Raw genomic sequence first — 60,948 nt, 5'->3', positions numbered from 1 at the left:
ATGCAAACAATTGGAGTTTGTCATCTTTTCATGGTCATCAGATATGACCCATTTGGACGTTCAGAGGCTCCGTAGTTACCGTGGAAACGCCGTCATCTTCTACAACATTGATTCACCAATAAAACCCATGGAGTTTGATAAATAACAGCAGTCGTAGACATTTGTTTTATGTTCAGTTAATGATATATTTTACTGAAAAAGTCACTTTCTCTCCAGTTTTCTCAGTTTTTTGGTATAATAACCCTCAATTTTAATCTGAGCGTTTATGATCAGTACATTAAATACTGGAAAATACTTGATTTTCACAAGAAAAATGCAAAATTCAGAGGATTATTTCATAACAAATGGTGATTTCAGCATCATTTTGGAACTACCATAAAAATAACACTGGGTGTTTATGGGTTAATGATACCTGAAGATGAATTGACATGTCTTTTGTGCTTAAATACACAGAGGCCAGTACACATGTATCTGATTAGGCGTTCAGCTACAGTTAAACATGCATTGCAGCAATGTTCCGTGGTTATACAGTTTGATGCCTTGCTCAAAAGCATGGCAAGCATGCAAAGTATGAAACAATCATCCTCATATGGCCAAGTGTTTCAAGTAGTAATGGTGGAAACACTGTCATCTTCTCCAATTTTCTACATCTTCTACAATCCATGTCAATGATTGGTGTAAAATACAGTTATTCATCTTTTCATGGTCATCAGATACGACCCATTTGGACGTTCAGAGGCTCCGCAGTTACCGTGGAAACGCCGTCATCTTCTACAACATTGATTGACCAGGAAAACCCACAGAGCTTGATCAATGACAGTGGACAGAGATGCTTGGTTAACCCTTTCATGCATAGTGGTCACTACAGTGGACAGCTGTTCTCTTGTATATTCATGGATTTTCTTGTTTTAGTTCCATATCAGCCAACACAGTGGACAGTCACTCTGCAAAAATCTAACTCTGACCAGGTGTATTTGTCTCATTTCTAATCCAAATATCTCATCATGCTTAAAATAAGACATAATCACCTAAAGAGTAACTTTTCAGTGAGATATAAGAACTAATTTATAGACAATAGATCTGGAAAATCTGATTTCAAGTAATTTTGCCAAGATAATTTTCACTTGTTCCATTGGCAGATTGTTTTTGCTTGAATTAAACAAAAAAAATGTTACTCTGCAGGTGATTGTGTCTGATTTTAAGTGTGATGAGATATTTTGACTAAAAATGAGAAAAATGCACTTGGTAAGATTTACATTTTTTGCAGTGCATGCACCATCCCATACACTGCAGGACATACCGTTACTGTAACTTTGCTGTTGTTGATAAACCTGATCTGCACTAACGTGTTTGAGTGGAAATCAATTGCTTGTTATTGTTATTAAACTGTAATTAACAGGGTTTAAAATTTTTTTTTTTTTTTTGCATGTTATCTCCATGAAGTGAGTAATGACTAGTATTAGTGTATGTTAAAATGTGAGAAAACATCAGATTATCTGCATTAAAAATGTTTTTGTTTCATAGTTTTTACACAGTTTATCAGTAAATACATTTCTTTGCTTCAAAATTTAAATGCATGGCATCTAGCTGAGTAGACATTTTTGCAAGTCCATAAAAAATGGGTTCATAAAAACAATTTAAATCGCATTGTTTTTTTTAATGCCTCGAGGAATAAAAACACTCACAAATAAAAATATTGATGAAGGCTCTTATAATTCATGCATGAAAGGGTTAATGATATATTTTACTTGAAAAATCGATATTTCTTCAGTTTTCTCTGTTTTTGATATAATAACCTCTGACTTTTAATCTGAGCTTTTATGAACATCTCCATGATCAGTAAATTAAATAATAGAAAATACCTGATTTTGACTGAAAAATGCAAAATACAGAGGATAATGTTATAATAAATGGTGATAAATCATTTAAGAATGGTTAATAGAGAGAAAAATTCCTTTGGCAGCTGCCACAAAAGTAGTCCTGGGTCTTTATGGGTTAAAGGGTTTTGATGGGTAAGAGGCTACAGAGCACATTGTATGACACGAACTCCATCTGTCTTATCTGTGTATAATACAAAGAGACAAACATCATTTCTCTTGTACTCCACTTTGTACCAAACCTGCCTCACATTTGTTCAAAACAAGCCTGCCGGTGTCTCCACTCATCACGCTTTGATCCCTTGACGTTTCCAAAAAGCAGAGGTTGGATTACAAAATGTAAACGTCTTGGGGAGGTGGAGCGGATCAGGCCGGTAAAGGTCAAAACAATCAGCGGTTACATAACCAAAAATTGTTTGACAACAGGGTGAAACCTTGACTCTGGCTTTCCCGTCTATGTGCCACTGACTTCTTAGGAAAACCCTGCACAAACAATCAACTGCTTCTCAAATATTTGTATATGTAAAGCACGTATCTTCATCACTCAGATATTTCGGTAAGATGAAGATCCAGACTTACTTTAAGAAGAGAAAAACACCACCAGCTGTGACTTTCTAACCACATCTTTTGCTACAAAACATATTTGGTCGTTTTTGGCAGAACAATAGAAAAAAGCTTCAAGAGCTCTGGATTTTTGGTACATATTGAACATTCTGGTGCTTTCCTTTACTTTGTGCCTTGTTTTACTTATTGTCTCTGTGTGTGGTTCTTTTTGACGCTTTAACCCAGGGGTCTCTTACATGCGGCCCGGGGGCCAAATGCGGCCCACCAAAGGTTCCAATCTGGCCCGTGGGATGAATTTGCAAAGTGCAAAAATTCCACAGTCAAGGCTGTGGAACTCATTTTAGTTCAGGTTCCACATACAGACCAATATGATCTACAGCACAGGTGTCAAACATGCGGCCCGGGGGCCAAATCTGGCCCACCAAAGGGTCCAATCTGACCATCAGGTCCAGGTGGAAAGCTATCTGGGGGGGTGAACCGGTACACCAAGCCGCTCCTCCACAGATCTAGTTCTGAGTAATGCTTTCCATCAGGTCCAACAAATAAATGAATACACATTTGCACTCTTCTGCTGTTTCTATTTTCTTTAATGCTGGCGAATGTCATTTTATTTGACTTCATTAATGCCAACTCCCATCACCGCGTCGTGTTCTCCAGGAAGCGGGCTACAGGTTCCGAGCGCCGGCTCCTGTCCGGCTTGCATACTGGTGAGCTTGGAGGGCTTGATCCGTGCGCGAAGCGGGGCTTGGAAGTCGGAGCACAGCTTGGTTCTGAGTTCTGTAAACGAAACTAGTTCCATGATCTGTAAACGGAACCGGTTACGAGAATGGAGAAAACTTCACACTCCTCTGAAGGCTTTTCAGCAGCACAGGTAGAAGGAGCTCCTGCCTGGATCAGGGACCACTGTCCCACTGACGCAGAGAAACAGAGCCAATTTAATTTTTTTCAGGAAACAGTATCTCGTAAAATCAGAAAAACAGAGCAAAAAAATTTTTTTTTCAGAAAACAGTATCTCGTAAATTCAGAAAAACTATTTTTTTTTAAACTTATTTTTTGTAGTAATTACGAGATAATTATCTCGTTAATTCAGAAAAACAGAGCTGAATTAAATTTTTTGTGTGAATGCAATACGCTTCTGTACAAAAGTACTGGGTCTTTATGATTTAAAGGTTTTTGATGGGTAAGAGGCTACATATGTTCAGTACAGTAAATATGGGAAAATACTTGATTTTCACTGAAAAAATGCAAAATACAGAGGATTATTTCATAATAAATGGTGACAAATCACTTAAGAAATGTCAAATATAGAGGAAAAAAATCATTTTGGAACTACCACAAAAGTAACACTGGGCATTTATGGGTTAATGATACCTGAAGATGAATTCACATGTCTTTTGCGCCTAAACCAGTTATACACAGAGGCCAGCACACATGTATTTGATTAGGCGTTCAGCTACAGTTAAACATGCATTGCAGCAACGTTCCATGGTTTTGCATTTTGATGCCTTGCTCAAAAGCATGGCAAGCATGCAAAGTATGAAACAATCATCCTCATACGGCCGAGTGTTTCAAGTAGTTATGGTGGAAACACTGTCATCTTCTACAACCTTCTACATCTTCTACAATCCATGTCAATAATTAGTGTAAAATACAGTTATTTATCTTTTCATGGTCATCAGATATGATCCATCTGGATGTTCAGAGGCTCCGTAGTTACCGTGGAAATGCCGTCTTCTTCTACAACATTGATTCACCGGTAAAACCCACAGAGTTTGGCGAATGACAGTGGATGGAGACGCTTGGTTAATGATATATTTTACTGGAAAAATCAATTTTTCTTCAGTTTTCTCTGTTTTTGATCTAATAACCCTTGACTTTAATCTGAGCTTTTATGAGCATCTACATGATCAGCAAAGTAAATAATAGAAAATACCTGATTTTGATTGAAAAATGCAAAATACAGAGGATAATGTTATAATAAATGGCGATAAGAATGGTTAAATAGAAAGAAAAAAATCCTTTGGCAACTGCCACAAAAGTACTGGGTCTGTATGGGTTAAAGGTTTTTGATGGGTAAGAGGCTGCATATGATCAGTACATTAAATATGGGAAAATACTTGATTTTCACTGGAGAAATGCAAAATACAGAGGATTATTTCATAATAAATAATGACAAATCACTTAAGAAATGTCAAATATAGAGTAAAAAAATCATTTTGGAACTACCACAAAAGTAACACTGGGTCTTTATGGGTTAATGATACCTGAAGATGAATTCACATGTCTTTTGCGCCTAAACCAGTTATACACAGAGGCCAGTACACATGTATCTGATTAGGCGTTCAGCTACAGTTAAACATGCATTGCAGCAACGTTCCATGGTTTTACAGTTTGATGCCTTGCTCGAAAGCATGGGAAGCACGCAAAGTATGAAACAATCATCCTTATATGGCCGAGTGTTTCAAGTGAAGTGTGTGTTCTCTGCCTCACCTGTTCTGCTTGTCTCTCTCCTTCTGCTGACTCTTCTGTGTTTTCTTTCCACCCGTCACTCTCAATAACTGTATCTCTAGATCTCTTTCAGCGCACCGCTTTTCTCAGAAGTAGTTTCCCTCGCACCTTACATAATGGGGAAATTCCTTCACGCTTATGTTCCTGATTATCCTACAGTGATGGAGTGTGTCTAGGGATGTCTCCAGAAGGTGTAGGAGATATCTATTCATCATCAAACTGCCAACATTTCTCTTTGTAATAAAGTGCACTGAGATTTTCCTATTACAGCCTTGTCTCACACAATATTCTGTTAATCATCATCAGCGATTTTTATTTAATTCCTGCTGGCATCATGTGACCTCTGAATCAATTCACCCAAGTCAAACCTAAAGATCTGTCAGTAATCCGTAAGACCCAGATAAAGCCCACGATAAGTCGGAGCACTTAAGCCTTTTGATGCTGATGGATAACAGTGACTAAATATTTGAAAGGATGAAAGCAATGCAAATACCAAACTGGTTACCAGGAACACGAGGAGAGTAAAGTACTGAAGTTGAAGAAAACAACAAAAACACTCAAGTTCTTTTAAAGGGGCTATATATGGTATTTCTACTTCTAAATAAAAAATAAAAAAAAATCACCTAAATCAGGGGTGTCAAACTCATTTTAGTTCAGGGGCCACATTCAGCTAAATTTGATCTGAAGTGGGCCGAACCAGTAAAATAATAACATAATAATATATAAATAATATCAACTCCAAACTTTCCTCTATGTTTTAGAGCAGGGGTGTCAAACATGCGGCCCGGGGGCCAAATCTGGCCCGCCAAAGGGTCCAGTTCGGCCCCTGGGATGTTTTTGCCAAGTGCAAAAATTCCACAGTCTTGAACTGAATTAAGCCAAAAAAAAAATTAGCTTGAATTAAGGAAAAAATCTTGAATTAAGCCAAAAAAAAAAAAAAAAAAAACTTCAATTAAGCCAAAAAAAAAGAAAAAATCTCAAATTTAGCAAAAAAAACTTGAATTAAGCCAAACAAAAAATCTTCAATTAAGCAAAAAAAATCTTGAATTAAGCAAAAAAAAAAAAATCTAGAATTAACTTAATTTTTTTCCTTTGTTTTAGTGCAAAAAATAACGTTAAATTATGAAAATATTTACATTTACAAACTATCCTGTAACAATAAAATGTGAATAATCTGAACAAATATGAACAACCTGAAATGTCTAAAGAAAATTAAGCACAATTTTAACTATTTTTCTGCCTGTTCCTCTGTGTTTAGTGTCTTTGTTTTTAATTGAAATTTAATTGTTTTTAAGGTTTATTTATTTATATATTGAATAGTTTATAAAAGTAAGTATTTTCAGAATTTTTTTTTTGGTTTTTTTTTTACACTAAAACAAAGACAAAAATTTGGAGTTGTTTTAGCGTAAATACATGAAAATATTTACATTTACAAAGAGAAAAATTTCGACTTATGAGTATTTATAAGTTATTGGGTAGTAATGTACTGATCTGACCCATTTGAGATTGAATTGGTTCGATTGTGGAACCTGAACTAAAAGGTTTGTTAATATTTTAGTGTAATTTTTGCATTTCACAAATTCATCCCAAGGGCTGCACTGGACCCTTTGGCGGGCCGGATTTGGCCCCCGAGCCACATATTTGACACCTCTGACCTAAATTATCATTAGAATGTTGGGAATAAAGAACTCTGAAGCTCTTCCAAAGATGCCAATATATTGGTTTGTAGAGATATGAAATGAATTTGTTTACATTGATGAGCTGAGGGATTTATATGACCACTAGAGGGAGTAGTGAGTCACTGTGCCAGTTGTAGAAAAGCACAAAGTCACCAGATTGGATAAAAATGCTAAGAAACAACTTTTAGAGTCAAAGAAAGTGACTCTGTGATAAAAGCTAGAACCACTGTTGTTTGTTGTTTTCACCACTGGACACAGCATTAAGTAGAAAAAAAAGGAGTTTGATGCTAAAATGGCAGCGTTTCTACACAGGTGTGTTTGATTATGAGGCTTATGAAGGTATAAAGTTATTATGTAATGTTATTATTTTTACTAAGATGCTGTTCGTTCACAGTTCTGACCTCATTTGTTCGATTCCGTACAGATATTTAGAGCAGCGAATGACGACACAAACCGTACGGAAAACAGCTGATTTGTGGTTTTACTGTGGCTGTTTTCTGCATACAAACAGAGCTAAGCTAACAGGGCTATAATGTAAACTATCAGCTGATGCAGCATGTGAAGATTTTAAGTGTTATTTGACCGACTGTCAAAATAACTGGCTTTGAGTTTTTTATTTGAGGAGAAATGCTGATATATACTTTATTCATTAGGTGATACAGTCTGTAGATGTATTTGATTTGTTGGCGGTTTTGTCTAGGGATGCACGATGATACTGATACCCAATAACTTCCTGCTTCTCATAACCGATACTGAAAACAAACAACAATAGTTCCCATCCTTCAAATTCTTTTATTATTGTTTCATGTCATTGGTAAAACTCAGTTAATAGTAAAACAAAGGCTTCTATAGAACCAAAAGCCTTTGGCTGCTGAAAATGGACAATAGACCAAGGGTTTTCAGTTACTTACTATTTATGTACGCGTACATAATTTGGTGATGATCGACTGCTGTTTTCAGACATTAAGCTACGTTAAGCTTTTTCTCTGTAATGTGTCCCTATGGAGAGGAAAAGGCTTAAAAAATACCAGCCCGAAAAAATACCAACTATAAGAAAAAAAAGAGAACAGGTCAAAAAATAATCCACTATAAGAAAAAAAAAAAAAGCCATCATCCACCTTTTCAATTGAGGGGGCACTGTTTATCCAAAAGGTCTCTTGCTTTAAAATTAAGGCCAACGAAAAAAAATAAAAGGATAGGCTGAACATTTTTAAGGCCTTGAGCTAATGTGGCTAATGCTAATGAAATAACCCACCAGAAGTGGAGGTTGGTGTGCTAAAAAAAAAAAAAAAAGGTTATTTAAAAATAGTGGATCATTTTTTGGGCTGTTCTCTTTTTTTTCATATAGTGGATAATTTTTTTTGGGCTGTTATCTTTTTTTCTTATAGTGGATAATTTTTTGGGCTGTTCTCTATTTTTTCTTTTAGTGGATAATTTTTTGGGTTGTTGTCTTTTTTTCTTATAGTGGATAATTTTTTGGGCTATTCTCTTTTTTTCATATAGTGGATAATTTTTTGGGCTGTTCTCTTTTTTTTCTTATCGTGGATAATTTTTTGGGCTGTTCTCTATTTTCTCTTATAGTGGATAATTTTTTGGGCTATTCTCTTTTTTTTCTTATAGTGGATAATTTTTTGGGCTATTCTCTTTTTTTTCTTATAGTGGATAATTTTTTGGGCTGTTCTCTATTTTTTCATATAGTGGATAAATTTTTGGGCTGTTGTCTTTTTTTCTTATAGTGGATAATTTTTTGGGCTATTCTCTTTTTTTTTCTTATAGTGGATAATTTTTTGGGCTATTCTCCTTTTTTTTCTTATAGTGGATAATTTTTTTGGGCTGTTCTCTATTTTTTCATATAGTGGATAATTTTTTGGGCTGTTGTCTTTTTTTCTTATAGTGGATTCTTTTTTGGGCTATTCTCTTTTTTTTTCTTATAGTGGATAATTTTTTGAGCTATTCTCTTTTTTTTCTTATGGTGGATAATTTTTTGGGCTGTTCTCTATTTTTTATTTTAGTGGATAACTTTTTGAGCTATTCTCTTCTTTTTCTTATAGTGGATAATTTTTTTGGGCTGTTCTCTATTTTTTATTTTAGTGGATAACTTTTTGAGCTATTCTCTTCTTTTTCTTATAGTGGATAATTTTTTGAGCTATTCTCTTTTTTTTTCTTATAGTGGATAATTTTTTTGGGCTGTTGCACCTCTGGACCGCCGTAGCTGTGTACTGGTGAAATGAGCAAAATCTAAGCAAATTAGATTTATTATTATGGGCTCTATTTATCACTGAAACTTTAATTACCAGACCTATCTGAATTATGTAATTTTTTTTCAATATCGGACTGATAATTATCTTTGCCGATACTTATTATACAATCCCTAGTTTGGTCCTAAGTGTGTATTTGTGTGCAACGTCTGCCTGCTATTAAGGGTCTGGAATCAATACTAAATACACCCCCTTTATGTAGGATATTGATTTCAATCTCCAGAGATTCTTAAGAGCAGGTTATCTTCTGAGCTTTGGTCTTCTCTTCATGTTTGTTTGGATCTTGAGGAGCCAAGTGCCCAGATTTTGCAGCCCACTCAAGACAAACTGTCTCCACATCTGTCTTAGATCATCCCCTAATGGCCACCTTCGATATCAAAGTAACAACAACCTCCTCCATCCTAAGAGTCCTTCTGAGAAAGAGTCACTTAATCAGCCACTTCAATAACCGTGTGTGGAAACAATACCACCTCCCACTGAGAAAACAGACCCCATACGGAGGATAGGACGGAAGAAAGGCATAAAGGAAGGAGGCCGGTTATGAACATTTCTGGCATTCCTCGGCACCATGCAACAGCGGGATTTTCTTTAAGGTAAGAGGTCATTACAGCCGAGAAAAAGCCACCGGAGCGGGACCCTGCACTGGCTCAGCGCCGACCATAAGAGGAAAAGAACATTAAAGCTGGAATTCAGGATATTGGCAGGCAGGGATATTGTTTAACCTTACACAAGTAAACAAGCGCAAGAGCAAAGACGGAAAACACAGCAAATCTTTACTCGAGTGGAAAGCATTACAGCGTGTTCCTCTTCATTGGATGCTGGCATTTCCTGTACAGAGAGGCTGCTGGATATTTATGGAAGTCTGACCCAAGAGAGGACTTTTATTTTCTTTATGATACTTTGTTTCTCTAAATAGACAGAGAGGAAAAACAGATGCTTCACAACTGATCTGGTCCGAGCCTAGGTAATCTGCTTCGGTGTCTGCGTTTTCTCCTGACAACACGCACACACAGGTGGACTGTCAACACCGGTCAAACCAAACAAAAAACACTAAAGATTTGTATTATCAGCACTAATAAACGAAATGAAAAATGAGGTGATAAATGAGCTCTATGTGGATGTAACTCCAAGTAAAGAGATGATGCTAAAAATGGGACAAAGTGCATCATCACCAGACAGGAAATGAGATGTAGAAGGTAAAAATGTGTTTGTCAGAGGTCTGGCTGTTCTCTTTATGAAACAGTAGAAAGTGGAATATTGCTTTTATGTAGTTACTTGGATGTCATAAATAAAAGAGCAGTAGATAGATGACCAAAAAAAAAGGAACAAGTATCCAGGATGGTGAATCTGTTTAAATCTGTGTATCATTTGTTCATTTGTTTTTCAATTTAAAAACAAAAAACAAAACAAAAAAAACTTGTTTTCTTGTTTTTCATTTTCAAAACCACAATGAAAAACTGATAACGGTTTGTTTTTCCATTTCCTGATTTTGTGCTCAAATGAAAAATGCAAAAAACGGATAAGGACCCAATCCGTGTATCATTCGTTCATTTGTTTTTCAATTTAAAACCAAAAATCACCAAAAAAACAAAAATATCACTCATTTTTTTGTTTTTCATTTTCAAAACCAGAATGAAAAACGGATAACAGTTTGTTTTTCCATTTCCCGATTTTGTGCTCACATGAAAAATGGGGGAAAAAAGGATAACGACCGTTTCATCCGATTTCGCTATTTTCAATATAGTTAAGTTGTCTGACCCGGAAGTAGTTGTAACTAGGGAAAAAATAAACAAACGGAATCATGGCCAGACTGGAGGAATATTTTGCTATAATTAAGCAGCTGTTTATCTCGTTTATTCAGAAAAATAGAGCCAAATTTATTTTTTTGTATGAATGCAATACGCTTCCAAATCAAACAGCTGCTTAATTATAGCAAAATATTCCTCCAGTCCGGCCATGATTCCGTTTGTTACCTCCGCCAAGGAGGTTATGTTTTTGCCAGGGTTTGTTTGTCTGTCTGTCTGTTTGTTTGTCTGTCCGTTAGTGTGCAACATAACACAAAAAGTTATGGACAGATTTTGATGAAATTTTCAGGGTTTGTTGGAAATGGGATAAGGAAGAAATGATTAACTTTTGGGGGTGATCGGGGGTGGGGGGGCCCACTGATCAGCCTTGGCGGAGGTCTGCGCTCTCCGAGTGCTTCTAGTTTATTTTTTCCCGAGTTACAACTACTTCCAGGTCAGACAACTTAACTATATTGAAAATAGCAAAATTGGATTAAACGGTCGTTATGCATTTTTTCCATTTTTCATTTGAACACAAAATCAGGAAATGTAAAAACAAACAGTTATCCATTTTTCATTCTGGTTTTGAAAATGAAAAACAAAAAAAACTAATCATTTTTTGTTTTTTTATTTTTTGGTTTTAAATTGAAGAATGAATGAATGATACACGGATTCAAACCGTTATCAGTTTTTCATTGTGGTTTTGAAAATGAAAAACAAAAAAACGAGTGGGTTTTTTTTAATATTTGGTTTTAAATTGAAAAACGAATGAATGAATGATATACGGATTCTTTTATCATTTGTTCTTTTCATATTCAATTGAGAATCCACAATTGGAAAATGAAAAAAATGACTTATTTCATTGTTCATGTACAAATCAAAAATAAAAAAATGAGTCATCATTCTTTCGATTGTATGCACAAATTAAAAATTGGAAATAAACAAATAGACCAAATGTCGGGTTTCACGTTGACATTTTTGATATCCCATTTGGTATGACCCGGAAGTTACTGACTTCTTCCTCTGATTTTTGATTTGTACATGAATAATGAAATAACGAGGCATTTTTTTCATTTTCTGATTGTGGATTCTCAATTGAATATGAAAAGAATGAATGATACACGGATTATGGTGGTCAGTTTTGTCACCAGTGATCACACATTGCATTGAAGGACATGATATGAAAGTAGTTACTTGTAATTCAAAGATCAAGTAACTAAACTCTCTGGTCTGTAATCCTGTGAAGTGCAATTATATAGAACATTTAAGTGGAGGTTGTTAAAAAATGAAATGTGTTGAATGTGTAACCCATAGAGACCCACAGCTGCTTTTGTGGCAGTTTCCAAAGAAATTCATCCCAATTTATTATAATATTATCCTCTGTATTTTCTATTTTTTTTTAAATGTAATTCATATTTTTTCCCATATTTAATTCACTGATCATCATACAATGACCAGATCAAAGGTCCTTATATCCAAACTGAAGAAAAACTTACTTTTTGAACAAAAAATATGATGAACTGAACATAAAACTGTAGGGAGAGGGGGTGGGATTAAATAAATTGCACTTCTTCCCACCCCTTTTCGGGCATGTAAATGGAACTATTGTGCCTTTCTTCTGTCTAAGATTGTTATGGTTGTTGATATTTGTATTATTATGTATGTTTTGCTAGTGCATATATGTTAAATTTCATTGCATGTTCGGAATAAATCACTAAATTACTAAAAACAAGTGTCTCCATTGACTGTTATTTATCAAACTCCATGGGTTTTACTGTTGAATCAGTGTTGTAGAAGATGACGGTGTTTCAATGTTCTCTACGGAGCCTCAGAACGTTAACGCTTAAGTCAAGATTTTTTTTGCTTAATTCAAGATTTTTTGCTTAATTCAAGCTAAAAAAAAAAAAAAATCTGCCAATGGGACAAGTGAAAATTATCTTGGTAGAATTTCTTGAAATAAGATTTTCAAGATCTATCGTCTTAAAATAAGTTATTTCTCACTGAAAAGTTACTCTTTAGGTGATTATGTCTTTTTTTTTTTTTTTTTTTAGTGTGATGAGATATTTTGACTAGAAATGAGAAAAATACACTGGGTAAGATTTGGATTTTTTTTTAGTGTTGAGCTTGATCATATTTCTATGTCAATTTGACCACATAATATCTGCTGATTGTCAATAAACATAAAAGGCATTGCTGCAAAATTGGTAAAAAGGATTTTTTTTATCTGCTTGCATAACTCTAATTTCATATTTGGACGTAGAATTCATAATTCAGTCAGATGCTTTTCCTCAAGTAGCAGATGACAGTGGTAATAAAACAATTTACTAAAAGAAGAACCCAACAAACAAGCTCGGTTTGCCTGGAATTACTGGAACTCTGCCAAAAAATGTCTCTGATGGACTTTGTTATGTAACTGAACATTTGATAAATTATGTCAGCAGTTTGGAGTAAATTCTTGGGATAAAGTGAAAACTGTATTTTAACCCTTACATGCATGCATAGTGAGAGCTGGAATCAAGATTTTTTTTTTTCCTGATTGTTTTTATTCCTCGAAGCATTAAAAAAAACAATGCAATAGAAGTTGTTTTTATGAACCCATTTTTCATGGAGTTGCAAAAATCTCCACTCAGCTGGACACCATGCATGAAATTTTTGAAGCAAAGAAACCTATTTACTTTTAAACTGTGTGAAAACTATGAAATGAAAACCTTTTTAAAGCAGATAATCTCCTCCTGGAGGATTCTGTTGGGTTTCTGTAAATTGGCTTAGAGTCTGGTTTTGACCAACTCTATATATAAAGTGTCATGAGATAACTTTTTTGTGATCTGGCGCTATATAAATAAAATTTGATTGATTGAGTGATTTGATTGGTTTTCCCCTGTAAGTCACTTTGGAAAAAAACGTCTGCCAAATGCATAAACATAAACATAATCTGATGTTTTCTCACATTTGAACATGCACTAATACTAGTCATTACTCACTTCATGGAAATAATATGCAAAAAATGAAAAAATTTTTAAAAACCCCTGTTAATTACAATTTAACAACAATATCCAGCAATTAATTTACACCCAAATATGTTAGTGCAGATCAGGTTTATCAAGAACAGTAAAGTTACAGTAACGGTATGAATTGCAGTGTATGGGATGGTGTATGCACTGCAAAAATCTAAATAATCTAATCTAAAAATATAATCAAGCTCAACACAGGAAGAAATAAAAATCTTCCCAAGTGTATTTTTCTCATTTCTAGCCAAAATATCTCATCACACTTAAAATAAGACATAATCACCTAAAGAGTAACTTTTTTTTTTTTTTTTGCTAAATTCCAGTAAAAAAAAATCTGTCAGTGGAACAAGTGAAAATTATCTTGGTAAGATTACTGGAAATCAGATTTTCCAGATCTACTGTCTAAAAATCAGTTCTTATATCTCACTGAAAAGTTCTTCTTCAGGTGATTCTGTCTTATTTTAAGTGTGATGAAATATTTGGATTAGAAATGAGAAAAATACACTTGGTAAAATTTTGATTTTTGCAGTGTGAGCGTCCACTGTGTTGGCTGATATGGAACTAAAACAACAAAATCCATGAATATGTAAGAGAACAACTGTAGAATAACTGTCCACTGTAGTGACCATTATGCATGAAAGGGTTAAGAACCACACACAGGCAGAAGGATTTGATACAAAATGTATTTTTAGTTCAATTTAGCAATGCATGCCATCAACATTTATTCATTTAAACATGGCGTCCACATGGACCACAAGTGCAAACCTGTCTGAAATTCATGAGCAGAAAAAAAAAAAAATCAGTACACAAAAGTTAACGTACAAAATAAAACATGGTACAATGATGTTAACATTCATATACTGGAAAAACAAAGAAAAAAAAAACAAAACTAAAGGCGATAACATCAAATATTAACAGATTCTTAATACAACCTCACATATATACATTTCAGTACTTTTTTTTTTGGAGAAATTCTTGCTAATTTCTCTGCTCCCGAGCATCTGAAGGCAAACATCACATTTAATATTTAATAAATGCTGAGCCCATTAGTTCAACATGAAATCACTTTTCTTTTTTTTTTTTTCTTTTAACACATCTTGTAATAAAACTCCGTTGTTTTTAACCCCTACTATTCCCTCATCTCTAGACTTCCAACCATATCTGAAGAGCATGAAATCTAGTGGCAACATTGCAGTTAAATACAAAAAAAAAAAAAAATCATGTGCAACTTGTGCAAGAGCCAACAAATGAAAACTTTAAACTGTAATATATTAACACAGAGGGGTGAGGTGAGGTTGACAAAGTGGCACTTGGTGAAAAAAAAAGGAGTTGTGAAAACAGTGGGTGGTGTAAAATGGTTTGTATTTACAGTACGTTGTGTGTGACAGTCGACTGTGCTTTGATGAGCCTTTGGTTTCTTATTACTACTACACGGAAGTCAAATAAAATAAAAAGTGCTCAAGATTGTCCTTAAAAAAATAAGAATGCTACTAGTTTCATATTAAACATAGGTATCAATGTGGCTTTACATATATATATATATATTTAAGGGGCTGAAGTGGTAACAAACGCACATAAATAAACATATAAAAAGAGTGGAAGCGGTTAACATTTGCTTCCTTTAATTCCTTTGTTAAGTACGATGGCGTATTAGGGCCACATAAGAAAGAAAATGCTTGTCTCTACGAGAATAAAGTCGTTATTTAATGAGAATAAAGTCGTTATTTAATGAGAATAAAGTCGTTATTTAAGGAGAATAAAGTCATAGTTTTTAAAAAGTCATTATTTAATGAGAATAAAGTCGTACTTTTATGAGATTAAACTAATATTTTGAAAATTCGACAGTTTCTGGTTTTACAGCGAAGGCAACAAGCAAAGATGCAACTTTCCCTTCTGTTGGACTCATAAACTCGGAGTATCATCCCCACAGTTCGTTCAGAAACCCCAAACCCTCTGTGTTTAGTTCTCGGGTGTTTCCACTGATAGTCCTACAGCTGAACACTTCATCAGTTTCTTCTCCACAAAAGAGGAAATTTGCTACAAATCAATTCGGTTCTTACAACAAACCCAAATGTGTGCAAACTCTCTTCAAAGTCCTTAGACCAGGGGTGTCAAACATGCGGCCCGGGGGCCAAAACCGGCCCACCAAAGGGTCCAATCCGGCCCGCGGGATGAATTAGTGGAACGCAAAAATTACACTGAAGATATTAACAATCAAGGATGTTAAAATAATTTTAGGTCAGTTCCATCTAAAGTGGGTCAGACCAGTAAAATACTATCATAATAAACTATAAATACTGAAAACCACAAATTTTTCTCTTTGTTTTAGCGTAAAAAAAAAAAAAATTATACAAAAAGGTTAACATTTACACAATAGCCTTTTACAAAAACTGTGTAAAACCTGAACAAATATGAACAACCTGAAATGTCTTAAGAGAATTAAGAGTAACTGTACCAATATTCTGTCTGTTACTAAATGTTTTGTGTATTTGTAGATCCACTGTGATCTGTATGTTGTAATGAACATGTAAAAATGAGAAGCTGAGGCCAAATAATGGCATAAATTGTTAAAATTGCACTTTTTTTTTCTTAATAAATTTCATTTTGGTCATTGGTTGTTCATGTCTCTCCACATTTTTTTAAAGGATGTAAACATTTTGATAATATAATCTTACGTTTTTCACTCTAAAACATAGAAATTAGACATACAGATTTTGGAATTGATATTATTTATGTTTTATGTTATTATTTTAATGATCCGGCCCACTGCAGGTCATATTGGGCTGTATGTGGGCCCTGAACTAACATGAGTTTGACACCCCTGATATAGACTAATGTGTTGATGAGAGGATAGACTCAGTATTTGGCCTTTGTGTCTAACCCCTAAATGAAAGGAGAACTGCAGTAAATGTTCACAGTTCTACATCGATGACTAGGTACAACTTCTCATTAGATTATGACTTTATACTCGAAATATATAACGACTTTATTCTCGTAAATTAACAACTTAATTCTTGTTAAATAATGACTTTATTCTTATTAAATAATGAGTTTTTTAAAACTACGACTTTATTCTCATTAAATGACTTTATTCTCATTAAATAACGACTTTATTCTCATAGTGACAAGCGTTTTTTTTTTCTTATGTGGTCCTAAAACTCTGTCGTAGTTAAGCACAACCATCTGTCAAAATTAATCCTTCAACGAAAAACTCATGAAGCAGGACTTGTTTTGATGAGAGCGCACAGTAAATGAAGTCATTTCCCAAAAGGAAGCAGGAGGCTGCGTCTCCTCAAAAAACCCAGAGACTAATGGGGTGAGGAGAGAACCCAGTGTGCGTACAGTCACTTCGCTTCTGTCACTTTTTAAAGGCAGCGTTCGCAGTCCTGACACTAAATCCTTTGCGGTTGAGCGCTGTCTCTTCATCTTCATCCTCCTCTTCCTCCCGTGCAAATCATAAATCAGCACAGAGTGGCATGTATTTACTCAAACACACGCAGAGGCATGGAACTACAGTGCGTACAGCCCAGCTCAAAGCCGCCACAGCAGTAGAAGCAGCCGGCGGCGTCAATATAGCGTGGAAGCTGCCATCTCACAGGCTTTTTTCAGTGTCTGCTCCGGTGAGACGTCGTCGTTCAGCAGATCAACTCCTGCTGAATCTCGGGTCGCGTGGGAAAAGGAGACTCGCCGAAGGAAAAGGCATCCCGGCCCGTTTTCAGCTCGCCCTGGTTCGGATACGTACGGTACGACCCCATCAGGTCCAGCTCGGGAGACGGAGCCGGGCTCTCGGGTTCCGACTCCGACTGGCTGGTCTCCTGCTCGTCTAAAGAGGAGTCCGACCTGGAGTGGAGGTGCGGGTGGGAGTGGGGGTGGGGGTGTGGGTGTGGGTTCAGCCAAGGGTGGTTGAGGCATTCCTCTGCCGTGGCTCTCATCCTGCACACACAAACAAAAATAACACAGCAGATGAGTGGAAATTCCCAAAGAGTTTACATAACCCATGGACTGACTAGATCAGGGGTGTCAAACATGCAGTTCGGGGGCCAAATGTGGCCCCCCAAAAGGTCCCAATCTGGCCTGTGGGATGAATTTGTGAAATAAAAAAATTACACTGAAACTATTAACTCTTTCATGCATGAATGATGAGAACCTTAGTTGAGTTTTTTTCCTGAGTGTTTTTATTCCTTTTTAGGCATGAAAAAACACAATGCCATTGAAATTTTTTTTATGAACCTATTTTTCATGGAGTTACAAAAATGTCCACTCAGCTGGACACCAATTTTTGAAGCAAAAAAACACGTATTTAAAAGCCATCATCAGAAAGTGATAAACTGCGTCAAAACTATGAAATAAAAACATTTTTCATGCAGCTAATCTGATGTTTTCTCACATTTTAACATACTCTAATACTAGTTATTACTAACTTCATGCAGACAATATGCAAAAAAAAAAAAAAAAAAAAAAAAAATTGTTCAAGAAAACTGTTGATTACGGTCTAATAACAATTAGCAATTGATTTAACACATTACAGTAATGGTATGAATTACAATGTATTATGGGATGATGCATAAGTGTCCACTGTGTCGACTGATATGGAACTAAAAACAACAAAACCCATGAATATGTAAGAGAAGAGCTGGAGAAGAACTGTCCACTGTAGTGACCAGTATGCATGAAAGGGTTAACAATTAAGGATGTTCAAATAATTTTAGGTCAGTTAATTCTAAAGTGGATCAGAACAGTAAAATACTATCATAATAAACTAGAAATAATGAAAACTGCAAATTTGTCTCTGTTTTAGTGTAAAAAATGTAAAAGTACACAAAAATGTTCACATTTACAGACTAGTCTTTTACAAAAAAATGTGAATATCTGAAATGTCTTAAGAGAAGTATGTGGAATTTTAATAATATTCTCCCTGTTATTTAATGTTTGGTGCATTTGTAGATCCACTGTGATCTCTAAGTTGTGATTCACGTGTATAAATGATCAACTAAGGCGTAATATTGTTAACATTGCACTTATTATACTAAAGAATTTTCAGGTTGTTCATATTTGTTCATGTTATGTTTAAGTACAATTCATGGATGTAAACAGTGTAATTACTAAGTTTAAGTGTATTTTTGCGTGTATTGTAGGATTTTTGAGCATAATTAAGTGTATTTTTGCGTGTATTGTAGGATATTTAAGCATATTTGAGTGTATTTTTGTGTGTATTGGATATTTAAGCATATTTAAGTGTATTTTTGCATGTATTGTAGGATATTTAAGCATATTTAAGTGTATTTTTGTGTGTATTGTATTATATTTAAGCATATTTAAGTGTATTTTTGCATGTATTGTAGGATTTTTGAGCATAATTAAGTGTATTTTTGCGTGTATTGTATTATATTTAGCATATTTAAGTGTATTTTTGCATGTATTGTAGGATATTTAAGCATATATAAGTGTATTTTTGTGTGTATTGTAGGATATTTAAGCATATTTAAGTGTATTTTTGTGTATATTGTATTATATTTAAGCATAATTAAATGTATTTTTGCGTGTATTTTAGGATATTTGAGCATATTTAACTGTATTTTTGCATGTATTGTAGGATATTTAAGCCTAATTAAGTGTATTTTTGCGGGTATTGTAGGATTTTAAGCATAATTAAGTGTATTTTTGCATGCATTGTAGAATGTTTAAGCATAATTAAGTGTATTTTTGCGTGCATTGTAGGATATTTAAGCATAATTAAGTGTATTTTTGCGTGTTTTGTAGGATATTTAAGCATATTTGAGTGCATTTTTGCATGTATTGTGGGGTATTTAAGCATATTTAAGTGTATTTTTGCGTGTATTGTAGGATTTTTGAGCAGAATTAAGTGTATTTTTGCGTGTATTGTAGGATTTTTGAGCATATTTAAGTGTATTTTTTATTTTATGGAATTTACTTTTTTCACTCAGAAGTTCTTATCCTATTGTTTCTATTATTTTTCGGGTCCGGCCCACTTTAGATCATATTAGGCTGGATGTGGCCCCTGAACTAAAATAAGTTTGACACCCCTGGCCTACATCTTCCGATCCACTCGATACATTCTCTCACAGATTTCAGCCCATATTCCTTTTCTACATTTGGTTTGGAAAACCACAAAAAAAAAAAAAAAAAAAAAAAAAAAAAGCACTTTCTGCACTCGTGCTTTTTTCCCCTCTGTCTCACACCCATTACTCAGACACTCAGGAATCTCGCACATTTTCCAACGCCACCACTAATCTGCAGCAATTAAACGATACCGACTACAGATGATGACTCTGGATGTGAGACAGACGCTACTGTTACTTCATATCAACAAACTGCAGTGACAAATTAAAGCCTGGGCGCTGGAGCTGAGGCCTTAATTAAGTCCAAATTAGGTTATAGTTATTAGAAATATGATTAGAATCCTTTGAGAGTCATTTTGGGTCAGATTTTCTTTTTTTAGCAATGGTGACATTTTGATGCAGTGTTGAAATTTAGGTTTTAGTGTCATGCAAAAAAAAACAAAAAAAACCCCTCTTATCTTTAATTACCTGGAAATAAAAACCCCAATTTGCACATAGTTGGTGACTTGAAACCTACGTGACGCAAATCCTGTTACTACACACTCATTCAGATGCAGGAGGATGTGCTTCCGTGCCGATGTAAACCTGACTCACATCCTTTTTGTGTCAATTAAATTACACAAATACGACTGATAGAGCTGTTTCACTTTGACTCATAATCTATTAACCCATAAAGACCCAGAGCCACTGTTGTGTCAGTTCTCTAATTATTTTTCTATCTATATAACCTTTCTTATGTGATTTATCACCATACTGTTAAATAACACTGGTCAACAACAAATTTATTGTTTAAGTTTTTTGAGCTGATTTAGGATCATTTTGGTGTGCTGAATCCAAAAATCACATTAATTTTGCTCAATCAGGTCAACTTTCTGAACTATGCTACATATTGGCTTTTTAACATTTTTGCTTACATTGATGGGCATGTTCACATATGATACAAAATTCTTTCATATTTCTTGCAATAAACGAGTTCTGAAGATTTTACTTTTGCCAATTTATGATTAATGTTTTTTTTTAATATTACAGGTGAATGAAATGGCTTCGACTACAAGATCTTACAAAAATAAGCCTGACATATTTTGCTACATCTGCGGTGAATACACCATTGTACCTAACAGGAATCCTGTTAGAAAATGATTTTTTTTCTCTTAAAACCTATTTTGGGTGAGAACTATATAAAAAAATCAACTGATAAAGTCACAAAAGTGTAATCAATTTTGCGAGAAGATCAAATTTTTCAAAATCCAATTAGCAAAAAAACCTGACCTGATTGAGAAAAACAGATGTCATTTTTGGATTTAGCGGTGCAAAATGGTCCTAATTCAGTTGAAAAAACCTACACAACTTGCAAAAAACATTTTTTTGTAACCCAGTGTTATCATCTTAATTTAGCATTTTTTCAGTGTAAATCATGTATTTTCCTATATTTATACACCGATCATCTACATCAGGGGTGTCAAACTCATTTTAGTTCAGGGGCCACATCCAGCCTAAAATGATCTGAAGTGGGCCGGACCAGTAAAATAATAGCATAACAGCCCTAAATAATAACAACTCCACACTTTTCTTTTTGTTTTAGTGCAAAAAAACACATTGAATGAAAATATTTTTATATTTCCAAAGTATCTGAACAAAAAAAATACATGAATACCCTGAAAAACACTGAAATTTCTAAAGACAATACGTGCAATTTTCACAATAGTCTGCCTCAAGTTCTCATTTATGCATGTGTTACAGATCAGATCTACAAAGGCACAAAACGTTAAATAACAGGCAAAATATTGTTAAAATTGCACTTAATTTTCTTTAGACAATTCAGGTTGTTCATATTTGTTCAGGTTATTCACATTTCACCATCAGATAGTTTTTAAATGTAAACATTTTCTTAATTTATTTAATATTATTTATTGTACTACAACAAATTAAAAAAAAAAAAAAGTCATTATTTATAGGTATAATATTATTTTTTCAAATTAAAACAAAAAGAATATTTGGAGTCATTATATATTAGGTTATTATGCCATTATTTTATTTGCAAATTCATCCCATGGGCCGGATTGGAACCTTTTGCGGGCCGGTTTTGGCCCCCGGGCCGCATGTTTGACACCTGTGATGTAGATGTTCACTGAAACTCAGATCAAAGTTGAGGGTTATTATGTCAAAAACAGAGAAAATTGAAGAAAAAGTGACTTTTTCAGTCCAATCTCTCATGAACTGAACATAAACCCAGTGTGTCCGTCCACTGTCATTGATCCAACTCCATGGATTTTACTGTTATAGAAGATGACTGTGTTTCCATGGTAACTACAGAGCCTTTAAACATCCAAATGGGTTATATCTGATGACCATGAAAAGATGAATAACTGTATTTTACACCAGTTATTTACATGTATCGAAAGGATTAGTGGATGAACAGGTAGCCCCATCAGCCTGCCTGCAGGCCGAAAAAATTATATTAATATTCATCTACTATAAAAATCTAATAAATCAGGACAATGAATGTTTTTTTTCCAACTTTTGCTCAAAGTTTAGACCCTAATGTTAATAAAAGTACATCAAAAGTGTATTTTAGTGCAAATTTTAATGTTGAAACATGATTTTTAATCTTTGTGGGGTGAAATATACGCTATTAAAAATCTCCATGAACAATTAATTTATGCATATCAGCGTCAATCCAGCCGGAAAAAAAAACAGGCGAGGATAAAAAAATTTAATTTCTCTTTTAGTTTGTTACAGTTTACTCAGGCATAGTCATAGATACAATATTTTAGACAATGGGAATAGATTCTGTGAGGTCTCTAAATGTCCATAGACACCAAGAACATCCATATGAACTTTGGGTATGTCTTGTTAGGCGTTTTTCCCCTGAAAATACGGTTAAACGGTCTATTTCAGTAGATGGTTTTGGTCACTAGTGACAGTTTGGGTCTTTATGGGTTAAACATGAAAACGTACTCTCTGTGGGTTGTCTCACCTTGGGTCTTTAACCAACACAGACTTGATGAAGTCAATTGCCAGCGAAGAAATCCCCTCAAAAGTGTCTTCTGAGTAGTCGATGTTGACCTGGGAGATATTCAGGAATGTCACCTGCTTATTGTCGCCCAGGAAAGGAGAGTCTCCAGTCAGCATGAAATAGATCAGGACCCCGATACTCCTGCAGAAAGAGAAGGAAATTATTCAGCAATGCGTCATCTTTGACAATGACAGAACTGTTTTTTCTGCAGTGTAGCAATATGCACCTAGCACTTCTGCACTTGTTTATTAACCAGTATTCACTCTTTAAAAAGAAAAAAAAAAAGGTGATTTATTTGGTCATCTGTCTTTTGCAAGGTAATAATATATGTCGTAGTCAGATCTGCAACTCAAACCACACTATGTGAAAGATGGAATTCATAATTATAAATAACGTTTCAGATTCATTTGACTGCCTCATTAATGCGCATGTTGCATTTGACTGATGTCGATATTTAACAGTGTGCTAATTTTCACTGCTTTGTGTACTGATGTGCAGTTTTATCCTCAACAATGCGTCATACTTTATAGGATTATTATACCCTCTTGAGACCCAGGAAAGTGAAAATTTTAGCTGTTTTACATTAACCCTTTCATGCATAAATTATGAAAAAAAAAAGTATCTAGATTTTTTTTAGATTGATTTTATTACTCAAAATTAGGCTAAAGTTGAAATGCATTTGGAATTTTCTTTTAAAATATGGTTTTATTCAGAAGATATTTAGCTTCCTGAGACCCAGGAAAGTACAGATCTTGGCTTTTTTTCTTTAAATAATTGCCCATTTTGGAAACATCATGATGCAACATTTTTTAGATACATTTTTTTAAACATTTTTTATGGAATGTCCCTTGCAATAGACAGTTGTTTTGTTTTTTGTTTTTTCTTTATAAAGCTGTGAAACTCTTGTCCACAAACATGGAAAGAAAACCCATACCTGGGTCTTAGGAGGTTAACTTTATGAGATCACAACGCAGTCCAAATTCTAAAACTAACATGATACTTCTTTCTTGTATTGTATAGGGACTGCCCCCATGTGGTTTGGAGAATATTGCCTTATAACTCTTTGAAAAGTGAGCTTAAACTATGTGTCCACAAATATGGATATCATGCATGAAAGGGTTAAACAACTGTCTTGATTGGAAACTGCATAATGCAACAGTTTTTTCAGATACATTTTTTACTTTATTTATTTATTTATTTATTAATGGAATGTCCTTTGCAATGGACGGCATTTTTTAAGTAAAACTGTCAAACTTTTGTCCCCTACAGAGGACAATAATGTATTGCTGGGTCTCAGGAGGATATATATATATCTATATATATGTATATACGTGTGTATAACAGCCCTGTTTTCAGCTTCACAGCACTAAGTATATTGTGTATAAGGTTAGAAGCCCCCCCCCCCCCCCCAAAAAAAAAGTTGAACAATCATATTAAAATCACAGAGGCCACTCTAAATACAGGCATCACTATAGAATAAAAAAAGAAAAAAATATATATATTATTATATTTTTTCATACGTATATGATCTTATTTAAAAGATGAAATATGGGAAAATATTTGAATATATACATTTTATTTATATAAAACTTTTAATATAATAGTGTCTGAATTTACGCTGAGCTTTAACGAACATCTACTTAAAATTTGTGAACAAACAAAAGGAGAATACTTGACTTCTACTGCAAAATGCAGAGGTTAATATTATGATAAATGGTGATAAATCACTTAGGAAAGGTTAAATACAGGAAAAATTAACATTTAGAAGTTGCCATAAGAATAGATTTAGGCCTTTAAGTGTTAAGGAGGAGGAGAATTTTCTTAACCGGTAAATGAGCACTTCAGATATGACATATTCGGAGAGACGTGTTTCTCACTGGACACAAAGAGGATAGAAAATGTAGTGGAGGAAAAAGTACAATATTCAATAAAGTACCTCAAATAGTTGAGAAATAAAGTACTTTTACTACATTTTGCCACTTTTGAATATGTGTTAATTTTCTGAAGTAAATCTCAGAAGAAGTGAGCTCTGGAATGAAGCAGCAGTCTTACCACATGTCTGTAGCCGTACTAATGGGTTCATAATTCAGGATCTCTGGTGCTGCAACAGAAACACATGGCCCTAATCAGTCACCATACACCACACTTGATTTGAGAAGACACAGGTAATTCTGTTTTTTTTTTTTTTTTTTTTTTTTACACACTGAAGCCAGGACTCACCGACATACTCAGGGGTGCCCAAGATCTCCCGAACTTCTGTGATGTTGTCCATGCGTCTGGACAAGCCAAAGTCCACGATGCGAATGTCCCCCAGAGGCCTGGCACAGGTCAGCAGGATGTTCTGGGGCTGGTGAGGACACAAACACATTAGAGCAGGGTTCTCAAACTCATGTTCTGTCAGGGGCCACACTCAGCCCCCTTTGATCTCCAGTAGGCCAGACCAGTAAAATAATAACAGAATAACCTATAAATAATGACAACTCCAGTTTTTTGTCATTGTTTTAGTGCAAAAAACCCTATTAAATTATAAAAATACTCACTTTTATAAACTGTCCAAATAAAAAAGATGTGAATAACCCGAAAAAACTGAAATTTCTGAAGAAAAATAAGTGTAATTTTAACAATATTATGCCTCAACCAAGGTTATAATAGTTTTGGATTTTTCATTATAGTTTAGTTTTATTTAGGTTTGACTTTTTTTCTCTAATTCAGTTAGTTTTAATGCGTTTTTAGAGCAGGTTTGGTAGTTTATATTAGTTTTTGTTATTTCCTAAATGTTTCGTTTTAGTTTTTTTTAATATCTTTTATCTTTTTTGCCGTCATATTCAAATAAATCCCAGACAGGACTGCTGTTTTCTTCCAACTTTAGTTTCCATGTTTCCAGGTAGAGTGGGGAGGAGAAGACGACTAAACGACAACTGACAAGAAGAGACGAACTGTTAAATATCATATGGTGCCAGCAGCTACAATTGCTTGAGGGAAATAAATTGATTTTATATCAATCCGACATTGACAAATACGAAAACTAAGGGAATTTTATCCATAATTTTTATACGTTTTAGTTAGTTTTGTAAGCACACAACACAGTTTCACACAGTTAGTTATCGTTTTTTTCTTTTAATTATAGTTTTTATTTATTTCAATTAACGAAAATCTTTTTACAATTCTAGTTTTCGTTAACGATAATAACCTTGGCCTCAACTTATCATTTCTACATGTGCATTATGGAACTGAACTACAAAGACACTAAATACTTAGTAACAGGCAAAAAAATTGTTAAAATTGTGCTTAATTTTCTTTAAACATTTCAGGTTGTTCATATTTGTTCAGGTTATTCACATTTTATTGTTACAGGATAGCTTGTAAATGTAAATATTTTCATAATTTAATGCTATTTTTTGCACTAAAACAAAGACAAAAATTTGAAGTTGTCATTATTTATAGACATAATGTAATATTTTTTTCACATCAAACCAAGAAGGAAATAAGGAGTCATTATTTTTTGTAGGTTTTTATGCTGTTATTATTTTACTGTAGATCATATTGGTCTGTATGTGGAATCAGAACTTGACAGTGGAATTTTTGCACTTTGAAAATTCATCCCACGAGCCACATTGGAACCTTTGGCGGGCCGCATTTGGCCCCCGGGCCGCATGTTTGAGACCCTTGGATTAGAGGAAAAAGGTACATTACATAAGAACTGGTGATAATTCAAGAGCGAGGCATATGACGTCTGGGGTCATTAATTACAAGCTGGTGTGAATGAGTCAAAGGTAAAAAGGCAGTGAGAGGATTTGAGTTCTCATTCTGTCAGCCAGTTCAGATCACCCACTAAGCCCATCAGATAAGAAAACAGGTAGGATACCACTGCCAACTACTTATATGGCTCATAGTGTGTGTGTGCCAGCGCCAGTTTGCATAAGACTGTGCTTTAATTCTGCTTCAGACTGGCCAGCTGCCAAGACTTTGCTGGAAAGATAAACACGAGAACAGACAGTCCAGCTATCAGGTCTGGGTCACGGCATTCTATCAAACCACGAGATGGAAAACACTACATTTAACTTTTTTTTTGTCACTTAACTTTTTCTTGAAATTCACTCATTTTTGACAAAACAACAAAAAATTAACAAACCAACATTGCTTGGTCACATCACGCATTCCTCAACACAGCCCTATCCATTCTTTCCATCATTCCCAGCTCTGTAAACATCCATTTATTCCACTTTTTGTCTATTTGTGCTTCCTGTTGTCGCAGTCTACGAGTCACCCTTTCCATTGTATAGATTCCATCAATAATTTCAATCCACTGGTCCTGTGTTGGTGCTTCTGTCCTTCCCCAGTTCCTTATAATAGCTTTTTTGCAAGCCACCAAAAGTATCTTAACCAAGTGTATGTCGTTTCCTACTACATTTCCATCAGACAAGTTACACAAATACAGAACATCACAGCACATTGGAATCTCATACCCCAATACAGGGTGGGGAAGCAAAATTTACAATATTTTGAGGCAGGGATTGAAAGACAGTGTATGACCAGTTAGTTTATTGAAAGTCATGAGAATTTATTTGCCACAAGAAAATTGACATAATAGAAAATGTTTTTATTCTATGTGTCCTCCTTCTTTCTCAATAACTGCCTTCACACGCTTCCTGAAACTTGTGCAAGTGTTCCTCAAATATTCGGGTGACAACTTCTCCCGTTCTTCTTTCATAGTATCTTCCAGACTTTCTCGTAATAGTTTTGCTCATAGTCATTCTCTTCTTTCCATTATAAACAGTCTTTATGGACACTCCAACTATTATTGAAATCTCCTTTGGTGTGAAAGAAAAACTTGGATTTGTCATTATTTATAGGTTATTAAGTCATTATTTTACTGGTCTGGCCCGCTTGAGATCACATTGGGCTAAATATGGCCCCTGAACCAAAACGAGCTTGACATCCCTGTTTTAAACCATAATTCTAATGTATGACCTGTTATTGGGTCTATGTTTTTTCTAAATTTACATTGAACTATTTTACACTTTCACTAAGGATTTGATGCATTTGAGCTGAATCCAGAACACATGTTGCTTATAGGTTACTTGCCCTTGATATAATCCTATTACAAGTGCAAAGAGGAACCAGACACTTGGTTCATATGTAAGATGATTAACTAGGAGAGTCCTCATTCAGATCTGCCTCATTACCTCATGGCCTATTAAAGAAAACATAATAGTTCAGCAGGATCCTTTATAAACTGATTCCTCATGGGAAGGGTTATGACACACTTGGGTCGCGGTTGCATAACAGAAATAATATCTCCCAGAGTTTGCTTCTCGGGGGGGAATGGACTGTCCTATATATTGTCGTACTCACTTTGAGATCCAGATGCACTACATTGTTCCGATGCAGGAAGGCTACGCCGTTCAGGATCTGCTTGGCCAGTCGGATCACGTCTTGTTCTGTGAAGGCCTCGTCGTTATCAGCGACACACTGGTTGAAGATTTCACCACCGGCAGCGCTGGAGGGAAAGCACAGGAAGGAAAACTGAGAAAACATAACACGGATAAGAAGAAAATAGCTGTACATGGAAAGCCACCCAGCGGAGTCCAGCTTGGCTTTTGTACATTTTTGATTATTCATTTTAGCTAGTCATAATAAATTGGGGTTTAAGAGGTACAAGTACGCCCTTCCTCTCAGTCTGGATCACAAAAAAAACTGACAATAGCAAATTCCAGCCCATCCCACTGGCACAATTTTAATGAACAGTACTGAAAGTGATTCCTGTTTCCTTTAAAATTATGTAATGGGTGCATGATTTCCTTTTCTTTTTAAAGTTGGAAAAGATTAAGTTTTCTGCTCGTGAACAATTTTTTTTTTTTTTTTTTAAATCGACAGTGGAATCCTTTTTTTCTCTACTGTCTACAAGAGTGTCCTGCTTTTGATGGACAAATGTGTTGTTGGTTTGCACTGTATTGACTCTTGGTCAGCCCTGAGTACAGTTGTCCCTCACTATAACGCAGTTCACCTTTGGTGGCCTCGCTGTTTCGCAGATTTTTTTTAGTGCAATTTTTTTTTTTTTTTTTTTTTTTACAGCGTATGAATGTGCCTTGTGTTCTGTGTCCTGATCGGATAAGGGAGAACCCACGCATTGTGTTCTGCGTCCTGATTGGCTAAGGGAGAACGCGCACATTGTGTTCTGCGTCCTGATTGGCTAAGGGAGAACGCGCACATTGTGTTCTGCATCCTGATTGGCTAAGGGAGAACGCGCACATTGTGTTCTGCATCCTGATTGGCTCAGGGAGAACGTGCACATTGTGTTCTGCGTCCTGATTGGATGAGGGAGAACCCACGCGTTGTGTTCTGCGTCCTGATTGGCTAAGGGAGAACCCGCGCATTGTGTTCTGCGTCCTGATTGGATAAGGGAGAACCTGCACATTGTGTTCTGCATCCTGATTGGCTAAGGGACTGTAGACTATTGTCAATCAGTCTCCTGTACAGTACAGAATGCGTTCGGCTTGCCAAATTTACATAAATGTTCGATGGCTAGCAGTGTGACTCTGAAGTGCTGTATGTTTGCAAGTTTTCTCCAAGTTTTCTTTTTTCTGTTTGTGTAAATGTACAATTTGAAATAATAAAAAAAAAAAAAAAAAAAAAAAAAAGAAAAATTATGTAATGCTGTGTGTTCTCGTTAGCGTACTCTTGCATAGAACAAAGTCCGGCCACATCCACACAGTATGCGTGTGATTTTCACAAGAATCAATGTCATGTATGGTATCTGTCTCTGTAGATAAGCGCGGTCCTATCAGCAGAGAGCGAATTTAGATAAAGCACTGTACAGCCTGATCTATTTACGGTTCAGCTCAATAAATCAAATCAGGGGAAGCAACAGCCAATAATGACTGTCTCATTACTGCCTACATACAAGACAGGAATTGATCTTTAACTAAAATATAGCCAAATATCCACCGATTTAAACTGTTATATAAACATATGGTTTGGTCCCAGTATAAAGATGGAGGGTCTTAAAACTGATGTTCCATCTAGTTGGTATGTGTTGTCCATCATCATCTGATATTGTTCTTACCATTGCTGGGATGTGCTGCCCTTTACCATTAGTGCTATTGTAGTTTTTTGTTTTTTTTTCTTACCATTGTTGGTATGTAATTATTGCTGTTCTTTACCACTTGGGGAATTGAAGTTTTTTGTTTTTACCATTGTTGGTATCAAGGTTATAATAGTTTTGGATTTTTTTTTTTTTTATTATAGTTTAGTTTTATTTAGTTTTGACTTTTTTTTCTCTAATTCATTTAGTTTTAATTTGTTTTTAGAGCAGGTTTGCTAGTTTTTATTAGTTTTTGTTTTTTTTCTGAATGCTTAGTTTCAGTTTAATTTTAGTTTTTTCATATCTTTTCTCTTCTTTGCCGTCGTATTCAAATATATCCCTGACAGGACTCTGCTGCTTTAGTCTCCATGTTTCTAGGTACAGTGGGGACCAGAAGACAACTCTAAACCAAGTGTTAAATATCATATGGTGCCAACAGCTAAAATTACTCAAGTTAAATAAATCGATTTCATATCAATCTGACATTGACAAAAACGAAAGTGAAGGGAATTTTATCCATAATTTTTATATGTTTTAGTTAGTTTTTAAAGTACACAATACAGTTTCAGTTAGTAATCGTTTTTTTTTTCTTCTTTTAATTATAGTTTTTATTTATTTCAGTTAACGAAAAATGTTTCTACAATTCTAGCATTTCGTTAGTTTTCGTTAACGATAATAACCTTGGTTGGTATGTAATTATCATCATGTAAGTTGACGGTTAACTGTTACCTGTGCTAACACCACCAGAAATGTACTTTGTTTCTATTTTTTTTCACACATTTAGGTTATACAGTGTAAATGCTGTCAAATGAGTTCATTCTAATTCGTATAGGCCTGTTTTGTTCATTGTTCTGGCTTGAAGTCAAAAAACAGGAGTGAGTATTTAAAATGTTATTGTGTTCAGTTATTTGATGATGAGAATGGGGGTGGGATTAAATAAGTTTTTCTTCTTCCCGCTCCTTTTCGAGTATAGATGAATGATTTTTGTTGTCTGGTGCAGGTCTGCTCTGTGTTCCCAAAGTCACAACTAAACATGGAGAATCAGCGTTCAGTTTCTATGCTCCGTATATGTGGAACAAACTACCAGAAAATATCAGGTCTGCTGAGAGTCTGAGTTCTTTTAAGTCCAGGTTAAAGACTCACCTGTTCACTGCTGCCTTTGAATAAAAGGCTTTTGACTTTTTAAATTTTATATTCTCTTTCGAAACTCTGCACCGCAACTCTAACTTTAAATAAGTGTGTTTTTATATTTTTGGATTTTTTGTGTTGTTTTCTTACTTGCTGTTTTTAATCGCCTTTTACATTTTTCTTTTATAATGTTTTAAATGTGTTTCTTTTTCCCTGTCGTATTTCAATGTCCTGTGTGAAGCCTTGTTGCTGAAATGTGCTATACAAATAAACTTGCCTTGCCTTTTGGAATTTTGAATTTGCATGTATTCTGTAAATGCTCGAAATAAACAAATGAACTAAAAACTTAACGGTGACCGCTTATAATTTCGTGGAAGGAATAGCCTGGTTGCAGCTTGTGTAACACTATTAAATAGAATGGAGACACGGTGCATTTATATTGGATGCACCCTCGGTGAGATCAATGCCCGAAGCCGACGGTTCACCCAAAAAACCAGAACCATGTGTGGGGGATTATGATGGTATACATGATTTTCATCTTCAGAGGAAACTTCAGGACCAGGCCCTGGGCATGTCTGTTACATAACCTGCACAGCCCAATCCCCTGTTAGCCTCTTAACCCTGTGCTCTTTACTATCCTCAGCTGTTAAAATATCACCCATGTTTTAGGGGGAGTATTGAGGATATCCGTCATCGGTCCATATAATCTTTTTTTTTTTGCTCCCGGCACCAAATATTTGACCGTCCTCCCACCCTGCTTGTATCAAACATACTCCCCTAAAGAATTTTACACAAACTCTGCTCTTAATCTGCTGTGATTTAAGAGTACTTTGACAGGCACTTGTCTCTCACTGCATCGCTGCTACCTAAATCTGTCTTATTAATGTTGCCTATCAGCATTTATCACACCTGTCTGAACAGTTAAAGGCTGGAAGTGGTGAAGTGTTCGGATCGCTCATTAAGCTGTCAGCAGAAGGCCTTAGAGGACTGAAAATCTTGATAACAACCAGCTTGTTTAAATTTAACAGACTGCACACATTCTGGCCAAGCACTTAAGATTAATCTGATACTTTCCTGAAGTCTAAATAATGTCTGTGCGCTTTCCCTTCCTCCAAGATGGTTAATGTACTCACTACTACAGTGACTGGATGTTAAGTACAGGGTGGGGAAGCAAAATTTACAATGAACATTTAGTTGTTTTTTCTCAGCAGGCACTATGTCAATTGTTTTGAAACCAAACATACATTGATGTCATAATCATACCTAACACTATTATCCATACCTTTTCAGAAACTTTTGCCCATATGAGTAATCAGGAAAGCAAACGTCAAAGAGTGTGTGATTTGCTGAATGCACTCGTCACACCAAAGGAGATTTCAAAAATAGTTGGAGTGTCCATAAAGACTGTTTATAATGGAAAGAAGAGAATGACTATGAGCAAAACTATTACGAGAAAGTCTGGAAGATACTATTAAAGAAGAATGGGAGAAGTTGTCACCCCAATATTTGAGGAACAGTTGCGCAAGTTTCAGGAAGCGTGTGAAGGCAGTTATTGAGAAAGGAGGAGGACACATAGAATAAAAACATTTTCTATTATGTCAATTTTCTTGTGGCAAATAAATTCTCATGACTTTCAATAAACTAATTGGTCATACACTGTCTTTCAATTCCTGCCTCAAAATATTGTAAATTTTGCTTCCCCACCCTGTATTAACTGCTACTGCGGCCGACATCATGGAGACGAATCAGAGTTTTGCAACCAAGAGCCAAGAGCATGCAATCTAATGAAGTGGATATTAAGCAGAGAAGAGGAGGGCATACTGCATGTGTTTATCTTCAAGTAAAGTCAACTCCCTTTGGGCTTTAGAGGAGAAGGTGTTTGGTCAAAGTCCAGTTTGGTTGACCTCCAACTAGGGTGCTCACTGATGTCACTTTAACGCCACCACGTAAACCACTTTCCTAAATACCTTGCCTGTCTGTTGACTGCATTTTCTGGACAGAATCTGCATTCCAGTGTAGTTTAATTAAAGCTCGTGAGGTCATTAGAACTCAGGGGAATTTACATACTGACCTGTTCAAAACAGAAAAAAAAAGTCAATTAAGTTCAAGTCTAAAGCAAGGTTCTCATAGTTTTGGATTTTTCATTATAGTTTAGTTTTATTTAGTTTGCACTACTTTTTCTCTAATTCAGTTTGTTTTAATGTGCTTTTAGAGCAGATTTGCTACTTTTTATTAGTTTTCATTTTTTTCTAAATGCTTAGTTTTAGTTTAGTTTTAGTTTTTTAATATCTTTTCTTTTCTTCTCCATCGTATTTAAATAAATCCCAGACAGGACTCTGCTGCTTTCTCCCAACTTTAGTCTCCATGTTTCCAGGTAGAGTGGGGACAAGAAGACAACTGTAAACCTCAAGTGACCACAAGTAACGGACTGGGAACTGCTAGAGCGAAATAAATCGCTTTCGCATCAATCCGACATTGACAAAGATGAAAACGAAGGGAATTTTATTCATAATTTTTATACGTTTTAGTTAGTTTTGTAAGCACACAATACAGTTTCAGTTATCATTTTTTTGTTTTAATTCTAGTTTTTATTTATTTCAGTTAACGAAAATGTTTTCTCAATTCTAGTTTTCGTCATTTCTTTAGTTTTCGTTAACGATAATAACCTTGGTCTAAAGTGAAGAGGAGTCATTGGGCTATACGGGATTATCTGCACACTGCATTAAAAAAAAAAAAAAAAAAAAAAAAGAACAGGAATGTTTAGTCTCAAAGTGATGCACATTGATGTTTTATTAAAACATCAAAACTTTTACAACTAGTCATTACACTGAGGGTCTCCGTGGTTCTGACGCAGGCTGGAGTTACTTTCAGAGATGATCAGAATTCAACTTCTCGCTTCAGTTTCTCTGACACTACCAAGGATGTGGTCTAAGCTACAAGAAAAATGTGTGTGTGTGTGTGTATGTGTGTATGTGTGCTACTTTTAGGAGCCTCGCTTGCTACTTACATTTAAACCCACAGGAAATGGAAAATGGTTTGCTGTTCTAGAAACTCATGCTGAGGTCAGACAGTTTGGAGATGCAGTGCATCACCAGCCAAGGGTCTCAGTGCGAGTGTGGCTGCAGCTTTTAGGACAAATGTACAGTATAATAGAGAAGAACTGGCAAAAGTATAAACTGACAGTTAAAAACCAGGCTCTTGTGGTGCTGAAATATTATATCCAGTTCATGTGCAGGCTACTTGATTATATGCTTAAAGGCTCCCCTGTGCAGATCCATTTGGCAGCCAGCAGCTGGAGACACCAGCGCCGCCTGACCTCCTGCTATGTTTTCTCTGCAGGCATGCAGGGGTGAACTGTGGTGCTACTTCCCCTTTCACACTTCAGTCAGAGGTCAAACACAGACCCCCCCCGACAGAGAGGGCTTTGTTCTGCAGAAACATTCCATGTCTGAAATGGGGATGAGTAGTAACGACTGTGCAGGGGAGAGCTTCCTGCCTGGATGGGGAGTAGTTCAGGAACAGGGTCAGAGGAACGTGGTTCTACTATAATTGCCTGGCGTTATCTCCCTTTAATGAGGCGAAAGTGGTGATTAAGATACTGAGTGTCTTTTCCAAATCCTAATTAGAGGCTGTCATTAGAGTAGTCCAGACACTTAATGGATATTCATCATGTCATTTAACACCTGACCACAACAGACCAAAGGCAGACAGTCGAGATGACCTTGCCGGGTCACTGCACGTGCATCTCAACTCAGCTACCAGACCCGTCATCTGCATGTTGGTGGGTGATACACCACTCAGCACTGCTCAGCATTCTCACAGTAGTGTCAAAATGAGTAATTTTGCAGCTGACTGTTTTCTCAGTAAGCATGGTGTGGTTTGTTACACTGGTATTTAAAGTGACACAGTTTCTGACAGTCACATAGCGCAACCAGAAATGGAGGTGTTGAGGCTATGCTGAGGCAACCAACTAACCACAGAGACAGAGAGAATTTCCATTCAAGGCAGAAATTCATAATGCAAAGCCATGCATTTCACACACTTTGATGTGAGAAAAGACTTGAGAGATATGCATCAGTACCTATTCAACACACCGGTCTGTTGCTGGGAAGTTACCCGTTTTCTGCAAGACCAGAGAGATAAAGAGCTGACGATTCAAGTGAAAAGACCAAAACGTCACTTCTTCATGCAAAATACAGGATGTTGCATGACGTGTATGTAAGACGTGATGAAAGGTTTTCACCAATTTACTCAGAAAACAACTGATGCATTCTCTAAAACCCAGCTCGGTGGCCTTAAATCCCTCAGAATTTTTGCATGATGGAAAGTTTTTAGTAAGCGATGATTAATGGGCTTTCATGTCCCTCGTGATTGAGAACTTAATCGTTTTCTTCCAGTTTTTCCTGGCACGAACCAAACACCAACAAGTGAGGAAGGTTTAAAAGGCCACTTAGATCACCATCTAATCACCACAATCACTTTCAGCTCATATTAGTGGTAGTGCAAGTTGGAGTATGGGAAATTCCCAAATTTGGGACTTAAACAGACAGACTTGGTTATTTAAAATGAGATGTAATGTGTCCGAAAACTTTGTTAAATCTGTTCATCGTCTTACCATTCCAACACGAGGATGATGTCGTGGCTGGTTTCATAGACCTCATGCAGTGCCACCACATAGGGGTTTGTCTTGGCTGACTCGAGCACGGCAATCTCGTTCAAGATGTCCGTGCGGCAGTCTGCGCCCTTCCGTCGCAATCGCAGGAACTTGGCAGCGTACTGCTTCCCTGTTGACTTCTCGATGCACTTCTTCACCACTGCAAACTTTCCCCTGGGAAACAAAGAGGGGATAAAGTGACAGAGTGATTAGTGAGGAGTCAGAATAATCACAAACCACATTACTGGGATTTCAAATAGATTTGGTCAGAGATGGTTCTGTTCTGCGTCCAAGTAGCCACTGGGACCACTGGATCTAATTTTGGTCATTCAGAAAAAGGCTAAAATTACTGGACCTACCCATGACATTTAAACCTAGATTACAGTGCAAGACATTTGGAAAAGCCCGCCAACGGGCCACAAGAGCAACACTGTAGGCGAGCTTTAAGAACGTTTTGGAGATAAGAAGGTGAAGTAGCATCATTTGAATTCACTGTACTTGATACGTTCAGCTGTGTCATTATACGTTCGGTAGAGATTTTCCCCCTCCTCCCTTTGCCTTCTGGAGGGTCTGACAGCAGGCAGATAAGGCTGACAGTTTGGCATGAGCTGCTGAATAGTGGGCAGGGACATGATAAAGTTGATGTTACTGAACAGGTCAAGCAAACACAAAGAGATACAAGAGCCTGTTTGCTGATACAGACATTATCCCTCTCTGGGGAAAATATGACATTAAAAAGGACATCCCCCTTTACAACTTCATTTCCCCCTCTCACTTTTCTGCAAATGCAATGGATTCATAGAAGGTGTTAAGGGTCAGCAGTGGGTGTGGGCAGGATGTCCGATGTGTGCAGAATTGCCTTTCTGTGTCAGGCCACCACAATCAGTAGTCGTCCCTCCCCAGGCTGATAATGAGGCCTTGTCCACTTCCCTTTCTTCACCGCTGACAGCAACAAGGACAAATGGAATTATGTTAGTGCCTCCGCCCAGGCCCTTGACCAGACGCTGTTTCTTCACTGACATTTGTACAAAAGCTGACCAGTCGCCCAACACGGTAACCCTGTGACCAGGACCACCCACCTGACCAAGGCAGGGGGTCGCTGCTGCTACAGTCAGGTTGGAGCCTTAGGTGCATGTTTAAATGAGTACTGTAAAACCTCAACGTCAATGTCCGACTAACATCTCAGTGTTATAATGAACTCTGAATGAATGCCGCAGAAGGCTGAGGAGAAGTGAATGCAGAATGTGAAAAGACGACCGAACTGGGCAGAATCTAAATGAGGTGGTCAAGTCAGTCAGCATGTTGCCAGTTATTTTCCCACACAGTGTTACTCCAAACCCTGTGAGCCGTGGACCAAAAACAGCAACTGTTTTGGCCAGAGGCTGGTTCTGTTTTGGCTAACGCCCCAGCGCTGTGAGGCCTGGGCCCTCTCTTTTGCCGATTCATAGTCTTGCAGAATGGTGACGACTCTTTGTTCAGAAATGAAAAGGCAAACCCCGTCAGAGCCTTTTCTTGTTTAATTAGCCAAGTTCAGAGCAGCTCAGTTGTGGGCTGGGAACTACATATGGAGTGAAAAGAAATGACCGGTGGCCACGGAAAGCAGCAACAGGAGGGCTTTTCAAAGGATGACAACAGGTCAGAGGTGACTAAACTCAACCATCTACCAGCCGGCTATGTTCACACTCTGTCATGCTGCAAGGCAGATGCACAGAACCACTTGGATAGTATGTTTAGAGTTGATATTTTGCATCAGAATCTGTCTTTTTTGCAGCAAAACACATAACTGGCTGTGTGAGAGGAGAAAAATCTAAACCAGTGGTGTCAAACTCATGTTAGTTCAGGGGCCACATACAGCCCAATATGAGCTGATGTGGGCCGTGTCATTAAAATAAAAACATAATAATATATAAATAATATCAATTCCAAAATTTGCATGTCTAACTTCTGTGTTTTAGAGTGAAATTACAAAATCAAAATGCTTACATTTACAAACCATGAACAACCATGAACAAAATGAAATTTTTTTTTTTTTTTTTTTTTAAGTGCAATTTTAACAATTTATGCCATTATTTGGCCTCAGCTTCTCATTTTCATATGTTCATTACAACTTACAGTGGATCTACAAATACACAAAACATTTAATAACAGGCAGAATATTAGTACAACTACACTTTATTCTCTTAAGACATTTCAGGTTTTTCACATTTTTTGTAAAAGACTAGTCTGTAAATGTAAACATTTTTGTGTAATTTTACGTTTTTCTACATAAAAACAAAGAAAAATTTGTGGTTTTCATTATGTATAGTTTATTATGATAGTATTTTACTGGTCTGACCCACTTTAGATCGAACTGGCCTTTATTTTAACATCCTTGACTGTTAATGTCTTCGGTGTAATTTTTGCATTTCACTAATTCATCCCGTGGGCCGGATTGGACCTTTTGGTGGGCCAGTTTTGGCCCCCGGGCCGCATGTTTGACATCCCTGATCTAAACCATTCTCTGATCATCTGTAATGAGGGCTTTCTAAAACACCTCACCTTGAACCACAAACACATTATGCTCATTCTGAATTTCACTCTGGCAATTCTGCACATCAAACAGTTCATTTGCAGGGTTATTCTCTGCAGATTTGGTCTGAAAGTAGTCTGTCATCAATCAACAACTTTCTTTAAACTCCACTCAAGGACTGGAGATGGTGATAATTTGATTGAGAAATTGGTTTCCTGTGGAGTCTGGATTGTGTCTCTCTCAGCGGGGCACTGACTCATGTCTGAAGTAAAATGAGAAATGACAGGCCTCACAGCTCTCATTTACTTGCATCACAGACAGACTGACACATGCATGAGTTCCTCTTCCTGTTTTCTGGTTGGCTACAACACATCTCTGTGCTCACTCCTGCAGACGACCACAGCGAATAATGCAAAGTTTGACGACTGGATGGTGCTGAAAATGAGGCCGATGAGGTGAAAGAGCACACAAGCCTTTATCGCTACTGTTTCAACTAGGTCAATCACTGGCATAGATGATCCATATCGACACCAGGAAGCCCCAGTATGGTCCAATATGGTCAACATCCCCCCAATGTACAGCCTATATGACTGATCTTCTGGTATGCAGCACTGCATTCGTACATTCTTGTGCCTAATGCGATTATGAGGATTGATCTCAGGATGTTGTGGGGTCAAAGTCGTGGGAAGAGGAGGGAAGGAGTATACGAGTGTGTGAAAAGCAGTGTTAAGAGGCTGCAGCCAAAGCCCCCATAGATTCTGGCTGCAGTCCCAGGATGTCCCACTGTTGGTTTCTGACAAGGAAACTTGGCTTTTCTGAGTCTCACACTACAGAAGATCAATCCTATAGTGCAGTGGTTCCCAACCTTTTTTGACTCGTGACCCCATTTTAACATCACAAATTACTGACGACCCCAGACATTCAAAACAGAGACATTTTTTTGCTAAAATTAACTTGTTTCTGATCATGTAATAGTTTGCTATACTATGTTGCAAAAGACATTAATTTTAGATGACATTTAGTCTATATAATGTATATTATTATGGACAGGGGCAGAAAAACCAGGTGTAGATTTCTGCACAAAATGAGAATTTGATTTTCCTTGGTCAGAATATGTACAGTCAGTCCAACTTGGATTTACAAGGCTGACAATTAATACTGAACAAACAAGAACTCAAACTATGAATTATGACAGAGCTGCAGCATCTGAAACTGACCACAATGAACATTAGACAGATAAACAGAACCACAGTGCTTCAGTTTCAGCTTCACAGTTTGTCATGTCTGTTATGGATTGGGCTTGTCTCTGTCAAATCACCATATATTTGTTTTTTGTTTTGTTTTTCATTTTTATCAATTACTAGAAATTTCAGATGACCCCATTTGAATTCCAGGCGACCCTATGTGGGGTCCCAACCCCAAGGCTGAAAAACTGCTATACCCAGATAGCAAATATTTTGGCAGTATTATGGCATACATATGTCATTTTTGGCTTTCTTTCTTTTCTTTATGAAAACCTTTAGGCTTAACTGTGGTATGATTAAGGTTATCTATAATAGATATGGAGGCACCAGCAATATATGGCTGAGTTATGGCATATGTGTGGTTAACCAAAAGACTGGGCAAAGAGCAGGATCTAGTATAGGGATGGTATGGCATGTTTTGGCTCCTTTTTGGCTGGATTATAGGGATTTGGGGGCTTTTCTGGGACAATTCTGGCTATATTTTGGAAGTCTGCAATTAGTTTTGGATGAATTTTGACGTGCTTCTGGTTTGATTTTGGCTTGCCTATTTTGGGCCATCTGCCCAGACTTTGCCAAATGACATGCCAGTTTTTGGGCCAAATTTAAGCCATAATGATTTTGCTATCTGGGTAGTGACACATTAAGTTTTGGAGACAGATGCAAAACTGGCACAAATGGTTATTAAACAGCTGCTGAGTTAAAGGGGCTCTTTATTCTCAGGCATATTAGGGAATCCCCGTTAAATCTACCACTGGAATGCGGAGCGTCTGGTTTGACCCACAAAATGCATTTAATTCATGAGAGAGAGAGAGAGAGAGAGAGAGAGAGAGAGAGAGAGAGAGATAAGAGAGAGACAAGCGATTTGGAAAAGTCACAGAATATCATGCGCTCTTCTCTGTGTGCGCAACTGCAGCCAAGATATGGAGAACAGAGGCTGGGAAAGACAACTAATCTGACTTTCTGGCTCCTGCTTCTGAATTAATTAAAGCTCAGGAAGTAAAAAAACAAAAACAAAAAAAAAACAGTCAGTATGTTACAACCCCAGTGGACAAAAGCGCATTAACACCGCGCGTCATCGGTGCCAAAGCGCGTCTCTATCCATCCCCAGGACGGAATGTAGATCAATATTCAGTCAATACGCAGCACGTGCATAGAGTAAATCTAATATGATTAACAGCTTTAGGGGATATTGCAAATTCCATTGAGTCAAAACACTAATGAGATCAGCACGGGTTTTGTCAATGAATGCAACAATCAAACTCACCTGCCCAGTTCTTTACCGACTAACTCGTAATTGGCCGTGAAGGGGTCGGTTCTTATCCTCGTGTGGATTTTTGTTATCATCCCGTTTTTGCTCATCGTTGCTGATTCGGGCATTGAAGCTGATCAATCAAAAATAACAAAAAAAGACAAAAAAAACAAAGACAACTTTTTCTTTTCTAGGTCCGATCAAGTAAAAACGCGCATGTTCTGGTTTATACAGAGCCAGGAGCGCACTAAGTAACAGGATCCGGTTGAAGCGCGTCCCCAGCCTGGAGAGTGATGCCCTGCAGGAGTGTGTGACACGGTCGGTGCGGTAAATTATTTGGAGTGCTACTACAGTACACATTCCTGACAATAACCTCCTGCTTGGGTCCGGCCCCCTGCGCTGACGCTCAGCTGCGCAGACCAATGGGTGCGTCAGAGGGGACGGACCTGCGGTGGAGCAGAGGACAGCTGACGGGGACGCGCTCAAGTGACAGAACTGAGGCGGATCTGTGCAGGTACACGCAAACAGAAACACCTTTATCTGCAGTTTCAGTGGGGTTAACCCTTTCACGCATGAATTGTAAGAACCTTAGTCAAGATTTTTTTCTTCAGTGTTTTTATTCCTCCTTAGGCATGAAAAAACAAAAAAAACAAAAAAAACAATGCGATTGAGTTTTTTTTTTTTTTTTTCTCTTTTTCCTATGAAGTTACAAAAATATCCATGCATTTAATTTTTGAAGTAAAGAAACATGTGTTTAACCCTTTCATGCATGAATTGTAAGAACCTTAGTCAAGATTTTTTTCTTCAGTGTTTTTATTCCTCCTTAGGCATGAAAAAAAAAAACAATACGATCGAGTTTTTATTTTATTTTATTTTATTTTTTTATGGAGTTACAAAAATATCCATGCATTTAATTTTTGAAGTAAAGAAACATGTGTTTAACCCTTTCATGCATGAATTATGAGAACCTTAATCAAGATTTTTTTTTCCTGAGTGTTTTTATTCCTCTTTAGGCATGAAAAAAAAAACAAAACAAAACAATGTGATTGAATTTTTTTTTTTATTTTTAAAATCAACCTGTTTTTCATGGGGCTACAAAAATGTCCACTCAGTTACACCATGAATTTTATTCTTGAAGCAAAGAAACATGTATTTAAAACCCAATATCATGAAGTGATATGAAAACAGTGAAATGAAACCATGTTTAAATGCAGCTAATCTGATGTTGTCTCACATTTTAACATATTCTAATACTAGTTATTACTCACTTCATGGAGTTATAATAATATGCAAAAAATAAATATTAACAATTGATTTCCACTCAAGAACCAACCAAGAACAGCAAAGTTACAGTAATGGTATGAATTGCAGTTTATGAGATGATGCATACCGGTAAGTGTCCACTGTGTTGGTTGATATGGAACTAAAACAACAAAACCCATGAATATACAAGATTAAAGCTGTAGAGTAACTGTCCACTGTACTGACCACTATGCATGAAAGGGTTAAAACCCAATATCAGAAAGTGATATGAAAACAATGAAAAAAAAAAAAAAAACATTTTTAATGCTGCTAATCTGATGTCTTCTCACATTTTAACATATTCTAATGCTAGTAATTACTCACTTCAGGGAGATAATATGCAAAAAAAAAAACCTTCTTGTCTAACAAATAACAGTTGATTTCCACTCAAACATGTTAGTGCAGACCAGGTTTATCAAGAACAGCACAGTTACAGTACTGGTCTGAATTACAGTGTATGGGATGGTGCATCAGTATCCACTGTGTTGGCTGATATGGAACTAAAACAACAAAACCCATGAATATACAAGAGAAGAGCTGGAGAAGAACTGTCCATTGAAGTGACCTATGCATGAAAGGGTTAAGGCAGGGGTGTCAAACTCATTTTAGTTCAGGGGCCACATTCAGCTAAATTTGATCTGAAATGGGCCAAAACCAGTAACATACTAACATAATAATATATATAAATAATGTCAACTCCAAACTTTTCTCTGTTTTAGAGCAGGGGTGTCAAACTCATTTCAGTTCAGGGGCCACATTCAGCTAAATTTGATCTGCAGTGGTAAAATAATAATATAACATTGGGTTACAAAAAAAAATGTTTTTTGCAAGTTGTCTAGGTTTTTTCAACTGAATTAGGACCATTTTGCACCGCTAAATCCAAAAATTACATCTGTTTTTCTCAATCAGGTCAGGTTTTTTTGCTAATTTGATTTTGAAAAATTTGATCCTCTCACAAAATTGATTACATTTTTGTGACTTTATCAGTTGATTTTTTTATATAGTTCTCACCCAAAATAGGTTTTAAGAGAAAAAAAAATCATTTTCTAACAGGATGTATTTATCAATTATTATGTATTCACCGCAGATGTAGCAGAATACGTCAGGCTTATCTTTGCAAGATCTTCTAGTCGAAGCCATTTCATTCACCTGTAATATTAAAAAAAACATTAATCATAAATTGGCACAAGTAAAATCTTCAGAACTCGTTTATTGCAAGAAATATGAAAGAATTTTGTATCATATGATGTGAAAATGCCCATAAATGTAAGCAAAAATATTTAAAAGCCAAATATGTAGCATAGTTCAGAAAGTTGACCTGTCTGAGCAAAATTAATGTGATTTTTGGATTCAGCACACCAAAATTATCCTAAATCAGCTCAAAAAACTTAAACAATAAATTTGTTGTTGACCAGTGTTATATTACATAAATAATGTCAACTCCAAACTTTTCTCTGTTTTAGAGCAGGGGTGTCAAACTCATTTTAGTTCAGGGGCCATATTCAGCCTAATATGATCTAAAGTGGGCCGGACCAGTAAAATAATATAAATAACAGGATAAAAACTTATAAATAATGTAAACTTCAAAGTATTCTCTGTTTTTGAGTAAAAAAAAAAGTCAAATTCTGCAATGAAAATGTTTATATCTACGAACTGTACTCGAACATGACATGAACAAATATGAACAACCAAAAATTTTTAAAGAAAAATAAGTGCAATTTTAACAATATTCTGCCTCAGTTTATCATTTACACATGTACATTATAACTTACAGATCACAGTGGATCTACAAGTGCACCAAACATTTAATAACAAGTAGAATATTATTAAAATTCTACATACTTCTCTTGAGATATTTCAGGTTGTTTACATTTTTTGTAAAAGGGCTAGTCTAAATGTAAACATTTTTGTGTATTTGACTTTTTTTTACACTGAAACAAAGAGGGGAAAAAAAATATGTTTTTCATTATTTATTGGTTATTATGATAGTATTTTACTGGTCTGACCCAAATTAGGTTGACTTGACCTAAAATGATTTTTACAACGTTGATTGTTAATATATTCAGTATAATTTTTGCATTTCACACATTCATCCCACGGGCCGGATTGGACCCTTCGGCGGGCCAGTTTTGGCCCCTGGGCCGCATGTTTGACACCCTGGTTTTAGAGTGAAAAAAGTTAATTTACATTTACATTAACATGAACAAACTGAAAAAAATAGGTGTAGTTTTAACAATATTCTGCCTCAGTTTATCATTTACACATGTACATTAGAACTTACAGATCACAGTGGATCTACAAACACACAAAACATTGAGTAACAGGCAGAATATTGTCAAAATTGTACTTACTTCTCTTAAGACATTTCAGGTTATTCACATTTTTTGCAAAATTATACTTTGTTTTAGTGTAAATACATGAAAATATTTACATTTACAAAGAGAAACATTTGGAGTTATCATTATTTATATGTCATTATGATAGTATTTTACTGGTCTGACCCACTGGAGATTGAATTGGTCTGAATGTGAAACCTGAACTAAAAGGATTGTTAATATTTTAGTGTAATTTTTGCATTTCACAAATTCATCTCAAGGACCAGACTGGACCCTTTGGCGGGCCGGATTTGGCCCCCGGGCCGCATGTTTGACACCTGTGGTTTAAGGTCACTGCACTGATTAAACATTAACTCTCTGTTTCGTGTGAAAATATAAAAATGTCACCTAAGGGTATAAAACACTGTGTACTTTATCCACTTGGAATTTATAGCATTTTAATAAATTATACACTGTCAGTTTCATTGTCAGTCATTTTCCATTCCTAAATTAGATACAAAATATGCTAGAGAACTTTAGACTTCTTTGGTTCCTTAGTTCTAACCCCAGTTTGTGCCAAACTCAGAAATATTGAATTGAGATGGTAGATGTTTTTTTGTTGTTGATTTTTTTTTATTTTTTTTAATTTGTTATTATTATGGTGTGAATGCTCGATGCTGTACACATTTAGGTTGGTGTAAGCAGTGTATTTGTCGAAAAAGGATAGGCAAAAAAAAAAAAAAGTTAATGCTTCTAGCCTATTCCTTTTTTGGTTTTTAAGTTTATTACGATTGATGTACTGAGTAAAATGATTGATGTAAAACCAAAAATAAATTCATTCATTCATTCAAATTCATTCATACTTTGAAATATTTCTGGTAAATGCAGTTTCTCAGCTTTTCAGTGTATCAGATTTTGACTTCTATTTTGACTGTATCTTATATTTAATCATCTGCAACACTTATTCATCAACAAAACCTATTTAGCTTGGTGAATAGTAGTAGTTATAAATGTTTTTTTCATGTCTTTCATGTCAAATTTTTCTGTTTTGATACACAACCTTTAAATTTACTCCAATTTTTTATGCACATCTACATGATTAGTTGATTAAATATGGGAAAACACCTGATTTTCACTGAAAAATGCAAAATACAGAGGAAAACATTATCATAAATGGTGATAAATCACTTAGGAAAGGTTAAATGTAGAGAAAAATTCATTCGAAAGTCGCCACAAAAATAGTTCCATCATTGTTTTTAAAGGTTAAGATTAAGATTTTAAAGGTTAAGTGAAAACATATTTGGATGATAATGTTGGGTTTAATACTAAAGTTTTGTCTGTAAAGTTCATTGTACACGTGGGTCACATGATCTGGGCGCCACTAAGGCATTATGGGTTAAAGCCAAAATAGATATAAAACACGCACATACTTTATAAATGGTCCTTATTGTTTGTGCTGTATTTAATATTCCTTCATGAGTTCCAAAAAAAGGTGTCAAAGTACAAGGAAATGCAGCTTATAAAAGAACATGTGCCCACATAAACTCTTAAATATTTAAGGCATGTCCTTGTGCGTTATTTCCTGCTGTTTGCTCTGGGCTGGGCTTCAGGTGAGCTTTGACTTTTTCTCACACAACGTAGACATGAATATGAAACTGCCCTGGAGGTATGGGAGCTTTTCTTCACGGTGTTGGTGTTCTAACTGTGGGAGAGTTGTTTGTGTGTTCATTGAACCTGCCTGTCATTGAAAAAGAATTCCAAGCATTCCATAAGACGACTCATCAGGGTGGCACTGCCAGAAATAGAATAGATCCTGATAAACGGTTGTGTTAGTTTCACCTCAGTTAATTAGTGATTGTATCAGAAACAGAAAGTGGATCCCAAGTGTATGAGGGAAGGGGCTGGTATTTGTGGCCTGTAGACCGGGTCAATGTGACAATGACCTGGACGTGAGAAATGTGTCACCTAAAGTCTGGAGAGGGAGACTTTAACCCTTTAGAGGGCACTCAGAAACAGTCAAAACCCAAAATTTCAATCTTAGTGTGTTATTGGAGGACATAACAAGACTTTATTTATTTATTTATTTAATTGACTTGGACAATACAGTCAAACATAGTTGCAGCTGATGTGATGCATATAGAGTTTATAACTAGTGCTAATTCTCAACTCCAGCATTGCAGTATAATATAAAACATACATCATTTAAAACACAGGTGTCAAACATGCGGCCCGGGGGCCAAATCTGGCCCACCAAAGGGTCTGGCCCCTGGGATGAATTTGTGAAATGCAAAAATTACACTGAAGATATTAATCATTTTAGTTCAGGGACCACAAGCAGACCACTTAAATCTCCAGTGGGTCGGATCAGTCAAATACTATCATAATAACCTATAAATACTCACAACTCCAAATTTTTCCCTTTGTAAATGTAAACATTTTCATGTCATTTTGCTGTATTTACACTAAAACAAACAAAATTTTCACACAAACACAAACACCCTCAATAAATATGAACATTTTGAAATGTCTGAAGTGTAATTTTAACAATATTCTGCCTGTTATGAAATGTTTTGGGCATTTGTTGATCCACTGTGATCTGTATGTTGTAATTTACATGTGGAAATGATAAACTGAGACATAATATTGTTAAAATTGCACTTAGTTTTCTTAAGAAATTTTCATTTGTTCATGTTATTTACAGTGTTTTAAAGGATAGTTGGTCAATGTAAACATTTTCATCGCATAATTTTACTTTTTTTGCTCTAAAACATAGAGAAAAGTTTGGAGTTGACATTATTTATATGTAATGTTATTATTTTGTTGGTCTGGCCCACTTCAGATCAAATTTGGCTTAATGCGGCCCCTGAACTAAAATGAGTTTGGCACCCCTGAGTTAAAACAATTATACCATACAATTCAATAATCCAGTGTTGCATTTATATGATATGAGGCACTCACTCACTCACTCACTCACTCACTCACTCAATATACACAATAGTTACCTCCACCAGGAGGTATTGTGATTACTTTGCTTTGTGTGTTTGTTTGTTTGCGTGATTGTTTGTTTGTTTGTTAGCAACTTTACGGGAAAACTATTCCAACTATCTTTACCAAATTGTACCCACGGATAGGCCTAGGCCCTGGGACCAACCCATTAAACTTTGGGCCAAGTAGGCCAAAGTTCAAGGTCACAGCAAGGTCACAAAATGTCCAATTTTCCTATCTTTCATCATTGAGCAATTTTCAAAAATTCATAAAAAATTCAAAATGACTTCGATTAGCTTTCAATTTGATCCACCCGTAGCTTATAACAGTATTTTGTATCGGGCACAAAAATTGTCCACATCCACTGTGGAATGTGGACTCTGTGGACATTTCAATTTAACATTGAAAATCCCATTTACCACACATTTTTTTATTATAATTCAACAAATATTGATTGGAATTTAATATAATTTGACATACACATGACTGGTACCAAGCTTCAACTTTTTCTGCTGTATGGAACAACCTGGAAACTGTTTAATTTAAAAAGAAATAGTCGATCCACACATGCTTGGCTGGGTGCTTGGGCGGAGGTTTGCGTTCTCTGAACACTTGTTACAGATGAGAACAGTTGTCTTTACTACTTCTTTGAAATGTTTCAACATTTTTTATTGTCATGTAGAGAATCAAAGTCAATGAATTTACCATGTTTGGTTCCTTACCATAAGTGGCAAAAAAAAAAAAAAAAAAAATCCAAGAACTAAATATAACTAGAAAAGCACTTGGAAAGCGCAGACCACTGCCAAGGCAGATCAGTCCCCCGATCACCACCAAAATTTAATCACTTGTTCCCTGTGCCAGTATCAACATTTCCTAAAAATTTCATCCAAATCCATCCATAACTTTTTGAGTTATCTTGCACACAGACAAACAGACAGACAGACAAACCCCGATGAAAACATAACCTCCGCCGTTCCTTGCCGGAGGTACTAAAAATACAAGAAAAACACATGTAAGGTGAAAGGAACATGTATTTTAGAACATTAGACCAACATAAGTGCTGATCCAGATCCCGGTCCACATCCACATTATCCCTTTGAACATCGTTCCTTACATTAGTACCATTACTTCATGGTACCTAACAAAGCAGGTACACTCACTGTTCATGCAGAGGTGGACCTTGACTCACTGTCCTCACTGTAACTGTTGCTGTCACTGTCTTGTAATGTATATACCCAGAGAAAGTGCCATCAGTCATCTGGAATCTGTTCCTCTAAAAGCTAAAAACCAGGTTAGAAATCTAGGGGTAATAATGGACTCAGACCTAAACTTCAACAGCCACATTAAATCAATTCCATCATCAGCCTTTTACCATCTCAAAAACATTGCCAGAATCAAAGGTTTACTGCCTAAACCAGACTTAGACTTATCCATGTATCTCTAGCAGGTTAGACTACTGTAACGGCTTTCTCACTGGACTCTCTAAACAAGCTGTCGGACAGCTGCAGTCCATCCAGAACGCTGCTGCTCGAGTCCTGACTAGAACCAGGAAGTATGACCATATCAGTCCTGTGCTCAGATCTGTGCACTGGCTTCCTGTGGTTCAGAGAATAGACTTTAAAACAGCTCTGCTCGTTTATAAGTCTATCCATGGTCTAGCATCTAAGTACATCTGTGACATGTTGGTCCCATATGAACCATCTCGGACCCTGAGAACCTCAGGGACTGGTCTTCTGCTGGTGCCCAGAGTCAGGACTAAACAGGGTGAAGCTGTGTTTCAGTTCCATGCAGCTAAACTCTGGAACAGTCTTCCTGATGACGTGAGACAGGCCTCTACTGTGACAATGTTTAAGTCCAGGCTGAAAACAGCTCTGTTCAACTGTGCATATAAGAACTGAAAGGGTTCTATCTGCACTCTTCTCTTTTATTTTGTTTTAATTGATTATTATTTATGTTTTATTGATTAGGTTTTAATTGTAATTGTGTGTTTTTAATCTGTCTCTTTTCCATTTTTGTAAAGCACTGTGAATTGCCCTGTGTATGAATTGTGCTATACAAATAAATCTGCCTTGCCTATGAGGAAATGACCAAAAATAGTCACTTGCCCGATAAAGGGTTAAAACAGCCTGAAAAACCAAGACACAACTCAATATCATACTAACAAAACAGTCAGTCCCACACAATTAAAAAAAATAAAAAAAGCAGAGGTGGAGGCTGTGGTTTTTAGGTGTGAAGAAGACAGTGTGAGGCATCTGTTTACCTCACAAGAACTGTTGTAACCTGCAGCGACAGGCAAAACAGCCAGACTGCCTCTGAATATCAGTCATGTGGGTCTGTATCTAAATAACTGTGAACACATTGGACTGTTCCTGAAGAAGGGCAAGCCTGCGAGGGAAATAAAGTGAAGAAAAAGAAGAAGATGCCCCTCTGTCCTGGTTTCATAGCCCATGATTTTTCACATTGCTAGTGGTTAGTCACATGCCCTACATAGCTGCTATCTTGCACACAGTACAGGATTTGTCCACTCATACCATACCAAAGCTAATTTTGTTGCCACAAACAGCAACTGATGTAAAAGACATCCATTGAGAGAAGACATTCCTCAAGCTCTACCGAGTCATTAGTGTCCGGCGACAACGTTACATAACCTGCTACGCCTCCGAAAATTGTTACCTTAAAGTCTTAGCGGGCTCACTCTGAAGCCTTGACCCTCTTTCTCTGCCAGGCGTCCCATTAAAGACGGGGTCAGAGTTCAGAGGAGCCACTGTTAGTGAGGGAGTTCTACCCAGCCCCAGACCCCTGATGAAAACACATACCAGTGAATTATCCTGCCAGCCCACACTTTAGCTAACATAAATATGAGAAGTTCAGCCGTGACCTGGGGACTGTGAACACTCTATGAACTACTGAAACAAATAGGCCCAGTCAGGACCGGGTCAGAAATCACAGCGCTTGTGTTTTTTACAGGACCTTGTCTAGGGCCGTTCCATTAAAAAGTCCAAGATATGGATCTGTTTCATGCAAAAGGGGGTTTTAATGGCTCTAAATGAGGTACAAGGGGGTGCTTATGTCAGGCTTTTCAAATGATTTTTTGATAGTGAAGATATGAAGCGATGAAAGGTTATATTATAGTTTCACAGCAATAATTTAAAATGAATTCACTCTTTATTCTACTTCCATGCACTGTAAAAAAAAAAATAGGACCAATGGCCCTGTAGCTTACCGACCAAATTAAAAGCTTTGGGAAATGTATCCAGATGACATTTATTATCACCCAGTTCTGTGTATTTATTATATTACAGAAATAGCTGATGTTTTGGTCATATTCCAATCAGATCTGTAAAAAGTTCAAATTCCAGCTTGATATCATTGATACTTACTGATTTATTGGATCAATCCACTTCCTATCTGTTATAATGGGCACATTTTTAAAAGTCACACCAAATCCAGAATCCGATCCGGATCCAAAAAATTTCAATAGCTTGTGTTGACATCATCATAAAGAAGCTGTATACCAAGTTTGAAGTCAATCGGAATTGTAGTTTCGGAGAAGGAGACGATTGAATTTTTTGTAACGGGTGACAGACGATGACAGATGACGACAGACGACGACGCCGGAGGCCGCATGACGACAATAGCTTATGGCCTGTTGGCCGGTAAGCTAAAAAATGACTATAGAATTAACACCAAAAAGTTGTAAAATTGCAACATAAAAAACCTGTAAGTGACAATACAATGCGAAGTTGTTTATTTGAAAAGATTTTTGTGTTAACGATTAAATCAAATATAGCTGTAGTTCTTACAGGAAGAGTATGTGAACAAAACCAGATTTGTGTGTAGAAATGATGTATTTCTATTGTTTTTAGAAAATAAAACTGTTTTTTTTTTTAATAAAACAATTATAAAAAAGTAAACATTTAACAATTTAACATTTTAAATTTGTAAATTAATGGGTTGGTAGAGTTGGTAGAGCAGCTCGTCCAATAACCAAAGGGTTGTTGGTTTGAATCCTGGCTCAGACTGTCCATATGTCAAAGTGTCCATGGAAGACACTGAACCCTAAATGCACCTGGTGGTTTTGGAAAGTGCTTTGGACACCATGAAGGTGTAGAAAATGCACTGAATAAGTGCAGTCCATTTACCATTTAAATCCAATGTTAACAAGAAAAGCACTCGAAGAGCGCAGACCTCCACCAAGGCAGATCAGTGGGCCCCCATGGTCCCCCCCCCACACACACCCCCCCAATCACCACCAAAATTCAATCATTTCTTCCTTGTGCCACTATCAACATTCACTGAAAATTTCATGAAAATCCATCCATAACTTTTTGAGTTATCTTGCTGACAAACAAACAAACAAACAAACACGCAAACAAACAAACACGTACGCATGCACACACGCAAACACACAAAGCAAAACGATCACAATACCTCCTGGCGGAAGTAAATCTACATGTTTAAAATGTTAAATCTACATGTTACTCTGTAAATATGTTTACAGTTGGATGTGTTTTTTACAGTATTGTTCTGGAAACCACAGCTGCCATTTTTTTCCCGTAAAAACAACAGGATTTTTTTTTTACAGTGTGGGTAGTGGGGACGTTTACCACACTTAAAAGAGCTGCTGAAGATGTTGGGTGAAGGGGCAGAGGTAAGCCGGTGTTAAGGAAGTAGGCATTGAGGAGCAGGGTAAATGTACACTATTAAGCTCTGGGACTCACTTTGGTGGAGGTGTTTGAAGACAAACAGTCTTTTGTTCCCATTTTCAAAGATGCTCTTTCTCTCTCTCCTCACCGTTGTCACCCCGAGGTTTCATTATGTAAGATTCTACCTTGTGATTCTGTGTCACTGTGCCGTTAAATGCTCGGTGGTTTTCTTTTATGAGGCGGTGGAGAGTCCCATGCAGTTAACATCTCCTACTTTGACAAGTTCCCAGAGCTTTTCTTTCTGTTTGAATGAGCATTTCCTTTCCCTTTTTTGTAATATGGAAGAGAATGAGGAAGTATGCAATAATCCAGCACCAGGAATTGTCTGACAGATGAAGTGGCCTTGTGAGACCGGGTTAAACTTAGTCTCATTCATGGCTTGTCTTCCCTTGTTTCCCTTTGTTTTGTTCCATGTTTAAGCTACGAAAAAGAATGGCTGCTAAAAGTAACTTTTACACAAACATTTCGTGTCAATGAAAAATCCGTCATCCTTTCTTGGGAAATTTACCTTGTTAACAAGAATGAAACGACAGGTTGCAAAATTGCAAAATAGTGACTCCTTACAGAACCTGAGTGTAAACTGTTAAAGTCTGTGTTTATGGTTCTTAGGAATAAACTATTGTTTATGCAGAAAGAGGATTCCACTTAATGAAGGGGTTCGGACTCTGGAGTGCTATTTGCTAATCTCACCTCAGTCGATAAGTGTTCCCTGCCTCCTTTGGCTGCTTATACAAGACTGCAAAACATATTTCATCTGTCATGTGTTGTGCAATTTGTAATTAACAAGCAACTGATGTTTTAGGAGAAAAAAAAATCTCTATGTTTCTGTAATTTGTTTGGTTAGATAGCGTGCATGTCACCATTTAGAGGGTGGGTAAGGTAATTTTTTTGTTTGTTTTTTTTTTTTTTCAACTTCATTGAAACATTTGAGTATACAGTACAAAAATTTGAACAAACAGTAAGATGTCAAAAGAGAAAAAGCATTTGAACATATAAGTTTAAGAAAATAATGCATAGATTTAAAGATACCAAGCATAATATACAAATAATAGCATAAAAAAGTAAATAAATAAAAACAACAAATCTAACAAATATAAATAAATGCAACAGAGAGTTCAGTTAATATTAAAGAATTGTTTATAAATAGCCAAGGGGTTAAAGCTTTTTTTATTTTATTTATTTATTTTTTTTATTATAGATAAATTCTAAAGATTTAATATAATTTTCAAATTCCAAGAGAAAGATTTTAAAATTTGGGTGTGTTTTAGTATATTTGTTTTTATGTATATGAAATTTTCCAAATAAGATGAACAAATTTACAATAAATTCTAAGTAGTTTCAGAGTAAGAATGAAAAAAGTTATATATTTCTTCCACATCAGAGAATCGAGACAAAATAGCATTGGAGGGATATACGTTATGTAAAATTTTGAGATGTAAAATTCTAATTTTGTTTGTACTACAGTATTTATATGGTAATGCCCATGCTTTTGACCACTCAATTTTAGAGAAAGTTGAATTCCATAATGGGTTGGGTCAGGTTCACTGCAGGCTGTTTTAATGCATGATGTCACACTTTCATTAAGTCTATAAATCTTCCAGTGGTCATGAACCGGGGTCACACACTGGTGTCACCTCTATTCCGTTTGCACTGACCTCAGTGTAAAGAAGTCTGAATGTAGTAGCAAAGGTCTCACACCTCATAAAACTAAATAGCCCAGTAGCTCCGGTTGATTTAGATTCTTAACACACCACCCAAGCGTTAACCCCTTCTTTATCCTCAACTGCTGGTATTTCTGCCACATCGACCACTGTGGTAACAAAGAGGACAAACATTTCCTCCGTGGACGGACAAGGAGGGATCAGTGGGATCCCAAACATTCACCTCCAGACTGAGGGATGACGTACGGAGCTGACGCTTGAACGGTATTAAAAGATAAGTTCTTAATCCTTTTGGCAACCGAAAAAACACTCAAGGAGGATAAAAATAAGGCATCTGAAGTAGCCAGGGGATCTCATTGCCTTGCTTTTGATTAAAGGATGATAAACAAACGAGCCTTGAGGAAAAAAAGTGTGTGTTGCCTTTTTAAGAATCTTTACTTGGTATCTCAGTCAATTATCACACACTTTATTTATTGACTGCGACTAAAAAATGGGTTTGCCCCTTAATGTTTCTAAATGATAGCAAAGATGCACAAATATATGTACATTCTGCACCCATACATAATCCTAATTCTGCCTGGATATAGTATATGGATTTATTACCCTACCTTCCAAGGGGGGACAAGGGGTATTGTTTTGGTTTGCTTTGTTTCTTTATTTGTTTGTTAACACTTCAGCAGCAAAACTATGGGTTGAATTCACTAGCGGCATTGTACCCGTGGTGCCATCGTACGATAGCGTGAGAGGCTAAAATCACCCAGCATACCTCACAACATTTGAATACGGACATAAAATTGTGCCTTGTTGATAGTCAGGTAATAATGTTTGTATTCATTTGGCGAGTTTGGCAGCGATCGGGCCTGTGGAGGTCTGTGGTGAGCTGGGACCCTATTAAAATCACCCAGCATACCTCACAACATTTGAATACGGACATAAAATTGTGCCTAGTAGATAGCAAGGTAATGTTTCTATTCATTTGGCGAGTTTGGCGGTGATCAGGCCTGTGAAGGCTGAGGAAGACCAGTACAAACGCCCTCCTGTGCTGCAACATCGGGACATTGATCAGACGGATGGACACAGAACGTGTATTATATAATAGGATACCAAATTTGGTTTGTAGATTGCCAGTGACCCAGAATAGATATGATTCTATTTTGGGAAAAGTTGGTTGAAGTTAAATTTTTTATTAATTTTTAAATCTTTTTTTTCCCATTTACTTACAATGGGCGAAATTTCAAATCGCTATAAAAACGGCAATTTTAACTCAATTTACTTAAAACATTGCAGAGACGTAGAGATGAATTTTAGAAATCACTCTGCAAAATTTCTAAGTGATAGCTTGTTTTTGAAATTTTTTGTTAAATTTTTAAATCTTTTTTTTTTTCCCATTTACTTACAATGGCTGAAACTTCTAATGTCTATAAAAACATCAATTTTGTTTCAATTTACTTCAAACTTGGCACCTATGATTTTTTACATTTAACAAATATTGAATATGAATGAAAGAGTTGATCGATGCCAAAATAAGCTACGATACATGCAAGGGGCGGGGTTTGTTGTGCCTGGCACCAGTTGTTAAGTTATAATACAACATGCTCATATCTAAAGGCAGAGACACACCAACCCAATTTTCGGTGGTTGGGCATTGTCGGGCAGTGTGGCAAGGTCGGGGACTTGAGTCTGGTTGGTGTATTCTCTGCGATCGGCTGTCGCTAATGCCATCGCCAGTCTTTTCGGCCGATTCAATATATGTAATCAGCTTCTGCCCATCATTCAGTTGGACCAATCTGATTGGTGGAGGGATAGTCCTTGACTAGTGAATCCGTGAACGAGAAGTTTCCATGTGAATTCAGCTATGCCAAGGTACTTCACACTATTATGCTGCGTTTCTACTGAGTGGTACCGGCTCGACTCAACTCGGCTCGGCCTTTTTGCGTTTCCATTAGGAAGAAGGACCTGGAATCTGGTACCCGGTACTAGTTTTTTGGTATCACCTCCACTGAGTTTCCAAGTGATACTAAACCATGACGTATCACACTGCAGATCACCGATTGGTCAGACAGTTTTCCCTGTGCCCCGCCGTTTTACAAAAAACAGATGCGGAAGTTGACAACAAATATAGCAGTACATTGATCCACATGATAACAGCCCAAAACTACACCATGGTCAGTCGAGGAGATTCAGTCTTTGGTGGCCGACGTAAAAATTCAGACGAGACAACACGCAACAAGCAAGTTTCCAGCAACTCTCTGAGCAGACGACACGGAAATAACGTGCCAGCATCGCTATGGCTATGGCGTCCAGGTACTATAAAGTCAGTAGTATCCTGTAATGGAAACGGTCTCCAGGAATACCGAGTCGAGTCGAGGTGGTTACACGTAGTGAAAACGCAGCATTATTGTCTTGTATAATAGGCCATTCACTGCTCATATCGTATCTGAATGAGTGCCAGTCAGTGTTTTCTATGGACTTCATTCATTCTATGAAGTGAACACTGTTAGCATTGTTAGCATGGTGTGATTTCTCCTTAGTTTTACCTGCGACATCTTTCTTCTTCCACAAGAAGAAGCCTGAAAGCTGATGCCAGTATCTTCTTATTACTAGCCATCCAGTCAACAAGTACAACAACAGTCCTTCTTGACTACTCAACACTCTCTGCTGACAACAATGACTGACAACAGTGCTCTGTATTGAGAGAGATGTTCCATCATTTTCCAGTTTTATGTCTCGCACAAGCGCAGAACGTACGCGATTTGGTGTGTTCTTCACACTTTTTTGACCATGTCGGGGAGACGGGAGATGACTGATCAGTCAGGCTACCTTTTCTGGTGATGATTGGCAGTCAGGTTGGTGCGTCTTCACCTTAAAAGACCATATTTGTGCTTTTTTTTTGCTTCATTTGTCAAATACCTCTCTCCAGGTTTCCATGTAAGTACAATATACACCTCTGCTTCTATCTCTGTTACAAATCAGCTGAAGAAATGTCCCTACTTGACTATAAATGGAATAAAGCCAGTCACCGTTTTTTGTGTTTTAATGTTTAAAATGAGCGACACATGTGGACATTCATCACACTTGAGCGGTCGGTTGTGGTTCATCTGTCTTGACCAGAAAATCGAGGTGGAAAAACTGACATGATGTTAAGGATAAATGCGACAGCTGGGAAATGCCGAGGAAAGATGGAGTGGGGCTTAGGGAGGAAATGCTTGTGTTTTAAATCAAACCCACTGATTTCAATGGAAAGCTTGAGTGTGAAGTGCACATTTTAATGCCCACAAAAATGACATTAGCTTTTACAAGACTCTTTGCTCCCCGGTTATGGTATCTGATTTATTTTCTTCAAGCTTAAAGGCTGCGGGTTTCTGCAAAAACAGCAGCAGGCGAAGATGAGGATGATTCTGTGAGGATCAAAGCTGTGTTCAGGTAGAGGCAGAGCTGCAGACGTTTTGCCACATCCTGTCTCGCTTTCTGACTGTGAGTAACTTCCCAGACTGTTAAGGAGAATTCATAACTATAGCTCTGCACACGTCTGCTAGACACTGTTTGCACCAAAAGGTAGTGATTGTGGTAGAGTGCTTATTTCCTTCAGACAAAAGAAAAAAGCAGCATAAACACGTAGCACAGGCAGAATTAGTAGAATGCTTATAACTGACACAAAGCATGCAGCACTGTATTCACGTGGGATAAAAGTATTAGAACGGCCTTTGTTGATCAGTCTGAACAGAGTGTAACTGTCGCAGAGGTCATGTTTGTTGTTGTATGTTTGTCATTTTTTGCTTTTTGCGTTTGTAGAGTCCTTTAACCCTTTCATGCATAGTGGTCACTACAGTGGACAGTTCTTCTCCAGCTCTTCTCTTGTATGTTCATGGGTTTTGTTGGTTTAGTTCCATATAAGCCAAGACAGTGGCTGTTTATGCACCATCCCATTCACTGATATTCAGACCATTACTGTAACTTTGCTGTTCTTCATAAACCTGATCTGTACTAACATGTTTGAGTGTAAATCACAGGTTTTTTGTCAGACACAAAAGTTTTTTTATGCACGTTATCTCCATGATGTGAGTAATAACTAGGACTAGAATATGTTAAAATGTGACAAAACATCAGATTTGCAGCATTAAAAATGTTTTTATTTCATTGTTTTCATATTATATTCTTACGGAACAGGATTAGGACCACTGGACTTTAATCTCAGAATTCTGACTTTTTTTCCCTCAGAATTCTGACTTTAAACTTAGAATTCTGACTTTTTTTTCCCTCAGAATTCTGACTTTAAACTTAGAATTCTGACTTTTTTTTCTCAGAATTCTGACTTTAAACTCAGAATTCTGACTTTTTTCCCCTCAGAATTCTGACTTTAAACTTAGAATTCTGACTTTTTTTTCCCCTCAGAATTCTGACTTTTTTTTCTCAGAATTCTGACTTTAAACTCAGAATTCTGACTTTAAACTCAGATTTCTGACTTTAAACTCAGAATTCTGCTTTTTTCCCCTTCAGAATTCTGACCTTAAACCCAGAATTCTGACATTTTTCTAAGAATTCTGACTTTAAACTCAGAATTTTGACGTTAATCTCAGAATTCTAACTTTTTTCTCCAAATTCTGACTTTAATCTCAGAATTCTGACTTTTTTTCCCTCATAATAATAATAAGAAATACATATTGGACCGTAGTTTATTGTATTTTTTTTCCAGTGGCCCTAATCCTCTTCTGTACTTTCTGATATTGGGTTTTAAACACACGTTTCTTTACTTAAAAAATTAAATGTATGGACATTTTTGTAACTCCATGAAAAAAAAAATTGATCGCATTGTTTTTTTTTCATGTGTAAGGAGGAATAAAAACACTCAAGAAAAAAATCTTCACAAAGGTTCTCGTTATTCATGCATGAAAGGGTTAACCCTTTAACCCCTGAGACATTATTCCAGGTAAACATGCTGCAGTGAATTTGCGTCTGTTTCAGTGTCATAAAAGCTGCTGTGAGTATGTGCTTGTGTTCCTTTTTGCTTTTTAAAAATGGAATTATGCATTTTAAAACATTTCCCTGTGGTCTACATAAACTGTTAATGCTATGCTTGGGTCTGAATTCTTCATTAATTCAACTCCACAGGTCCATCTTCAACCCTATTTCTGAGTAATGTGACGGCCCCGCACCTTCCGGGCACTAGAGGCGCTGTCAGTTTCTGTTGCAGGTGGCGACGGCATAATTAGTGACACCTGTGACGGTCCAGCCCTGACTATATAAGCAGCTCGTCCAGGATGATCATTGGCTCTCTGGCTCTCTGGCTGGCTCTCTGGTTGGCTCTCTGGCTGGCTCTCTCTGGTCCGGCCTGGTCTACACGCTCTCTGTCTGGTCTGGTCTCGGTGCTGCTGGCTGTCTGGTCTGGTCCTGTCCTGCTCTGCCCTGCTCCCCCTGGCTGGCGTTCTGCAGCATTCTGTGTTTTTGTTATTGTTAATTTACTTAATAAATCCTGGTTACTTTTTCACCACCTCCGTCTCCATTCTGGTCACCACCTCAGAGCCGGGTTGTGACAAGTGGGGGCTCGTCCGTTTGGTTTCCTTGATCATGTGACAAGTGGGGGCTCGTCCGTTTGGTTTCCTTGATCACATGACAAGTGGAGGTTGTCCGGTCCTTGGTCCATGTGACAAGCGGAGGTTTGTTTGATTCATTCATTTTTTCATTAGCGGTAGTCTCAGCCGTGTGGGCGGGGACTACATGATTTTTGTGAATGACTGGTTGTAGTAGTGTCCACGTGACGTGGCGGTCGGGTGTGTTTTTTCATTGTGCATGTGTGCGCAATCTGTCTGCTCTTGGAGACTTGAGGTGAGTCTGTTTGTGTGTAGAGCGAGCCGGATGTGTGTTTTGTTAATGTTCAGGTAAGTTTAAACTCTGAGCTCTGTTCATGTCCTTTCACACTGGTGTGTCGCTGCTGTCTGGTCCCTGTAGGCTCAGAGCGTCTTCCCCTTTGGAATTCGCTGGGGGGGCTCTTTCGCAGGTGGTGTTGACCGTGGGTAGAGCAGTTGTCTCGGGAGCACATCCGATGCTTTAGTTGGAGTCGCCGTTTATCCGGTTGCTTCACTATGCATGCAGGATTCAGTGCATAAATACCCACCACCAGTAGACACCTGAAGACTAGGGAGGAGCTTAGAGAAGTTTCTGCTAGGCAGATAGAGGGACTGGCTGCGGTGGCTGTGGGGTGTGTTCTGGCTTTTGGCTCAGGAGTTTCAGGTGAGTTTTAGTGGTTTTTTCTGGTAGGTTAACTTAAAATGGCCTCGGTAGAGGATTTCCTGTCTGCTCCTTCAGGGGAGTGGTTAGACAGCTGTTCCAGAGAGCAACTGGTTAAAGTGGCTGAACATTTTGATTTGGATGTCGGTGATAAGCGGCAGAAAGTCGTTATGACACAGATCGTTAAAAGCAATCTGTTGGAGAGCGGGGTTCTCCGGTCTACGCCTCAGGTTGGCTTGCCCGTAGATTCTGGTGCTGCGTTGGTCTCTGATGTGGGAGACGCAGGCTTAACGTTTGAGCAGCGCAGGGAATTGCTTTTACTGCAGCTGGAGCTTAAACGGTTAGATTTGGATGAACGACGACTGAGTTTAAGTCAGGGTAGTGGACCCGGTCCTACTCAGTCCTCTGAGGTTCCGCGTTTCGATGTGGTTACTAACTTACGTCTGGTCCCTCAGTTTTGTGAACGGGACCCAGACACATTTTTTTCTTTGTTTGAGCGCGTGGCTGACAGCCGGAACTGGTCTGACGCAGAGCGCACGCTGCTGCTCCAGTGCGTCCTGACAGGGAAGGCGCAGGAAGCGTATTCTGCTCTGAGTCTGGCAGAGAGTAAAGTTTACAGATCTGTCAAAAAGGCTGTGTTAAAGGCGTATGAGCTGGTGCCTGAGGCATACCGTCAGCGGTTCCGCACCTGGCAGAAACACAGTGGGCAGACTCATATGGAGTTTGCTAGAGACTTAATTACACACTTTAATCGGTGGTGTCTGTCACTGGGTGTTGAGTCTTATGACGCACTATGTGAGTTGATAGTGTTGGAGCAATTTAAAAACACCGTTCCTCCACACATAGCTGTTCATATTGACGAGCGCAAAGTGAAAACTGTGACCGAAGCGGCTGCGCTCGCGGATGAGTACGTGCTAACGCACAGAGGCCGTCAGTTTAATGGTGGTGTAGACCCTGAGGACAGCAGGTTCCGTTCGTCTGGTAGACAACGGGAGGCTGGGTCTGGGTCCTGGAAGCAGGACGCATCACCACGTTTTCCAACTAACTCTAAGGTTTGTAATTATTGCAGAGGTAAGGGCCATTGGAAAGCAGAATGTCCACGCAGATCTGGT

The 60,948-nt window shown here is 37.0% G+C and overlaps 1 protein-coding gene across 1 annotated transcript; it reads right to left on the bottom strand.

Moving 5' to 3' along the window:
* Positions 1–16,756: 16,756 nt before the first annotated feature.
* On the bottom strand, positions 16,757–40,981 carry stk17al (serine/threonine kinase 17a like). Its single transcript, XM_030141947.1, has 7 exons — positions 40,658–40,981; positions 35,602–35,814; positions 28,130–28,274; positions 24,995–25,121; positions 24,827–24,875; positions 22,736–22,915; positions 16,757–17,611 (listed from the first exon to the last, which is right to left on the bottom strand). Exons 1-7 carry the CDS (start codon positions 40,768–40,770, stop codon positions 17,314–17,316), a joined length of 1,125 nt encoding a protein of 374 aa, XP_029997807.1. The 5' UTR covers positions 40,771–40,981; the 3' UTR covers positions 16,757–17,313.
* Positions 40,982–60,948: the final 19,967 nt, after the last annotated feature.

This window comes from Sphaeramia orbicularis, chromosome 8 (assembly GCF_902148855.1).
Source record: "Sphaeramia orbicularis chromosome 8, fSphaOr1.1, whole genome shotgun sequence".
NCBI lineage: Eukaryota > Metazoa > Chordata > Actinopteri > Kurtiformes > Apogonidae > Sphaeramia > Sphaeramia orbicularis.
The sequence above is the reverse complement of the archived record's forward strand: the minus strand, read 5'-3'. Positions and strand labels throughout refer to the sequence as shown.

Excerpts from the sequence above, each read along its gene's own strand:
- stk17al (XM_030141947.1), bottom strand. The coding sequence starts at position 40,770 with ATGCCCGAATCAGCAACGATGAGCAAAAACGGGATGATAACAAAAATC. Across the intron at positions 25,122-28,129 it reads TAGTGCATCTGGATCTCAAA|CCCCAGAACATCCTGCTGAC; the intron begins GTGAGTACGACA and ends TGTCCTCACCAG. Across the intron at positions 24,876-24,994 it reads GGGCACCCCTGAGTATGTCG|CACCAGAGATCCTGAATTAT; the intron begins GTGAGTCCTGGC and ends TTTCTGTTGCAG.